The sequence below is a fragment of the Aythya ferina genome (genome assembly GCF_964211825.1).
Source record: "Aythya ferina genome assembly, chromosome: 2".
NCBI classification, from domain to species: Eukaryota; Metazoa; Chordata; class Aves; order Anseriformes; family Anatidae; genus Aythya; species Aythya ferina.
This window is the reverse complement of record NC_140297.1, coordinates 136,144,908-136,216,996: the sequence shown is the minus strand read 5'-3', so window position 1 is coordinate 136,216,996 and position 72,089 is coordinate 136,144,908. Positions and strand designations below refer to the sequence as shown.

The 72,089-nt window shown below is 40.6% G+C and overlaps 1 long non-coding RNA gene across 1 annotated transcript; it reads right to left on the bottom strand.

The window, feature by feature from the left end:
• Positions 1-56,894: 56,894 nt before the first annotated feature.
• On the bottom strand, positions 56,895-70,905 carry LOC311430952. The gene is made up of 3 exons (XR_014689141.1): positions 70,632-70,905; positions 68,516-68,723; positions 56,895-57,909 (listed from the first exon to the last, which is right to left on the bottom strand). It is a non-coding gene; the product is annotated as an uncharacterized lncRNA (long non-coding RNA).
• Positions 70,906-72,089: the final 1,184 nt, after the last annotated feature.

Genomic DNA, 72,089 nt, shown 5'->3' with positions numbered 1-72,089 from the left:
TTGTCTCCCCCTCCCTCTGTTCTACTCTTTTAATTAAGAACGGCTTTGCTATATTTTTTTGTTTTGATTTGTTTTCATTTAATAGTCTGTTTCCAATAGCATTAACTGTACTTTTTCCTGATTTCTGAGTTTGTTTTTGTTTGTTTGTTTGTTTGTTATTTAACTTCACAACTGTATTAAAGATAGTTCATTATCAGAAAAGTATTGCTGCCTATCCAGGAAGGAATCTTGCATTCTACACCCAGGATGGTATATTCTTTGTGAGGATTCACCAGATCACTTGTTGGAGATAATGTCCTGCTTGTACCAAGACGTTGTATATGAAGGTCTCATATATTATTAAATAGACATCTCAACCTCACGTCACCTCAAAGGGCTGGGCAGGGAAAAGTATTGAAGTATTTATATAAAAATATTTTTATTAAATATTATGTAAAATGTACTAATATATATAAATATAAAATATAAAAGTATATTGAATAGTCCTTATATTAAATATCTAAATTATTTATATTAAATATAAGGATTTTTTTTTCCTTTGGTAAAATATCTATTAAATAATTGTATATCAGGCATTTTGACTAAAGTTTGCACCTATTTATCAAGACTTTCTCTAAAGTCCCATATTACTTACTAGATAGCAAGGGAAAGAAAAGATTAGAGTACTGATGACTTTTATTTTACAACAGTGAGAAAAGAAAAAAAAAAAAGTTTTATTCACTTTATTTAGTATGGACTCTCATGTTCAGATCAGTGTCACTGGCTTAGTTTATCTAAGCTCATGAAAAAAAAATAAAAAGTTTGTTAAAGAAAAGAATGCAAGGAAGAATTAAGTGGAAAATGTTATACTCAATCCCTAGCCAATCTGAAGAGACTAAATGCCCAAATGAAACCAGGCTTAGTCAAAGTGTCATGAGAAACAGATGCCTGACCATGCCAATTTCATAATGAGAATTCCTCAGATTCCTGCGGTGTTTGAGATTTCCATATAGTATGATACCATGATAAGACTTTATCAACCAATTTATTAGATTTGTGATATGCCTGGTATGCTGGGAGAAATGCAGTTCCTCTGTTTCCATCATACCTTGCCCTTTGGGTAAAATTCAGCAAAGGTCTAAGTACCCCAAAAGGCTGGTAGCTGGAGAAATCAAAAGGAAGGTGCATTGTCTCTGTGGAGAACCTGGTGGGTTATTATGGAGATCTTTTCTCCCTCACTGTGGTCCCAAGTTCCTTTAAAGGCCTTTTCCCTGATTTTGCTCATCTGTCATACTGGTTTATAGATGAGTCATAAATGATGCCATAAGAGGAAGGAAGGAAGCTAAAATTCCTGGCATGAACATCTTATGCTCATGGTAAAATATGAAAATCTAAGGCATAACAAAGTCATGAAGCCTTAGTTTAGGGGTGTGTGGGCAAAATTAAAGAAAAAATAATAAAGATTCATATTAGCACATTGGCAAAGTCAATTCCAGCACAACCATTTTATGAATCAAAAAGACTAAGTTGTAAGATTTGACACCAACAGAAGAGAAATTAACTATTTCTTGCTGTGAATACTCTGCTTTGCCATTTGAATAGCTTCATCATTTGTATTTGGGCACCCTCTTTAGGAAAAGGGCAGCTACATAAAGGTGTGAAGTCTGGTTTTTGACTCTTCATGGGTGTCTTCATGTCATAGTTTTTGTGTTGGCCCTAAGCGCCATAGACATGGGGGGTTGACACTGTCTCTACAGCTGGAAAGAAGGACAAGTCACCTCTTGGAAGCCTAGTGAGGCCTCTTCTCACATTATTGAATGCTGATAGCTGTGGTTGAAATAGCTGTTATCAGATCTATTTTTCTGGGTTGGAAGGTGGAGATTATTGGGGAGTTATGTGTCTGGACTGAGGTTGGAAATGGCATCCGTTTTGTTGATCAAGGATCTCTGCATGACATCAAGTAAAAACATGAGTAAAACACTTCCAACATGATTTTACTGGAAATGTCAGACTTTGCCAATCTTAAAGTATTTTTGACAAGCCTGTGATTCTTTGTAGTACTAGCTGGAACTTGCTTTGAAGTGGCTTTGCTGCTTTTTTATACTGCAAAAGCTCAAAGGTCAGTAGATTTATCCATCTGAAGGTCTCTGTGAAGAGGTCAGCTCAAAGCTTCACTCTGTTTTACTCCTTATTCAAACGAACACAAGGCGACTGCAGAGGTTAGTTAGGAGATAGGATTACAGTGTCTGCAGTGTGAAGAAGGTACGCCTCTGAATGTCCCCATTATAGCTAATTCCATGTGAACAAATGACCCAATTCATGAACATCCAGGCTTCGGTGAGATTGCCGTGGTCAAAATAGAAGTCTTCCAGAATTGTATCTGCACTATTAATCGCTGGTGTAAAAGTATTATCTACCATCAGGTTTTTAGGACCTGGGGGACTGAAGTCATCTAGGTTAGACCTGTAGTATCTGAGAAACTGGATGCCTGAGAAGTAATTTGTGCTGAAAATTGTATTTCTGTTTCTGTGCTTTCTCATGTGAGAATAACCTTTTGTTTTGGGCATGAATCCTCTCCTGCTTATCCATGTTACTTTGAGATCAGACAACTGCAATGCGTTCTACTTGCAGCTATTCCTACAGGGAATTTAAAAGCGTGAGCTATCTCACTTATCAAAGGCAGGGAACATTTAACACCACTGTGCCATGAACCATAGCAATTCCTCGTGGTCCCCTGGGTAGGATTCAAGGTGATGGCATTGACCTGTGTAAACTTAAATGGTCTGGCCCAGCTTATTAGTGCCCTCTCTGCATGCAATGTTCCACAGCTATAATTGGGGAAGGTTAAAACTGAAAGTATTGGGGGATAATGTTTTGATTGTGTAAGAGCCAGGACATTTTTTTATTCCTTATTTATTTATTTATTTATTTATATTTCCCTGCAAATTCTTCCAAGTATATCAAGTTTTGGGAGGCATTATGGAAAGGCGTGTAACAAGGAGTTGAGAGATTGTCCATCAGTATGATATAAAACATTGTGAAAGCATATTCCTTCATGAACTTGTCTGCTGCTGGCAAGGAATTTTGTTTGACTTTGATTGAGTCCAGACCATTAGCCCACTGGCTCAGGAATTCATTCAGGGATACAGGAGAGTGTAATTTTAGTTGCAACACTGGAACAGCAGCTATATAAGCACTATCCTGCTATCCTAAAGCCTGAACCGTAAAAGCAGCCAGCCTCCAAGTCTCTGTTTAGTTGCTAGCACAGGACCTATTTCCCAGACTTCTAGGTGGTGTTAGTATGCCTGAGGTAATGGGTAGTGAAGGAAAACCCAGCTGCTGAGATGCACTGATCTTCCCCAGGAAACCTAGTCATTAAAGAAAGTTGTCATCTCAGTGCCTCAGTGGGGAGAAGACTCATAAACGCAGGGCAACAATGAAGCGAAAAGATCATTTGATGTCTGTTGCAGAAGCAAGTCATTCAGTTGCTTTAAAGGAGGTGTTTTTCAAAAAAAAAAAATTAATTCTTCCATATTATAAGTGTTATAAATTAGAAATCAATAACTCTCTGGTTTAAAACAAAAATTATCTGGACTTGCACACAGGAAAGTGCATTATTTTTGGTCATCCTCACTGACCAATCCCTTCTGGAGCTGGATGCTGGTGTAATCTGGTGCATCCATCCCAGCATGGAAAATTATTTCAGATGCAAGCTGGAGGTGGCATGCAATAAGCAGAACAGTTTCCAGTCATAAAGTTACGGCAGGGTGGTTTCTAAATGTCACCAAAGTGTACACACTGGGCTGCAAACTGGCTCTAGCATCCCTTCCATGAGGACTCTGTGTGAGGTTGAGAGTGGAGAAATGTGGCAGCGGGGAAGCACTGGGGGGACTTATTTGGGACTTGGAAACCTCGTTAAGGAGATTTGCTCTGTATGAGCTATGCAGACTCTGTGCCATGTCCGCTTTGTTTATGATGTTGCTTCATAAAGCAGACTACGATGAATTAGGGAAGGGAGGAAAAAGGTAAAGGTATTATCTGAATACAATTGCTAATCTCACAGGATTCCTGTTTTGCTGCTGGATATTAAAGGTCTTTGACCTACATAGTGAGAGCCACTCTGCCTAGACAAAAGAAAAATTGCACAGAGCTTTCAAGTTACTCAAATTTATCTGAGGAGTAACAACTCCTGAAGGAATGACAGAAATGTTTTTTTCCTTCCTCCCTCCTCTGTTTATAGCTCTGACCTGCACTTCTTCAGCACTTCAAACGAAGGCAGAAACTGTATTTGCTCTGCCTGGGTTTTGTTATTCTAGGTTGCTTGTGTGACAGCGGAGTCTTCTCATATTGCTCTTATCTGTGTTGGCTTGGAGAGATGTTAAACCTCAGAGCCCTAGGATCCCACACACCATCAGAGCAACTATCATAGCACAAGTTGGCCTCCCAAGATATAAACAAAGCTTCCAGTATCAAAAGGTAGTAAAACACAGAGAACTTTAAGATCTTTTGATAGTTTTGTAGTGAATAGCTTCTTTATGAAACATCCTAGTGTTCCTCTGATAGGCATGAGATCGAGAAAGTGGTATAGTATGACAATCCCTAAACTTGTTTTTAAAAGTAATATAATTTTATCAGTGTACATCATTTCTTGAGTGGTTTGTCTGGTTAAAACAGACATACCTGGAGCTGCAGTTGTGCCCTAATATATTAAGCACAGCACTGGTAAGCACAGTGTCAGCAGGTACACAAAGAGTGAAAGATTTAAGTTTAAGTTTTACTAGAATGAATGGAAAAAATCTGCCATGGAGCTTGTACTTTTCTGTCTTTCCTGAGCAGTTAGTGCCCTTGTTACATAGAAGAACTCAAGGCTGAAAGCTTATAAAGTCCTATCTCCTTTGCTATGATTTTCCTGCTCGTGTAGTAAGTTGTCATCACTGTTCAGATAGAGGCCTGGATTCAGCCTATCTTTAAGCATCTAAAATACAGACTATGCTTCTCTGTAGTTCCCCTGTAGTCAGAATAACCAGCTCCAAGGTCGTTTCAGTCCACTTACACTTTGAATCACCCCAGGGAGCTGTCTGGACTTCTTACAACCAGAGAGGGAAGCCAGGAAGATGAAGTTCCCAGCCTATCAGCTGAGTGCAGTTTTTAATTCTGCATAGAGAGATGGCATCTCCACCAGATGCAAGCCTTTCTTAACCCCACTCACTGTCCTCCAGCCTCTCTTGCGTGATTACAAGAAAATATAATCCAATGAGATGTGCAGTTAGAAAGCATGTGGGCATCATGCTAGGAAAGCCCACGTGTACACTGTGCACAAGTGGCACAGCTCCAGGATGCTCTTCTCTGCAGAGGGCAGATGCTCCCTACCCTGTGGCACCCACTCACAGGCAGGTGAATGGTCTTTGCTGTCCTGGCCCCACTGACCTGGGCACTAGTATAGAAAGGTACAAAAGCAGAATTGCCCATGGTTGTCTCGCTCTTTGAAGAAGAGATGCAAAGGTTGCACTGACCTTTAGCAGAAGTCAGTGTTCCCCACAGGACAAAGTTGCAGTCTCAAGTTGCACTAAATTATTCAGTTTGATAATTTAGCCCAGCAAAGCAGGCAAATAGCAGCTAGTGGGCTGTAAAGCGCCCTTATTCTGGGCTCCAGTGGTCCTGACTCACTGCTCCAGCCCAGAACATTCTGTCTGGAGAGTGGAGATATCAAAGCTGCTGTCTGATTATATTGGTCAGTAAGAACTCAGACTGGCTTCTATATAACTTTCATTAATCAGTACAGATGGAATCCTAAGAAAAACTCTTTAATCACTGTTTTTTTTTTTTTCAGATAAAAGAGGTCTGAGGGGAGACTTCATCGCTCTCTACAACTACCTGAGAGGAGGTTGCAGTGAGGAGGGTGTTGGTCCCTTTTCTCAGGTGGCAAGTGATAAGACACGAAGAAAAGGTCTCAAGATGTGTCAGGGGAGTTTTAGATTGTATATAAGGAATAATTTCTTCACATAAAGTATGGTCAAGCATTGGAATGGGTTTCCCAGGGAAGTGGTGGAGTCCCCATCCCTGGAGGTATTTAAGAGATGTGCACATGTGGTGCTGAGGGACGTGGTTTAGTGGTGGGACTCCATAGGTCAGGTTGATGGTTGGACTTGGTGATCTCGAAGGTCTTTTCTAACCTAAATGAGGAGTGTCTGTCCTATGAGAAAAGGCTGACAGAGCTGGGCCTGTTCAGCCTGGAGAACAGTACCAGCTCAGGGGGACCTCATCACTGTCTCATGCCTGAAGGGGAGCTAGACTCTGTCAGTGTTGCCCAGTGACAGAACAAGAGGCAATGGGCACAAACTGGAACACAGGAGGTTCTGTATAAACATCAGGAAGCACTTTTTTACTGTGCGGGTGACGGAGCACTGGCACGGGTTGCCCAGAGAGGTTATGGAGCCTCTTTGCTTGGAGATCTTCAAAAGCCACCTGGACATTGTCCTGGGCAACTGTCTGTATCTGGCCCTGCTTGAGCAGGGGTTTTGGATAAGGTGACCTGTCAACCTTAATGTCTCTGTGATCCAGAATCAGATAACAGAAGTCCAATATACAAAGGATATTGTCTCACCTTCCCCTTCACTAAGTGATTTTAATTCAGTTTTATTTCAGTTCCCTGGTTACCTCAAACCCAGTCTGTTGAAATACCACCAGTTGCCCCATTTATTCTGTTGTTGTCAGCCCATTTTCAGAGGAATAACGAGGCTCCCTGCTGGCCCAAGGCTTTAACACAGTGCTCCACACACTGGCAAAAGAGGCAGCCTTTCCTGCTGTGACATGGGACTCATCACTCACCTCCTCCATCAGCCCCTATGTCCCTCCCTTCCTTCTCAGCTGCTCTGAGTGGTCCACAAAATAGATTTCATTAGGAACAAGGTAAAACTTCGGTCTCCCTTTCTCTGATGTAGCTGCATCAGGATCAGAGTCAGGTTTACTGGCTTTTTTTAGAAGGAAGAAATATATATATTTTTCCTCCATCGTGAAACTTTTCCTTGAGGAGATTTTGTTATGTTACAATCCAAGTCCTGCTATTTGGCACAGCAAGTAATTATTGTACAGTTACTGATTTTCTGACTCACCCCCTTGCAGATCAGTTCTGCTTCTTCGGATTCATTACAAGCCTCAAGAAGCTGAGCAGAAAAACAGCATGTCCCACCTTCACATGTCAGATAGTAAAGCTTAGTCATGCAGCTTAAAATAAAGTAAGCAAGGGGCAGATGGCAAAAAGGACAAAATGTGGCTTATTTAATCTGCCTGTGTTTGCAAGGAAGTAATTGTCTTCTAGGCTCCAGAAAACAGAGTGCTACCAGAAGACAAACAATGAAGCCTCTCTTTCCAGGGCACATATGACACTATTTGTATAGCTTCAACAGGAGTCTGCAGTTAATTCAGGGCTTTCAATAAAATTTACATTCACCATATGTAGAGGATAAAACACCTTCCCTGAATTGGGAAGCTGAATTGACCTGCTTCCCCTCCCTCGTGTGATCAGTTCACCCAGAGAAACTGTAATCCTCTTTTGAGCCCATACAGTAAAAATGTCTTTAACAAAGCAGCCTTTCCAACATAAAACTATTACACGAGGAAACAAGGCACTAAGTGGTACAATAACTTGAAACACATAATACTGTCAGAAACAATGACTATAGGCTTGACAGGTTCCATCAAACTGGTACCAATTTAAAGCTTTTAGTAAGTGCAATCATTAATGTATGCAGAGCTGTTAAGTAATGAGTCAGAGTAACGTAGCTACATTTTGTTGTGTACCGACTAACCAGGGAAGAACAGCTCCAATACTGCAAGTACACTTGCTGATGAGGTATTCAATTTTGAAAGTATCCTTGAAGTTTTATTCAGTAACAGAATGAATGTTTACAGCATGGTTCTACACAGGGTGAAAGAATCCTTTTCTTGCCTCGGACAAATAAGACTCTTTTTTTAAACCTACCATAGAGCTGATGAGAGGAACAGCTCCTAAGCAAAACCAAGGAGATGGACAGTCTGAATCAAACTAATGTAAGAAAAAGCTCATAAATTCAAAAAGCTCTTAAAAGTTTTAGCTTTTAGTTGTTTTTAGCCTTCTGAAGGCACCGAAGCCCCTAATATGCTATGTTTAACTCCCTTTTGAGAGCTAGAGAAGAGCTGGCTAGCTCTAGAGGGTGCTGTATGTATTTGTACCTGGTTGACAAATGACAGCTGAAAGACAGTATAACTGAAGAAAACAAACACAGTAAAGTGACGATCCCTACAAATCTGTTATATGCCCCTAAATTTCCAAACTTGAGTTCCAGTGATTTCTAGGAGTCTTTCTAAAACAGAAGGAGGTGCAGGAAAGACAACTGCATTCACTGGGGGAGGAAGCATCAGCCTTATGAGGAGAGGCTGGAGCTGAAACTCTTGTAGAGGAAAAAGGCTGGTGATGTAGGGAAGATGCTCCAGGAAGATAAGACCATGAAGATGCCAGATGAGGTTAGAGCAACACTTTCTTCCACCAGTTGTGCAGGCATTCGGTAACTCTAGAAAATTGCTTTAAAAGAGCCGCAGAGACATTCTGGGCAAGGTTGTAGAGGCAGAGAGCTTCAGGTGGTTCAGAGAAAAAACAGAAAAAATTATGGACAGAAAACTATAAGCAGATAATAAGGGGGATCAACAGGTGTCCTTTCTGTCACCTGTAATCCAGTGACTGCAGAGAATGGATTAGAGGCTGGGGCCAGGCATCTCCTGCTTTTGCTATTGGAGCCCGGCACATCCATCAAGTTTGCACAGAAAAATGGCAAGATAGCAGGCAGATGTGATGATGGAGATACGATACTGTGCCTCAAAATTCTGCATTTTTAAAGGTTCTTTTTACTCCTACACTAATAAAACCAAAGTAGAAGGTTTGGGATTAAGTTGAAAGTCAGGGTAGTGAGGTAGCATGAGAGAGGTGTTGCCTCATCTGTGTCCTGTCCTACAAGTCAAGAAGCTGCAGTGCAGTTTTTCATAGTATAATTGTTTCTTTTATGTGGAACAAGACCAGTCTTGGTCACCACCACTTTCAGTTTGGTCTTCCCATTGCTCCTGAATGCTGCAGCTCCTGAACTAATCTTCCCGCTGTCTTTCCATCTCCCTGTCTAATGCAAGTTCCTACATGTGCCAGGTACTATAGCAAATTCCTGTTACCTAAGTTAACTTGGCTCAGTTTCTCTCTGTGGCTTTCCCAGGGTTGAAAATAACAGTGAAAGAATGGCTCAAAAAGCAGTAACACAACCAGGGAACAGTTTGGGTTTATCTTTTTGTATGTTTGTTTGTTTGTTTTTGTTTGTTTGTTTTGTTTTGAAACAGCAAGTTAACCCTTGTGATCAAGAAAAGCATGTCAATCTTAGCTCAGACAAATTTTCAGTTGCTGCCATCCATCTCCTCCCCTCTAAATTCAGGCACCTCTGTTAGCAATGCGGTGTCTGATTAGCAAAAGTATTTAGTAAGCTAATGTTCACTGTCCACAGCAGGAGGCTCACACAGCTTGGCTGATGAGAAATGAACTGCCTGAAGCTAGCTTTTAATGGCAACTAATTTCCCATATTTGATACTCAGCTCAGCCAACTAATATCTAGCTCAACCGTGACAAGACAATCACAGTTCCTTTTGAAAATCCTTTAATCTGGGATGCAAACCAGTGTGCTCAAGGCTATAATGAACTTCTGAGATTATGTACTGGCTATTTTAGAAGGAGGAATATTTTCTCTTTCTTTTTTCTTTTCTGTATCAGAGAGGCTTAAGAATACAGACTTTCATAGTTTCCTGCTTCTATGCATCTTGCCTAGTGCACAGAGATAATCTCCTGAAAGTCACTGGCAAAAATAAAAAAGTTTTAAAAGGTCAAGTAAACAGCTTTCCCTTCAAATAACCCAAAGGATGTGGCAGTTCACAACAGCACAACATCATAAGTGGCTTTTAAATCAATTGATCTTGTTATTCTAAATGTGTTTTAAATATCTAACATGTTTTATACTGCACTGGCTTGGGCTTTGACAAATCCCATTACTCTCTGTTACTCTATCTCATTACACAGTGAATTATTAAATAGAACACTTAACCTAATTAGATATTATTGTCATGATACATACAGACATCTTGAAATGAGTCATTCCTTTTTGTTGTTTTGACTAGTCCCTCGATTTTTTTTTTTTTTTAATTTTTATTCTGTGTTGTTGTTTGTCTGTTTGATTTTCCTTTCTTTGGAGGCATCAAATCTCTCTTTTTCTTTCTTTTTCTTTTTCTTTTTTTTTTCCTTTCCTTAAATGTTTCCTGGATATAACAATACACGACCATGTGTGGATGTAGATTTGTTAGAAATACAGCATGTGTGCCCGTACATATATACAGACATAAACTGGGACACAAAACCCAAAAATGACCCTGGGTCACAGACAATTTTTTTTTCTCCTGTAGTGGTGTGCATGGTCTTTCACTTTTGTGGAGTAAATAAGGTTTTAGACTAGAATACAAATTTTCACTTCAAGGACATTTGTTCCAGGAGGGATGAAATTTTTAGTCTATTCTACAAGTTAGTTGAAAGTTGCCACTCTGTTCCATGACACGTCTAGTACACCACAGGGCCATCCCATGTGCCATCAGTCCTCACCAATGGACTCTAATTCCAATGGCAAAAGTGTGCATCTGTAAAGCTATGTGAGATAATTGCTGGCTATTCCTTTCAGAGAGCTATCAGATCTACGAAGCCAGGCTAGTGCATTTTCTCAGTCTTTTCAAAATACGGTGCAGTCAGGGCTGGTTAATTGGAAAAGATGCTTCCCATCAAATAGTATACTTTTAAATTAACAAACTGTCACTTGCAGATCTGTTTCGGATCACTTCATTATTATCCCAGCAAACTTTCAAACTAAAATATTTATTTTCCTCAGTCACACTGTGCAAATCAGGTCAAAAATATTACTTGACATAGGAATAACTTGTAAGAGTTGCTTTGGCTATTTACCAAGCTGTCATGTTTATCTTTTCAGTGGCGTTTCCCATATTGGGAAACATGGCAAATGCTGTAGACAGTGTTATTGTTGTGGGAGGGAGTTATCCAGTGTTTAATGATGCTAACTATAGATTATTCATTTTCCAGAAATGGCCCTTCTGTATGTTATGTTCAAATAACCCCCTCCAAGAAGTGCTAACTTATGGCTAATTTGTGCCACCTGAAGTCTGAGGAGATGTCCACCATGCTGAGGAGAGGATGTACTGAGGGCAATGCAGTTTCTTAGTGGAGGTCTCTGTTGCCATTTGCTTTTTATGACACCACTGGTTCCTCTGAGTATCCCCTCTCTCGCCCTACACTGCAATGCAATGTACTGGATGATGGTGTAAATTGCTATGGGCAGCATCACTGTTTATCCCTGCGAAAGATACCCCCAGTATGTCAAGTCCTTTTTACAATTGTTTGTTTGTTTGTTTTGGTAACAGTTGTTAAAGAATCATACCTTTCTTTTTTTGTTTATTCCCATACGCCCCTTCCCTCTTCATTTTTTTCCTTATTTTTAAACCTAAATGAAGGAATTTCATCTGTGCAGTCAAGATAATCTTCATTACTCCAAATCAACAGACTTAAATACTTTTGCTATTCACAATATGCATGCTATCTATCACAACTGTGTTTGTTGCAGTATATTTTAATAGCGGGAAAAGTAAAAATTGCCTTAATTAGTATATAATTTTATTATTTTAAAAGTTCCTTTGTTTTTGTTTTTATGAATAGCTGTTGCAAAATAAATCAGTGTCTTCATGCTTGTACTTCAAAGTGAAAATGAGAGAGGCACTCAAACATTCACCAAACAAAAAAAGAAAATACAAAATGGTGGTAACCTGCCTGGGTAAACGAGCTGCTCATGTTCCTATCTGTCTGTATAAAAGTGAGATTATTGGATTTCTTTAGCTATTTTATGATTGAAATTAGAAACTGTCTTGCATGACAGTAAGACTCTTACCAGTCACTCATACTTGGTGCTACATGACAAGCATCATCTCTGTGTAGATGAGCTGGTTTTGTCATAAAAAAAAAAAAAAAGAAAGAAAGAAAAAAGAAAAAAAAAAAAAGAAAAACGAACAAACAAACAAACAATAGGCATCAATATTGCCATTTCTACTATCTGGAAAGTATGTAGATTTAAAAAATGATGGGCTCGGTCAACAACATAAAGCAACCTTGAAAAAACGTGCAGTGCTTGTAACAAATTGGAATGCCTTGAAACCAAAACCCAGAGATTTAAATCAACAGTTTTAACTGATGAGATTTTTTTTTTTTTGATGTACCAATTAATATCTATGATGCAGCAGAATGCCCACTCAGAGCTTGTGATGAGTTATTTTGCAGTCTTGCCAATGGCCACAGAAAAGCAAGGGTTTTTATCAAGGCCAAAATTCAGTTAAGAATTCAAAATAAATATCAATGTTTCTTTATAGAAAGTATATGCCCTCAATAAATCAGTATCTCACATGACATTTATGAATTGAAAAGAGATTCCTAGGGTTTGTTTTGATGCTACATATGCTTGATGTTACATGTGCTATGTATACATTGTGTTATATGAGGGGGAAACATTATGTTTAGAAGACTTTCTGTTTCTAATATCAAACGTTCAAAAATTAAGAGAGAGAAGATTTGGAGAGCAAGGATTGGGAGATGGGCATTAAGAGAATGTCTGGCTGCCCATGATGTGCTAACCAGAGCCCTTGTGATGCAGCCTGGTCTGTACTCATGATCACCTACTACTTTCTGAAGGACACATTCAGTTTGTGAAAGACAGGATGCAGAACTAATGTGGGGGAAAGGCTTATTACCTGCATATCTTGGCTTTCTTTGTTACTGCTGTTTGGATACACTCAGTGCTTGAGGTAGGATGTTGTGAGAAGAAAGAGGGTGAGTGTTTGATGGGAAGGCAGCCCACAGAAACCTTGTGAAATTGTATTTTTTCCCCCATTCCACCACCAAGTTTTCAGGTGATGCTGGAGAAAGTCACTTGGATCAGTTCTTTCAGAAGTGGCCAATAACTGCATGTTCCTCTATTTGAAAATGCTTAATTTAGATTAAGCGTTATGCTAACTACTCTAAAAAAGTAATTCCTAGACATCCTAAAGTGGACACCTAAAATTAATGGGCATTTTTATTATTATTTTCATCTTAATCTCTTTAAGAATTAGTTCCTCACTAGTCGAGATAATTATACCTCTCTCCATCATCAGGTTGTTACATGGGTACGGTCATTAAAGCTTTGGAATCACTTAGGCACTAGACTGATGAGTTCACAACAAAGCTTTCCTTCTAAAAGACACAGTAAAAGGGTCTATGCTCACCAAAAATCACCCTGGTAGATCTCACTCAACTTTAACAATATGGGTTGAAAGTGGCCAATGCATTCAAAGCACATGCAGACATAATCACCAAAGCCTTGCTGTCGGGGAAAGACAGGCTGAAAATAATTTGTGTTGGTGTAATTGGTACACAAATGTACAAGCACTTGTGTTCAGGATGACACCTGAACTGTGTTTCTGGTGTTTTGTTTTTTTTTAGTGCTTTAAAGAAATTATGGGGTAGACAGAGTGTCTAGAGCCAGCTAGCAGGGGGATCCATATGGTGTGTATACAGACATTTCTTTTTTTTTTTCCATTAAATGGGTGTTTTCCTCATCTGGTCTGTGTTGATCCATGTGGCCAGCCACAGACATATATATGTATATATATGTGAGTGTGCATGTGTGCACGTGAGCCTATTGGGAATGCATGCACAGCCTCACCACCAGCTGGTCCCGGGGATCTGAAGCTGCAGCAGCTTCCCCTCTGTCGGGCTGCTGGGTATGATGAGCCCTAACAGATGGGCCCTTCTTTGAAAAAGGTTTCAAACCCATTTACTAAACAACCAAGGAATGATGGGACTTGTGAATACGAACTTTGCTTCCAGGATATGAGGAATTATGGCCTCGTGGTTACTGATCCTTTTGCATCTCTTCCTCTGAACCTGGCCTTCTGGTACCCTCACCTGCTGTACAATCACATCTCTCTTGGGAACGGCAGGCAGCACTCGGCAGCTCTCTTTCAATAGCAAATACACCACACAAAACAGAAAACACCACTGCATAACTTCTTCCTTTGTTATAACCTGCTTCATACTGTTCGTCCTCCCTCAATGCTGTTCTTTACAATTTTTCCCCCTAAATGCTTTGCTGGAAGGACATTTAGATGAAAGGAGAGGCTGTTGCTAGGTTATCTTCCCTGGGCTAGCTAGCAAGAGATTCAAATGCCTCCCGTGTTCATGAACAGACCTCTCCGGGCACTAATAGTTTTGCTGTTTTCCAAAGACAGAAACATCCCCAGCTTGAAGGAAGATGTTGCACCAGCAAGGTTGTAGCAGAACAGGTTGTGGGCTGGGAGGAGGAGTGAGCTAAGCATGCAGACACCCAAATTTTAGGACAGGAACAGTTAGGAAGAGTCCCAGTAGCTCGTTAATTACTGTGGATCATCAGCGCCTCATGACAGGGCTGTTGAGATTACAAGACATTAAAAGATGTGTCTGTTGTCTGCAGCTGGCTCATTCCCTCTCACGTCTCTTCTTCCTTCAGAGCACAAGGGATAACACAGATGCCAGAGTGGCTGAGGCTGGCAGGGCCCTCTGGAGGCCAGCCGGTACCACCCGTGCCCAAGCAGGGACACCCAGAGCAGGGTGCCCAGCACCACGTCCAGGTGGCTGCTGAAGGGCTCCAAGGAGGAGACCCCACAGCCTCTGGGCAGCCTGTGCCACAAGCTGATGGACTCTGTGAACATTTTTACTCAGTGAGTTGCAGTCTCTGATTTCTCACTATTTACTTCACAATTTAAGAGAAGAATAATTTGTTAATGTAGATGTATCACAACTGATGGGTCCTACTCAGGTTCTGCCATGGCTGGTCCTTCGAATTTAGCTGGAGGATTGGGCTCTCCTTGTATCATCCACACTTTTTCCAGAAAAGCTCGAAAATTGACATAACTGTACTATTTACTCTGTAGAAATTATTTGCTAGGAGGAAAAAAAAAAAAAAAACAAAAAAAAACAGGATTTTATTTTAACACAATTTTTAGAGGAAATCATCCAATTTAGAATTAGATGATACTTAGTAGATAAAAATCTCCTTACAGGCGTTTTGCCATACTCTGTTGTTAATTTTTCCTTGATAAATTACTTGTTCCCATCATTGTAAAACTCTGTGGTTTACTGTAAACCTATTACTGCTAAGAAATGAATACAGAGGTATTTTTTTCCTCCCCCCTTTCTTTTTTTTTTTCTCTTTTTTTTTTTTTCAGTGTAAGCAGTGTGGCTGCCGATCAATTTCATGACATGAAGGATGGCGGTGTCATGACCTGGCAGAAACAGACAGTGACCGCAGGAGATGGAAGAGGAGTGGATCCAGACGAGGAAATAACCCACCGGTGATGCAGTGTTCAGTAAAAAAGCATGGGGGCAAAAGGTACAATTAAAGAAATCAGGGCGAGATGAGGCGGTCAGTTGGCTGTGGGTTGTAAAATCCTGCAGTCCAGAACTGAAACCTCATACACCCCAAATTTCTATTACCATTTCCTCACTCTTTTCCTTGTCACTTTTGCTCTTTGGTTCAGCAGTTTTTTCTGAATATAAGATAATTCGTCTTAGATTGGATGGCAGGGGACAGACTTCAGCTGGTGTGCATGGGTCTAACTTCATGCTGGCTGCAAAGCTGCTCCAGCACTCTTTGTTCTCTGTGCAGGAAAACAGAAGTGCTGAGAGACATCAGCCACGCTGTGCTTATCGCAGTGCTCGTGGCTGGGCTCTCCTCATCCGCTGCTTTTGTAGCACATCGCTTTGTACCATTTTCCTGCAGTTTTGTCAGCCAGGTAACTACATGTCATTGATGGTATATGTGCAACTCGTTCTCCTTGGGATAAATAATAAAAAGGTAGACTGACACTTATACTGTAAGTGCCTGGAATTAATTCTGGGAAAGAATAATCTTTCAAAGCAGGAACGCTATGTGGATGGCAGATTGTCAGCTACTCCCAATTTCTTTCTATTCTGACTTGGCATCAGCATAGGTATCTTTTCCTTTGCTCTTTCCCTAGTTGCATTAATGCCATCACATGTAGCTTCAAGTTTACTGTTGCTGAATGCAGCAAAGATGAATCTGCATCCCTGCTGGGGGATGTTGTGATATTGGGTTGGACTGGTGAAGAGTAATTTTACTAAGAGTTACTAAACCTAGTTTTAGTTTAGCTTTTCATTTTCTTTTCCATCTATGCTATGAAAAAATTGGTCTCACTGAGACATCAGAAAACAGTGCTGGATTCTCTAGTACTTTGTATCTCCATTGCCTTCAAAGCAGATACTCCCGATTTACTGGTGTTGAGCAAGGGTAGGGCCAAGGCCATAGTGCTGTCCATATTTCACATTAACTATCTCTGGTATAGTAACACAAATGCAGTTTTTTTAATGTCTGTGTCTTCTGAATAATTAATCTAGGAGTGTGTTGATCCTGGCCCAGTAATACCACTCTACTGGTGTTTACCATTATTTGTGACTTAACATTAACTTTCTTTTTTTCTGTCAAATAAAACAGGGTGTCTTGTGTGTACCCAAGTCAGATGCTTCTGAGAGAATAGGGCCTTTGATAACACTGAGGGAAAAATTTAATTGTACCCCCACCCCCGCATCATTTACATAACTCAGATTGATGAGATAGGAAGGAAAGTGTTTACAATGCAAGAAGATAGGAATTTAGGGATTTAAATAGGAAGCGAATCGAAATGAGCTGTCTGAGGTAATTATGAAACACATACTTCATATGTTTTCATTAGATATTGCTATTATACTACACAAGGCAAAGGAGTTTGATTAAACTACAGCTCAGTATATAAATTTATGCATAAATTACCCAGAAATCAGTTAGTTCATTATCTTTCAGGAACTCAGCAGGGGACTGAGCAAAAGTTTAGGTGTACTGGGATAAATAATTTGAACAAGAATAAGAAGTGTGTTTGGTAAGAAGAAAAACACCACCAAGGTCATGAGATGGAGCATGACAAGGGGTTAAATTAACTGGTGTGCAAAGTCCCAGGCAGGGACAACCACCAGCAGAAGGAGCCTGGCCAGACCGAGCAGAATCTGAGCTCCATCTCCACCGCGTAAAGCCCAGGGCACAGTGAACATCCTCCATTAGTTCCCGTGGGGCCACACCAGAACCTGCTGGATGCACAGAGCGCCTTGAGAAGGGGTATCTCCCTCCTGCAGGCACAACTGACACTAGCTTTTCCCTTTCTGCTTGGGAATGGTTCTTCAGGCTGGTTTCACTGGTAGTTTGCTCGTGTAACAGGGCTCAGCAAACTGCATGGATCTAGGTTATTTTCTAATTTAACTTCCTGCCTCTAGTACGTGTGTGTTTTCTTTTTATATAAGGACATTTTATTTTTTATTTTTTAGAAACATTGCATACAGGGCCATTAAATAATTGAGATCTTGAAGAATCATAGCCAAACTCCATCATCAGACTACCCTCAAAGTCAGCTTTTGACCACTAAATGAAAGGTGATGTTGCCAAGACATCAGTTGCAAATGGTCAGAGTATGATCTCTACAGGCCCTTCCAGCATTAAAATTTATCTGATTGTGCTGAATATTGCTCAGTGCATGTTCCATTTGTTGGTATTCTATGAGCCTGACTCTGCTGTTTAATGAAACAAATGTTCATGAGAACATTGCAGTAGCCTTTCAGTGACAGAAGATATCCCAAACCATTCTGCATTAACCTTTATGTCGTTGCAATATGGCCGTGAATACACCCCAGTTCCATGCATCAGCATTTGACAGCAGCCTTGGCTCTCACAAATACTTATACATTTCTTTTCCCTTTCCTTAAAGCTAGCTGGACTAAATGTCTTCAGCTTCTGCAGACATAACATGCTGCTGTTACATTCTTGTTGCTAATGAGGATACAGGTTTAGTACCTGTGTTCAGGATTTATGGTATGATTTCATTGAAATGCCTCTCAAAGATCTGTCTCTCCGGGCTACTTTTCTGCATTTTTCTTAATAACTGCTACAAACACTGTCAAAGTGCTTAGAGTTTAACTTATACCTGCTTCTTTAGTCTTTTTTTTTTTTTTTTTTTTTAATCTTTTCTTCTATGTCTGCTCAAGATGCTTGTCCCCTTTTCACCCTTCATCTCTTTACATTTCTTTGCAATCAATTATAAGACACCAGTCTACCTATCTCACTCCCTGTCTGTAGTGTATCAGCACCAGCTTCTACTGTAATCCACTCTGTGTTGGTATTGACTGCCTCTCTCCAAGCCTGGTATCATCAACAAATACCACTGCCTGACTAAACCATCTTTTAATAAATATACACGACAAACCTTGGCCCTAATAACAAAGCCTGTGGCTCTCTGATAATCCCCTTTCCCATTAATTTGCTCCGAAGTCCAATATTCTTTCTATATTCCCTGCCAGAATAATCTATCACATCAAGCATTTTTCAGGGAGCTGTATTACAAAGACTGTTCCATTTCCACCATGATCTCCTGTCAGCAGACACCATGTGGTAAGCTTGTTAACTCTTTCAGAAGTTTGACTGGTATTTCATAGATTTATACAGTTTTACACCAGAAGGGACATCTTGCTTGATGCTCTGCATGACCCAAACTACACAATTTTATTCAGCATCTCTTAAGTCAGTATAGACTCCCCCTTCCCAGGCAGTCACTTAGGAAGCCTTCTGGCCTTAAATTTAAGCCATGAAGATTTGTCCACCACCACTGGTCATTTATTTTTGGTGGCTAATTATTGCTGTGAAAAACGTACACTTCTGAATTTGCTTTTTTGAATCCAGTTTGAATTTGGCGGATGCCAGCCTCCAGCCACTGCAGCCTTTTATGTTTCTGTGTGTGCAACTAAACTACTTTATGCCCTCAGAATTTTTTCCCTGCAGAGATTAGGAAAAGTTTATTCTGGCTGTTGAGTAGGCTGTTCCCTCTGTCCTTTCCTTTGTCCCTCCCTCCAATGTAAGCCCCTCTCTCCAATGAAGGTCCTCCACTTTTCCCAGCATCCTCGTGCCTGCGACCTTAGCCCTCTCCTATCCTTTACTGGCCTTTATAAGTGAAGATGGAGTAAACAGTTCATTCTAGTAATGTTCTCACCTCTGCTGAATACATAGGTAAAATAATTTTCCATACCTTTACTTTCTGTTTTCCTATTCATCCATGAAAGGTTCATATTAGGTCTTTTGGCCATGACATCCTGCTGAGAGGTTCACAGTCTACTGCCTTTAGTGCATCTATGATGCTTGCTGTAACTGAAACAAGAACTGTCAGTATAGCTTTCTCTTGCATGTTTTCCCCAATATATTCTCCGACAGCACTTTCATCCAATATTATCTTCACCTGATTACTTTTTCCAGTGTTGTTCTGCATAAAATGAATAGTTTCTTGCTGGCAGATAAAATCCCTTCTTAAAAGTGCAGGCATTAAATTTGATACTTTCTATTTCAATGATATTTTTCTGGTATTTTGAAAAGCTTTTTAATGTACTACATGTGCTAACATACCTGAATTTATCCTTTTTTTTTTTTTTTTTCTTTTTTTTTTTTTCCTGAATAGGGCAGGGGTCTTTGTTGCTGGCCTTTAATTTAAACCTTCCCATCTCCTATTTTCTTTGACTTTCTCTTGGATGTGGCCTTGACTTATCATATATTTTCTTCTTCTCGTTGAAAATAAATATCTGATTATTTCTCCATCACATCTTGTGAGCACAAGAATAAAGAATTCATTTTACTTTTTACAGTGTCAGCCCCCTCTGCCAATATATTACTCCTTCCATGTCTCGTTTCACCTCTTGTGCCACCTCTTGTTCCGTTATGTATACAAAACATGTCTTCCCATTTATCTTACCTCTCATTCATACCTCTTTTCATTCTTCACCTTCCCTTTTCTTATCATTTTTCTACAGTTTCATGATCATTTCTATAATCTTCCTAGTCCTCCCCTGTATTGATGCTTTATATCTGGTGCTAACCTTTATCTCACTCCTGATTACTTTTTGTACTTTTGTACATCGCACAGTCTATCAATCGTTATGGGCTTTGGGCTAGCCTGTTCCAACCGTGCTTAGTGCTGTGGATGTATCAATGCATCTGCCTATATGGATCTCTGAACATTTGACATTTTTCTCCCCAAGTCCATTTCCTTGCCATTAATCATATCCCCAGTTTCAACAGAATGACCTCTCTGCCTAAGCTGTCTGCAGCTTACTCATGCCTTACTCTCCTCTTTTTTTCAGTTCTAGGGTAAAAAGGTTCTGTTTAAGGGTACGAACTTGGTGCTGTGAATGAGCAAAAGGCAGAGCACCAGTGTCTGAAAACCTGTATACTGGGACCAGTTGAAAGTGGGAGAGGAAGCACAAGCTCCTCACGTTGGCTTCTCTTGCAAATGAGAGAGATGGTGGTGGGTGAGTTCTGGTGCTGGAGATCCCAAAAGGGAAGAGGAATGTCCTTGTGTGCTCATGGACATCCTGGAGAGTCACAGATAAACCCACCCCCATCTCTGGCTCAGTCTTCTTCATCCTCCTTTATCCCTCCAAGTACAAAGTAGCCCCTTCCAAAAATCCATGCCTTCTCTAAGCATACAATATTCGAAGCCATATTTTTATTCTTTCTGTACATTCTATTTTCTGGGTATTCTACTGTGCTAGTGGGCTTACGGGGTAAGAGAAGGAGGTATAAAATGAAAGGTTTGCTTTCCAGAAAATGTTTTTCTTCCTTGCAATTTTCAGAGAAAAGACCGATGAGGAAATGTCTCCCAGGAAAGCATTTGAGAAGTGCCATTACGAACCCACTGGAAATAACGAAAAAAAATCCATTCTGTCTGAAGAGGCCAAGATTTCTTGCCAAGCAGCAAAATGCTTTAAGTTTTTCAACAGCAGCACAGCACTGTCTGTAGGATGCAAGGCTGGTGAAGGTGAAGAAACCATCTTTTGAATGAAGACGAAGATGAAGACATCTACACCATGCAGTGGAGCCTCTTGCAGGACCTTCAAACTGGTGGAGTCCATCCTGGCTCCAAGGAGAACAGGCATCATCATGCAGGGCTGCGTGCAAATTAATGAGGTGCTCTGGACTGCTTCTGGTTGGGATAACAGCATCAGGGTCACATCTCCAAGGATTTTGACCTGCTGGGTCAGCCAGAAACCTGTCAATGGATGACGCTTGTTTTTGCCAATGCTGCTGTCTGGGAGGCAATGGACTCCAGCAGAATTAGGATCACAACTACAAGCTCCTGAACTTGCTGTTTCCATGTTCTGCCTCTGTTTAGCATCAGAACGGGCCTGAGGCATATTCATTTATTTATTTATTTTATTTTATTTTATTTTAGTATGAAAATACAGCAGAAATGTTATGTTTGGACTTCAGTGAAGCTGAGTCTCAGTCAGGAAATTCTCTGTGTGGTTTGCCTTGCCCCAGCTCTTTGTCCTTCCCAGACCATGCACACAGTTGCTGCTGCATTGTGCATTGCACACACTCTTCCTGGTAGCTGACTCCAGTGTTTGGGCACATGTGTAAAACAATAGGAGGTTTCTTTCACACATGACAAATTTGTTGTTATTGTTGTTGTTTGTTTGTTTGTTTTCCTGTGCTGCTTGTTAATAACAATTTACAAGTCCCTTTGTACCTTCTGATTATAACCTAACCTGTGCTATTCAGATTTTGTGGATTAATTCATTTTTCTGTATTACTTTTCCCTTAAACCTTATAGGCATGTATATTCATGAAAAGAACAGAGGGGAAAAAAATCCCAGAAATTACCACAAGAAAAACCCCTGCTAAAAGCAATAAGTTTGCTGACAGATGGTAGAATCAGTTGAAAATCGAGTACCATATTTACTAAGTCTAACCCATTTAGTAAGCCAGAAAAGTGTTATCTAATTCTATCCCCTGTGTGTTTGTGTTTTGGAATAAACAGATGCCTAATGAGGAATGTGTCTAGTATGGTTTTTGAAGAACCTGGATGGATCCTGGTTCTGATTCAATACTTGATTTTGACAAAGATGATAACACTCACTGCAGAACCTATTGTTTTGTCTCACAGAACCACAAATATTCCCATGCCTGCTGACAGACAAAAAGTGGTTTCAAAAAAAAAGAAAAAGTGCCAGAACAGGGCACAAATCAGAAGAAAAAAATAAAAAACAACAAACAGAAGTGTTGAATGACTTAACCTGCATTTTACATTTCTTGTTCTATTTATACAACACCCAAAAATGCAGTGAAGGAAAGGGCAAACACACTCGAATCACTTGCAGGCTTGACAGCTACCGCAATCAATTCGTGTATGTTTTGTGCTGGGTTTTATAAAATAATAGGGACTGGCTTAGAAAGACACATGCTTGTGTACTTTGTGGCAGATCTGGGTGAGAAGCAAAGATTGAATAAACAGAGCAGGGTAATGTGAGCAACGAGTGCTTTAGGGAAGATGAACCTCTTGTGGGCCTTGCTTGGCCAGTGAGCCTATTGCATCTGCAGTGCCTGTGCAGAGGAAAGTGAGCTTCCCCAAAGGCTGCCTGGATGGCTTCTAACATCTCACCCTTGACTGGAACCATTAGGAAGTTTACCAAAAAAAAATAAATATATCTGCCCTCTGTGAAGTCCATAAAAATATGGAATGAGAGATATTAGAGTTTTAAAATGCACCTACTTTTTCTAATACTGCGGGGAAGGAGTAGATAAAGAACAGGATCTGGTCTAGTGTAAAATAAATAACATCTTCAAGTAGAGGGGAATATTTAGAAAGGATTATTTAGAAGGAGGGAGATATGTTTATTTTTCCACAGTATTTTAAAATTAATTGATTAATAATAGATTTCAATAAACAGATATTCACCCATTCCCACTTATCAAAGTTGCTTAAGATCTGATAAATAATTTTGCTAAGTATAAATCTTGTTTTCAATTACATGGACCCGTTATGAGAGACTTAGGTTCTGGAAATTCAAAATATCTGAATAAAAAGACCCAGAAGCTGTGGTTTGATTATTGGGAATCTCATCCTTGTTCCCAGCACTTGCTGTTTACCTATTCTGTGGGCCCAAGTGAGTTGTGTCTGTTCTCTTTCTGTGTTCCCCTTTTCACCCAGAATGTGCACAGTGTTTCTCATCCTATGGAATTCTAAATCCAAACCCACACATGCATTAGTCTAATATAGTCAATTTTCTAATTTTGTCATAAGATTATCTAACGCATTGGTCAAGTCAGCATGTTGTTGTCTCATTACTGCAGAAAATGCCAACTCATGCATCAAAGGAAAGTGGACACTGGTGGCGGTAACAGAGTGTTTTAACACATGGATATAGATGTGATTCTTAAATATTAATAACGAGAATTGCATTTCACCTCTTATCTAGGCAGTATCCAAAGATGGTTTTCTGTTCACATTTTAGCAAAAGAGAGCTCTCATGGGGAACCTGAAGGAAAAGAAAAAGTGCTGGCGCTATGCATTTCTTCTGCAGGCTTTTCCACCCCTCAAGGTAGCAGAGGCAAAATGCTTGTGGGAAGGATCTTGCCCTGTTCTTGGTTTAAAAATGTAACAGGAGTATAAATTTGTTCTGTTTCTAGTTTTATGTGAAAGAATGAGGGAAACTGCGAAAGACTAGGGATCCTGATTTTGATGTTTTACATTTTTTCTTGCCCATTCTTGGCTATACTTTGTCACATTTCCAAGGCATTAAAACAGAGACTCAGGGGCCTAGCTAGGCATAATGGTATAAAGTTTCCGGTGCGGTAAGCTGTAACACTCTGTATGCTCTGGAAAGTTTGCATTCAGCCTTTTAATAAGTGAAGACGCAACATAATGCTCCTGATAATTTTCAGCATGGACAGATGGTATATGAACAGCCTGGTGGGAGGAGAACCAGCCCAGCTTAGGGTAACAATGTTCGACTAGCTATCAGGGAGGAAACAGACTTCCTCTGCCATTGCCCAGTGCCAAGGAGCTTGTTTTATCTCCTGCTCACCACACTGATCATGCTTTGCTTTCTTCTGTTTTATAGGCATTGGCTTTGTGCAGAAAGTGCAGCTCCTTTCTCCTGCCAAAACGAAACAGTATTTTAGATTATAACTAGGCTAGGAGTCATTTGAAATTAATTCTGCTCAAAACCTCCTCTAGCTGGAAATGCAGATTGGACCAATTTGCTGTGAGTTGCTACAAGGTGAGGAAGGTGCTTGCCACTTCTATTCTGTGCTGAATTTTCCAGTTTGTGTGCTAAAGCTGGAGCTGGCTGCAGCTGCTGCCCCAGCCATGAAGCAGGGCATGTTAGCAGGAGAACGGGAGGGCTCAGAGATGCTTTGGGAAGTTTCTCTGGGTCTGTAGCATCCGAATTAGATTTTTCAGGGGCTGTGTATGTGAATCTGTCAGTGCTTCTCCCTCCGCAAGACACTTCAGCAGCAGTGGCAGCAGGAAGTGGCATGCTGGAGAGAGGCAGCATGCTGGGATGGCTGAACATGATTTTTGTAAACTTACTTCGGAAAATGCCACTTGTCCTCTTTCAGATTGCCTTCTTTGCCACTGCCTACCTTAGAATAAAGGGACTATGAATATATTTCATCACCATTATCCTTTCTGTACACGAATGTGTTAATTACAGAGGGCAAAGCATTTCTGCAGCCCCGGAGTGCTGCCCACAATCAGCAAAGTCCTGCCATGTTCCACCTCGGACAGATGCTTCAGCTGAGCCAACAGAGAGATGGTTAATAGGTCAAGGAGATTGCTAGTGATGGGAGGATGGATTGAAGATGTGCATTTACTCCCAATTCTGGGTCTTGGGGGCTAGCAGAGACAAGTGTCTTCCATGAGCAATAGATTAATCTTTAAAAAAAAAAAAAAAAAAAAAAAAAGATTTATTTTAAAAGTGCATTCCTTTCTCGCTAGCCTCCATCTCTCTGCTGAGCAGGTGGCACAGAGTAAAAGAAATGAACAAAGAGAAAATGTCACCTCTCTCTCCTGCTACTCTCTTTAAAATGTTTGATCACTTTTTTTAGGTTTAATTTAATTTTCTTGTCTCTGCTCTTCATTTTTATTTTATTTTAATTTAATTTTTATTTTTATTGTGCCTGAATTCAAGACTGCCAAAAATAGCGCAAGACAGTTCCTGTAAATCTCTATCTGCTTTTCTTCTCATCTCAGGGTGGACACGAGTTTTTTGTTTCATACATTATTGACAATGTGATAGAATGGTGATTCCATGAAGTGAGCAGGAGCCTTAAAAAGTTAATGAGGAGGGACAACACGGGGTTGTTGTTATTGTTACTTTTTAATGTTATGTAGCATTAGGATTGGGCAGCTGGGCAGGCTGGATACTGACTGCCACTGCTGTCATTTTTATCGCACTGTGCTGCTGACAAGAGCTGTTATCCCTCCTGGGCTCTTCAGTGCACCCACCACCTTCCCATCACTGCACCTCACTGCCCTCACTGGCAAATTAGGGAACACACACACTGACATCCACAAAGCAGGGTGAACCCACACATAGCATCTGAAGACTAACATTATTCTCAGGAATGAAAAAAAAAAAACACAAAACATAATAAAATTTTGATTTCCTAAAGGCTGAAGCATCTCCCTTCCCTAAAGACATCCACTGAATAAGCTTAGTATGTCCTCTGGCTAACATCTGTAGTAAACTTACCTCAAAGACACAAGTACCAGGAGGTTTATTACAGTCAGTACCTTTGGATATATTATTTTACACGATGATGCCATCTGTTTTGTACTGTAGCTCATATCTGAGCACTGCAACAGCAGTTGCAAATACCTCTGTCAGGACACTTGGAAGCATATAGGGCTGGTGCTGGGCAATATCATGGGGCTAAGAATATGCTGACATATTCTGGGCTGGATCCTCTCTTCCACTGGTGTTGTTTTTATATAGCTCCGGAGACTTCAACTGAGCAAGTCCATACTTATACAAACATGAGGTCAAGACCTCATCCAAGGATTATTTAAGGCTAAAACATTTTAATCTACTATGAAAATAATGGAGAAATTCCTTCTCATGAGAGTGCCTAGTCCTTGTGAAATGTCAGTCTCTTCAGCTGTCCAAATGAGAAATAGGGGAAGTAGAGCCCTTTGTATGACAGTCTGATGCCCTGGAATTTTAACTGCTAAATGTTTCAGTTAAGAAACCCAAGCCAGAAAATGATCTGCACTTCTCCTGTGTGGTGAAAAATTCAATCACTTTCTACTATTCGTTTTGTGTCTTTAGCTGGTAGGGCTTTATTGACTTTAAATGGACCTGAAGATTTTTCTCAGAAGTCAAATGAGGATTTTGTAAGTTCACCCAGAATTGCTAAGGTCACAAATGATGGTCACATATCACTATTAGTGATATAGATAGATGTTGACATTGATTTTTTTAAAAATATCTCTGTCTCACCTGTCTTCAAAGTTGAGATTTTTTTGTGCTTTTTTTTTTTTTTTTTAATACGTCTTACCAATTATTGTTGCTTAGAAGAGTTTCCTCTCCAACCCTTCCAACTTAGTCCCCAAATTGTGGGAAGGAATCAAAGGAATGATGTTTGCTGCTGTTTAACTTTGAATCACTGGAAAATGTTTTATGTAACTCATTTTCTTCCACACAATTAGACAATTAGATTGTAAGGACACAGGGACTAGGCTCTTTTTTTTTTTTTTTTTTTTTTTTTTTTTTTTTTTTAATTCAAAGGTCTCAGTAAGCAAAGCATAATGTATTCTGCCCAAACTGTGAGAACAGAGCAATACAGAATAATTTACTTCACTAATGCCAAATTAAAATTCATAACACAATTCTTTAATTACCATCTGAATCCAATTCTCAAAGAAGTTTGCCCTAATTGCATTGTTGATATGCATGGATGCAAATAAGATGTTGACTGTTTCCCTTGTAGCAAATGACTCTGTTTCTAATATGCACACATCTAACAACATGGGGCCAAATTCATCCCTGGTAAAAACCCATTAGAGTTAGCAGAGTTATATCAGGGATGAATCTGAACCACTCTTCTCAGGAAAGCTGGTCTAGTTATCAGCCACTAAAAATTGCCCCTCCAGTGCCTACAGACAAATGCACTGTCTCTGTTTTCCCTAAGCAAGACAGTGAAAAGCTCCCAGAACCCCCCCAGCAAGCTGGAAAGACAAAAGTGTGAAATGGACATGTGTGGAACAACATTTGCCAGAAGGTAGCAGGGAAGCATAAGTCCAGATGTTCTTCTTTGCTTTTGTGACAGCACTGAATAGGGATCTTATTCTTAGCCCACGAGCACAGGTGTTTCAGAGGAACAGAGTGAGAATTTCTGATTGGAGATACAGGAAATTAAATAATATTCACCAAAGAAGATAATAGCATGGGCATCATTTGGGCATATTTGTAACGGCTGCATACTTCTCTCAGGTGAGCTAATTAGATGGAAGCACTTTGAAATATTCTCCTGGTTACAGAAATTAAAATAGATTAAAAAGTTATTTTTGGTAAATATCTGTGAACAAAGAAGGTGTTACATTTTTGTGGAAAAAGAAAACCAAAAACATTTTCTCAAGTAAAAGCCACCCATTCTGCCCACAGCGCTAGCCTGATGGTAAGCAATAAATACCAATATAAGTGCCTATTGTAGTCCAAGGGATGGTAGTGCTCCCTTGAAGTTAGGATAGGAGGTGAGAGAATACCAAAGAATCATTTTTTTGTTTTATTTTTGCCAGCCAGATAAGATAAGATGAAGTCCTCCTGTTCAGTTTTCATTAGAGGTTCTGGTTGAAGGGAACTAATATTCATAGTGTGCTTTTTCAGTTGCCTAAGCCATGTTTCTTAAAGAAGATCTGAAAAAGGTGAAGAAATGTTCTTGCTGCCATTCTTTCTTCTTTAATGATGCTTTAAAAAGGCCAGAAATATTTGCGTTTTTTGTTTATTATGTTGGAAATTCAGCCTCAGTCTACTTTGCTGTTTTCCTGGGGAGAAAAATAAAAAAAAAAAAAAAGGGGGAAGAAAAAAAAAAGGTGTGTACAATTAGGTAATACGTTGTTGGAGATATTCGAAATACCTACCTAAATAAAACTGTTCTAAAAGGGAAACTTATTACTCAGATGGTTTTAAATCTTGAATCTAGTTAATATCTATGTATCTCAAAGGCTTGAATAAGGTCATTAAAACTTTTCCCAAGTGCACTAAAGATCCTCTGCAGTTGTGGCACCTGTGTGGCCTGAAGGAAGGCGTTTCTCTCTGTGGTCTAAGCCAAGACGCCTTGTGAGGCTCTGGCTCTGGTCCAGCCATTCAGCCAAAGCAGGAGGGTGGTGAGGCTCTGGTGGCTGATGTGACTGTGGGTCATCTGGGAAGTCCTGGTAGCAGTGGTCTTCAAGAGAAAGTCATGGAGGTCATATAATCACAGAATGGCTTGGGTTGGAAGGAACCTTAAAGCCCATCTAGTTCCACCCCCCCTGCCATAGGCAGGGATGCTGCCTGCTAGATTAGGTTGGCCAAGGTCCCATTCAACTTGGCCTTGAACACCTTCTCAGGTGAACAACAGCAAAGTAGAAAATGACAAGGATGAACTAGTGAATATGTAAGTTCTAGGAAGCTGGAGGTCTTTATTGCTTATCTGCCTCTCATTAACATTTGGCACAGCTAGCATGGGCTTGGGCCATGGGATTGGGGATCTCTCCTACTTCCTGCATGGAAATGGCTGTAGTAACTAACACTAAGTGAAACCAGCACAGCAAGGAGAAATGAGTGCCATGAACTCCAACTCCACTTGCTGTGAACAAACTGAACTGCTGTGTTAAAAAACGTGAACAAAGACATTTTTCAGTTAGAAAGGCTGAGGATAGGAAATCAGGTAAGGAGGAAAATAATCAAATATTGATGGATGAGAAAAAAATTGCACATAATTGCCCTTACTGAAGTCTCTGGAGTGATGGAAGAGATGTTAAAATCTATTAATAAATGGCAAAGTAGTAGAAAGTCAGGTACCTAGAGGATGTTGGAAAGTTTTATTTTGGAAAACAGAAAATGTCAGTGTTGCCAGAAGACCCCAGTGGTCCTCTGGGGAGGTCCTTGTCACTTTCACTTCCAGCTCCTGGTTGAGCTGTTGAGGTTACGTACTAAAGTCCTGGCTGAGTGGGCGTGGATCCATGGGAAATTGAGTAGTCATTGATTGATGCTTCAACAAGAAAAGCTCAAAGAAGTATTGTCTGAGATCCATCACACACCCCAAGTTCACAGCTAGGACAATCTTAATGTTCAATTAAGGTTAACAGGTACACGCTGGGGATCTCATAAATTACAGGTGATCATTTGTTGGCGCGTGGTTTTGTTTTGCTTTCGGTTTGCTTGTTTATTTATTTATTTATTTTTAACTGATAGGAGAACTCAGTTTTGGATTTCGCAATGAAGAAAATCAATTGCTGGACTACAGCCAAGGTCAACGAGGTACCAGATTTCACTTCATCAGTAGGTTTAACATTATGAAACGGACAACAATCTCAGCCAGTAATATATCTGACACTTCAAAAAGACTGGTTTCGCATAGTTAAAGATATTGTGTGAAACTGACTCTGTAGAAAGATCTACATGAAAGCTGAGAATTTTTTTTTTTTTTTTTTTTTTTTTTTTTTTTTTGTGGAGCTTGTCAGAGGACCAGAAAGTTTGCCATTTCCCAGCCAAGAAAGAAGACAACTTTGCATAAAGTCCATCTGGCTCTGATGAAGGGAAGGCAAGAACTAGAGTTAAGAAAATTAAAATAAATATTTAGTAGGTAGAGAAGTTAGGAACTACTACATAAGTTTTGAAGTGTACAGATTTAATAAGGGAGCTAAAGACAGGGACAATTTGTGTTTTTCTGTTTAGCCACTGAGAAATAGCTTTTAAGTTGCTAAAGTCATTCTAACACCATTGTCAAAAACCCAGAGCATCAGAATATAAACACCAAATTTAAATCTGTGTTATTACAGGACAGTCATCACTAGGCTCCACCACTGTGTTTTTATGGCTAGCAGCTCTCTGCTAAGAGCCACTGCTGTTCATCACTGCAGCTCTCGTTCTTTGAACCTATGAGTTTCCTTGATGATACACAGAAATTATACTGACATTGTCTTAATATTTAGTTGAGTTTTAATTTAAAAATGAGTCCTGTGAGAGAGCAATTACAAAGATGAAGATCTCAGAGGTCTTGAGAAATCACATATGGAGAAGCTGTCACATGATGGGTCCTTTTGAGTCACTTTGTGCTGTTCAGATAATTTATATAATCTGCAGGTAAATGCAAAATTAATACAAACATATCTAAAATGACTGCTAATCTTGAGGTATATTTTTGAAGCGCAGTGCTGATTTATACCCACGAAGGGAGTGCTGGTATCCTTTTCAGTTAACGGAAAAGTAGACAGGAAAAAAACAAACAAAAACCAACAGCTAACAAGGACAAGAAAGCCACAGAGAGAGATACATACAGCTTGGCAAACTGGTCAAGACAAAGAAAATGCATTTCAGTACAGACAAATGCAGAGAGATGAACAGAGAATAAGAATGGTGGCAGACTTTCACAGCAGCGGATCTGGCAAGCAATGACTCCAAAAGTAGTAGCGGTCCTAGGGATAAACAGTTCAAAGCGAGCTCCAAATCCCAAGCTGTTACAAAACAGCTAATGTAATCACTGAATCACAAAGTAGGAAGCAGCTAGAGTGTTGACTTTATGATGGACATGTGTCTATGTTTCACAAAGATGTTGAAAGATTCAAAAGGGAATTAAATATAAATTTTAAATATAAAAATACATATATATGTGTGTGTATGTATATATATATACACGTTTCCCAAGATTGAGAGAAAATGTTTTGCATTTGCAGGCTTCAAGAGATCTGATTTTTCTATTGAGAAAGAGAGTGAAAGGTTACATGAGTGCTGTAGATTCACCTTCAAGGTGAGAAAATATTGGGTGTTAATGGACTCTTCAAGAAGCAATCTGGGATCCAAGGGCTGCAAGGAGAAAAAAAAGGCAAGGTAAAAATTAATCACTGGAATACACGTAAAATGGTGCATTGTCCGTGTATTGACATATTTTCAGTCATTAACACTTAGAGGAAAACATCCTCTAAGCAAAGCTATTCCCTGCTGTAGTGCCAAGTACATTACTGAAGGCAGAATGGAAGTAACTGGAAGTAGGACATTGGAAGCAAGCAGAGGTGAGCCAGGGTGATCATCCTGCTTTAATCAATGTCTACCAGATGAGACAAGTTCAGTGGAATTTATTTCTTCATCTTACTTTACTTTTTCCTACAGAGGAAGGACAAATATGGGACAAGTAGGCTGCTAATACCAGTAACACAGTTAAATGCAGCATGATTCAGGTGGGATTGTGAAGTCTCCAACTGTATGTTGTTGGATCTGGCCTCGTTAACCCATCTGAGTTCATTGGGTTTACATAGGAAGGGCCAGGTAGCAGGGGGGTCCAGCAGAGCAGAGTCCAGCAGCTGCCCCATGTCAGATCAGAGCCAGCTCCAGACAGCTCTAAAAGGGACCTGCTGCTGGCCAGAGCCAAGCCATGAGCGATGCTGGTTGGGCCTCTAGGAGAAAAGATTGAAGAAAGAGAAAAACATAACTGCTGTGCAGCAGCAGCTGGGAGAGAGGAGTGAGACCCAGCCCTGCAGCCCCCAAGGTCAGTGCAGCAGGAGGGCAGGAGGTGCTCCAGGCACGCAGCAGCAGTTCCCCCACAGCCTGTGGAGAGGCCCCTGGTGGAGCAGGCTGTCCCCCTGCAGCCCATGGGTCCCATATGGAGCAGATCTCCACGCTGCAGCCCGTGGAGGAGCCCCCGGTGGAGCAGGTGGATGTGGCCTGGAGGAGGCTGCGGCCCATGGAGAGCCCCTGCAGGAGCAGGGGGTTTGTGGGGAGCTGCTGCCCACCCGTGGGGAACCCATGCTGAGCAGTTTGCTCCTGGGGGATGGACCCCGTGGTATGGAGCCATGTTGGGGCCCATGTACGACCAGCAGAAGTGTCATCTGCTTGAGCTGGGGTATGAGTGTAAATGCTGGATTAAAACTGATGCAATATGAATTTTGTAAAGTTTGCCACTCATCTTAAGCAGATATTTTCAACGTAAGAAATTGGGGTTAGAAACAGCCATGTCCCTAAAAGCATTAGATTGGTCTCTTTTTGTTCCCAAAATATGAAAATATATTTAATAGGGAAAGTGAATGGTATTGTGTAAATAATTTATATAGTTGTGAGGATAATAATGGCAAAAGTTTTGTCTCAGCGTTGTTTAAAATGTTGTCACAATGTTCCCATCAGTGCTTGTCACACAGGTACAGAAACAGATTATAAGGTCTGAGACAGAGCATACAAATTGGTATATTGGTATATACAAATTGGGAAACCTGCAGTTTCCCTATGTGTCTTTTAAACCTTTTCTGACTGTTAGTTATCTAAATACTGCTTCACAAATCAAAGATTATGTGGTGCCAAGAGCAGGGCACCTTGAATTTTAACTTTTCTCTGGGGGTGTTACATAAAATTCTCCAAGAAATATCATTTAATGTTTTAAATTCATCTTCTCTTCATTTAAGTGGAAGAATACTCAGTAAATTTCTAGCATAACACTGTTGCATGTGTTGGTTCATAAGCTTTAAAACATTAAGTCTTCAAAATGAAAGAATTTAAAACTCAGATGTTTTCTGTCACCTGTGGAATAAATTAATTTTTGTATTCTCTAATTTATTCTATGAAGTTTGGATAACCTTTTTCATTTTGGAATTATTTTAATTTTTGAAAGCTAGCTGTATCTGTTTTCCTTCCTGAGCTTTTAAGTTGTTTAACCTGAAGCTCACTATAGCTAGAAGGTGGTCCTAGTATTGACATCACTTAATATTGTCTCTGATATCTCCTTCTAGACCTGGAGCCCTCATGCACTTCTACTTGATTATGTATCGTTTTCTCTTGAATAAGAAACAATCACGGGGGATGTTTTGACAGAATTGGGTACCTGATTCCTTAAATTATAATTTAGCTCTTCAGTCTGTCAGTAGAGGAAAAACGAGTATCGTCTGCCACTCCAGAGGCTGTGTCACACAGATAATAACCCATTACAGCCACTAGTGAAATAATAGCTCACTGAAAGGAGGTCTGTGCTAGGCAGCTACCCACAGCTGATGGAGCACACAGGGATCCAGCTGCTGATGTTTTGGTGGAGAGTGATGGGGAAAGGGGGGTGTTCCATTTGCCCTTTTTTAAAGGAAATAAGAAATTTCAGCTGAAGAAACCTCCACATATCTTCACTGCCAACAAAGACAAATAAACTCACCTTTTGCCTGGCTCTGTAAGTCTGTTATTGTGGTGGAACCTTGTTATTTGAACACGTTATGCCACTTGCCCTAAACTGTGGTTATGTTTTGGCTTGGGGTCCATGCAGCTTCAGGTTTAGCTACAGACTATAATATAGGGATGCTGTGTTTTTTGTGTGTATGTTTGTGTGTTTTTGTTTCTTCCCAAGCAAGAGATTTCATTTCTTTTAATGGACACCATTGTGCTCTTATGAAAAGGTCTGCATGTAAGTGCTGTGATCTGGCTGCCTCTGCATGCCCCAGCCATGAATCAGGGCATAGATTTTTAGGATTACAAAGCAAGTGGGAGGTATACTGCTACACAGTAGATGGCACACAAACTTGTGTACGGCATTAAAACCAAAGGCGAAAAATGTTGTTTTAAACCTTCCTAAGGGGAGCTCTGTGACCCTGCTAATTGATAATATTAAAGTGTGAGAGTAAACAGACATTTGTAAAATGAGCCTCTGTAAGGAAACCTGAACAACAACAACAACAAAAAAAAGGTGTGAGTTTGCAATTCAAAGCAGCCATTTAAATCTATATTTGCAATGGGTTCTATCTGCACTGAAACCAACTAGTGCATCATAGCACTTGTGATTTATTGCAGCATCAGAAGGCAAGCATGAGATGACAAAGAACAAATGCTGCTGACTGCATCAGAGGGTTCTTTGGGGTGAAGCAGAATGTTTTTCAGAGAGGCTCACTGAGTCACTGAGAGATAATGGCCACTTGTCAGTGGTGCAACAAATTTCACAGTGGACCTACAGATTGAGCTTGGACTGTAGGTATCTACTGCCTCTGCTCTGCTCTGCTCAGACCCAAGGCAGAACACGAAAGGTATCACAAGGTGTTGTGAGTCAACAGTGCTGCATAGACACCAGTGAACATCACCTGCTTAGGAAGTGCTTTCTGCTTGTGAGAACAATCAGTCTAAGAGGTGGACTGTGTATCGAATCACTTCTGGATCAATATATATGATATCGAGCAGTTAATGACTTGTATTGTTGCAAGGGAGCACTGCATTCCAAAGTTTCAGTATGTGTGACATCTGTTCAGGAGATCCTAATGGACTTTATGTTTATCTGCCTAACAGCTTTTTGGGGAGGTCATGTACGTGTTGAGTGACCTGAATTTTACTGTTCTGAGGCAGATTAATATTGTGATTTATTTCAGGGTCACTTTGGAGCACTTAGGATTGCAGAACAAAGCTTTGAGATGCACGTCTGACAGAGTGCAGCTTGGCATGAACATGGTAAAGATGGCTGTAGTCTTCATGTGTATTTTTGAATTTCATATTTAAAGGCTTGATTCCTGACACTGTGTGAGGGTGTAAAGCATGCTAAAAAATAAAAAAGGCAAATACTGCAGCTGGGATCTTAAATTCATCCCAAGCTTGTTACTGATCTGAGATACCAGAAAGGCATCCTGCTTCACTTTCACCAGGGGACAGATAAGAGATCACCAAGTCAGGGAAATTCGCACCATTCTGAATTACTGATAAATTAGCCTGCTGGCATTATATCTTTAAGCTAATCCTATTTAGTATTCACTTTGAACCCTCCTCCTATGACTCAGTCTGGGGGAGGCTTACAGAGAAGTGTGAGCTGACATCATCAGACACAATATGATATACTTTTCATCTTTCAGACTGGCTCCACTTGTGGTCTGAGGTCATAATAAACTTATTTCTTGAAGGCAAAATGAATGTGACTGAAAATATTATAGTACTTGGCAGAACAGATGCAGCTGCAGAAAACTCTAATGCCTTCTGTTGGTGCCTGCTTGCTCCTCTGTCATCTGGGAGGTTCTTGTCTAGCTGGGGAGTGACACCATCTAGCCAGACAATGCCATTGTGGGGATGGAGACACTGGAAAATCACAGAGAAAGCCAAGATCTGACTAGCAGACCTTCCAGGAGCAGCAGTTTCATGGGTTTGACATACTGCCTGGCCAGATGAAGAAAGCCCTTGTTTGCCAGTGGAGTGATGTAAGGTGCTTTCACAGCTTAGTTTCTCACCCTCCCCATGGAAGGTGGGGACCAGTCCTCCTGTGGTTAATCACGAGGCTGTGGTGTGCCAAGATTGCCTTTGTAGCTGGTCCAGGCACGTGGTCCAGGGTGCCCTCTCCTTCACCTTGCAAGCTGCAGGGAGCAGGGCATAGTGGAAAAATTTCCCGGGAGCCTCCACAGTCACTGTGCTCCTCCTGGCTGCTTTGTGAATCAGGTTGCTTTTAACAAGGTGAATATTGTTGTGTTTCTAGCAACAGATGTGTTCAGGGAGCAAGAAAGCATCAGGGGTTCCTCAGTGACATAGCAGTACAATCCAAATCTGAATACCGCCTGTCTGTCTCACAGTCTGCCTTCAGCCACAAGCATTTTCTGTCTGAGGAGTCCCTTCAAACACTGTAGCTGGGGCTTCTACCTCTTTGCTCCAGTGAGCTGGAACAGCAAAAGCGATTTGCAGTGCAGAAGTGAAGAGGACCAGGGGGAGGACACGGCGTGCTGCCCTCCAGCACCACCAGGAGAGGCCTCTTTTTTAGTCAAGCTGTTCTTTCAAAGCCCTTAACTTCTCCTCCGGTAGCTGGACTTCCCAGGGGTTGGTCCCCACCCTGATGTCTGGTCCTGCAGTCCCAGAACACATTTGCAATGCTTTAGTTTTCTGGAACGCAGGCCATTTCTCTTGGCAAGGAAGTGATGAGTAAGAGAAACTTCAGCCTTGGAGAAGGGAGTCAGCGTTGGGCACCAGGGACACAGTACAGCGAGGTTCAGGCTCTTTGGCAGTGGGTGTGTGTTGGTTTGGGACACAAAACTACACTAGGAATGCAGGGGGTTGGATGGGCTTGAGAAGGAGAGAGAGCCTGGATATGATCCTACAAATTATTTGTTTAATAGTTACCACTTTACACTCATGGAGTGACAAACAATCAAAATCATGATGAGGGATAGTGGAGAGGTTAAGTATTGGTAAGGAACTCAGGAAATCCAGTCAAGAATACAGCTTTAGGATAACGTCATTAGTTTTCACAAGTGACTGGAGAGTCGTGTGAAATTCCAACATTTCTTTTTAATTAAAAAAGAGTAAAATATGAGGAAATCCCAAAGATCTTTGGGCTTTAAAACCTATACTTATTTTGATGTCTGAAAAGGCCTTTGAGGTTTTGCAGTGGTGTTTGGACGCAGATATTTCCACAACAGCTGGCTACTCTTGGGGTCAGTCCCAATCTTAGTGCTGAGGAGCCCTTCCACGCACTGATCCTCCTCTTGCGGTGACAGGTTGGTCTTTGATCCATGCCATTCTCCCTGTTTTCCTCAAGAGCAGCCAGCCTCTTTGGAGGTCCAAATGGAGACGGAGCGCGGCCTTCAAGGCTGAGAGGAGATGACCCTGTGGTGGGAGGACGCGTGGTGTCCTTGCAGGCTCTTAGGTGCAAACCCTAATTAATTCCAAGGCAGGGTGATGTTCCTCATGCAGCCTCCTACATGAGCTGCGTAGAATGCCCTGAGAGTGGGTTTTGGGGGACCTTTGCTGACAAGGAAAGGTGTGAGGGCAGCCTTAGGCCTTGAAAAGCCTTGAAAGGATGGCTGCTGGGCTCAGAGCCAGGCTGGAGACCTGGCCCACTGCAGATCCAATTAGAGTGAGATAAAAAAAAAAACAAAAACAAAAACAAAAAAAACTTTTAAAACAAATTGAGTGCTTTTTTTGATCAAACTAAAAAAGTTATTTCTTCCAATTTTTTTATAACGGCATGGTTCTGATATTAGGCCAGCATTTCTCATGATCCAAAGTATTATATTTTTCATTCGTGACCCCCTAGTTGAACAGGCTGTCAGTAGCTACTTCACTAGCTATTAAAATTGGAAAATTATTTTGAACAAAGGACGGGAGAGAGAGATGAACTGAATCCTTGGAGTCAGAAAACACTTTTTTTTTTTCTGCCGTGAGTTCTGCTTGGACTTTACCAACCATGGGGGTCAGTTCCTGGTGGACACTAAGCCTACCGCTTTGAAGTGATCCACCAAGGCCTCTTGGAGGGACTGGGAGACATCCTGTCCCCGAACCCCAGCTGTCACATCTTCAGCAGCGAGGATGAGCTGGGTTGCTTTTGCTGCTGATTTCCTGTAGGTGCTGTTCCAAGAACCTGCTGATGGTCACAGCGTTAAAATCCCTGTTTCGATAGATGGAAATCACTGCCAAAACAAATGCGAGTGCATTACCGATCTCTTCCTTTCTTTCACAGGAGGAAACCCCTTGTAGCAAAATAATTCTCATTGTTGCCCTCATTATTTACTCAAGACACTATTTTGTTCTACTTTGTGCATTGTTTATATTTCATAGTTCAGTACAGGGCATTTCCTTTCCTTCCTGAAATTCAAACCTGAGCATTTACATCCTTATTCTATGGCATGGAAAGGCATATTTACTTTTTGCAAAAAGTGTACACCTTTGAAATCCTTGCTTGAAATCCTCTCTGCAAATGGAAGTGCTCTTTATTAATAGCAGAGAGGCAAATCTTCTTCTCCAGCGTGGGAAAGGTAAAAGCCCTTTGCATTACAGTGCCTCTCCTTTAATTCTTAGTACATGTGGGATGTTGTCTGCAAAGTAAGTGAGAAGAAGACTTTTTTTTTTTTTTTTTTCTTTTTAATTTTACCAAGATAAGCAATTTGCAGTGGCACAGACAATCTGCTCTGTTAAGAATCTGGCACCATTTACAGTGGCTGGAGCAAGAGACTCGGTGATAGATTAGTGCTAATTTCTCTTCACACAAATAATGGCACTGATGACTCTTGACCATGTGACAGGTTTGTGAGTGATGAGCCTTGAGACTCCAGTAGTGACACTTTTCTTTCTCCACACTGGTAAATTATTCATTATTGGTGCAGCCCTGGGAAAACATAAAAAGAGAGAGTGGGAGAGAGCAGGGATTATGTTGCTAATGATAGAAACTGCTGACAAGTCCATTGGGGTTGGGGATGGGGTTGGGATTGGGGTTGGGGCTGGAAAAAAAGCTTACAGTACATGTGCCAATTGAGGCATTGTGCTATACCCATTTCAGAATATAAGAGCCAATCTTCATTTCACTAATACCTTCAGAAGTGCAAGTAAAGATAAGTGGAAAGCTGGCAGTTTGAGGGGCAATATAAAAATGCAGGTAATTCTGGCTAGCAATTGGCCTGATGTTGTTCACCCTTTCCCCCACCACGCTGTTTATGTGAAAATCTACTGAACTTTCATTGGGCTCTTTATTTTTAGTGCTTCTGAACACTGTTAAGCATTTTCTTCATTCCATCACAGGGCTGGCAACATTTGAAGCTGGACAAAGAATTTCTTGGACAGAGAGGTTGTGAGAAACTCCGAGTTAGGGCTTGCTCGGAGCTGTCTGAATGAACGAGCATCATCATGCGTGTGAGAGCTCATCACTACTCCTGCTGGATGTGCCGTGCTGAACGTGAGTCACCACAGGTTTGAGTGTGTGTCATTCCTTCACTCTGTCTTTCATTCCTAGATGCTAATGTTTCTTGTTCCTTTTCTCTCTCTCTCTCCCTCTTTTTTTTTTTTTTTTTTTTTGGAAAAGGACCATAGTAGGTATTGTAGGTATCATTCTTCTCAGAAGCCTGAATGAGATAGTGATTATGTTCCGAAAACACCTCAGTTTCCTCCTTGGAGATGGGGGAGAGCTGCCTCTGCCCAGCCTTCTCCTCTGGTCCTAGGCCGTGTCTCTTTGATTTGGGAGGAGGCTATGAAGGTTGCAACACCAGAAGAAAGACATGGCAGTGAAGGAACGAGTCTGGCTGAGGATCTTCAGGGGCTCCCAGCCTAGAGAAGATGCCTCTTTTCAGGAGAAGCTGCAATCTTTTTTCAAGGAAACACAGCTTCTTCCATGTTCCCCGCCCCCTTACACTGAGCCCCGGTGGTTTTTACCCTGTCTCTGAGAAGTGTCCATCTCCAGTGCAGCTCTCTGAATGTCAGGAGCTATTTCAGTCCTCTCTAGGAAGAATTCCTATATCTCCCATCTGTGTCTGCACCTGATGGCTGTCTGTCATGTTGAAGTCTAACCAAGAGAGCGCTCGGAGCCCGGAGAGCAGCCTCGCCAACCCTCCACACTGCATATAAATGCACAGCTTCCCTTGCCTGCCTATAGGCCTGTTGTCTGGGCACAAGAGCTCTTTTCAGATGAATTTATTCTGTTCCCATTCTGCATCCCATCACCATGAGCTGATTCGATGCCAGATCCCGCACTGAAGGTGAAACTGTCCCCCTCCTCCTCGGAGCTGCTGCATGGGAAGATCAGAGGGGAAGAGGCAGTCTCCATCAGTACCTCCAGAGCCTAATCTCGATCAAAGCACCCCGGGGGGATATTGCAGTCTCTCAGCATCCCACAGGGTCATCTCTGGCTCTGCCTGGCGATGCCACGATGTCCAAGACGAGCACAGCTGCTCTCAGACCTGGTAGGGCTTCAAAGCAGAAACAAAGCAGGCTATGGGCTGATGAAGGGGAAAACCTGTATGAAAACAAATTAGAACAGGAAGCCAGACAGTAACAAACAACACCACTGGTGGGATGCCTTCCCCCATGTATTCCCATCCTTTGTCTCCCTTGCAGTTCTTACTGTGCCTGCAAGGGAAAGGAGGCAAGAAAATCTCAAAATTAACTCCTTGTTAACTACAGAATAACAAGTACCTCTGTATTTGAATGTGTCCTGATACTAAATAAAGATCCAATGTTTTCTCCTATTAGTATAGCTAATTTGTATGCCCATCTTTTATTTTTAATTATTTATTTTGCAATGAAAAAATAGAAAATACAGGCTTTTTTTTTTTTTTTTTTTTTTTTAAATCCTTGTTTAAATATAGTCACTTCAAAAATTGAACATCCCCCCCATTTCAAATATTGCTTTTTTACTATAATAGATGGTAACAACTCAAAATTAAACCTCTTCAATTACTATATCTGCAGTGAAAGAGAGTTGGAAAGAGGAGGGAACAAGTTTTGGCTCCATATGTTCAAGGGAGTGAACTTGAACTCGGGAACAACCCTCATGCCTCTGGCTGCCTTTATTCTCAACTTTGTTACAGCAGCCTTATATAAACCTTCCAAACAGGATGAGGACAGCTAATTAGGAGTATTAGTCCTTAGTCTGGTCCAACAGGGTGATCTATCTGTGGTTACACCTGGGGAACAGAAGACATGGTACTGTTATACACCATTTTCCTGTCTAGTTCCAGGAGGAGCATGAAGCAATAGTCCCTGTATCCTCTCTCAGGGTCCCAGCTAGCAGGTTGCACAGCTTAAAGCCATATTTTTTAATACGCTTGAATGATAAGCACTTGAAAATGGAGGCAGATAAAACAAGTGCTTAAAGCTCCTTTGCTACTGTGTCATCATAACTATGCAAATTTGCGAAAGAATTGATTGCTAAGCAGAGTAAAGGACAAGTTATAAGCATGTTGTTCTGTTTAATCGTGCAGGTGTTTTCGTATACAAATATTTGTCAGCCAAACCCTGGGAAATGCTTATTCCTTAAATCTATAAACTAGAAGAAGAAGGAAAAGAAAAAGATGACACTGTGCTCAGGCAGTGGAAGCCAGAAGGAACTCCATTTTTCATTTTTAGTGCATCTGTAAAGGTTTTTTTTTCTTTCTTTTTTTTTTTTTTTTTTTTTTTTTTAAGTTCTTCAAGGTGATTCATAGTGCTGGTACTTACAGAGATATATGAGCTCAAGGCTACCCATTTAAAAAGCCTGAGAAACTAACTTCAAGGGGATATCTCTGAACAATCCATTTAGGCAGATACACTGCTGTATCTGGGTGCGTTTGCTTATTTATTTATTTTATGGTCAAAGAGATATGGTAATGCCATAGGATTGGCTGAGTGCTGCTTAAAGTTTGAGCTGATGTCAGAAAGTGCCAGGCAAAATGACAGGGGAAAGTGTATCCCTTATTCATCTCATGCAATGATGGCTGTTTTGTTTGGAGCCACTGGAATGATGCAAATAGAGCTATTTTTTTTTAATGTTTCACAGCAGTCTCTTCCCACGCTCTGATGCTTGAAAGGGCACCCCACAGACAAAATTTGATTTATGCTACTTTTTAATTTATATATGTGTTTTTGTTTATTTAGCTTATGAAGCATTTTTGTTTTCAATCTTTATGATTCCTTTAGCCATGCAGTATCTTTTTGCTATTAGGACACATAATAGGCAAATATTCATCTGTTATATGAACAGCCATTCTGTTTAATTTCCGAAATGTTTAAAATGCATCAAAGAAACTTCAACACAAAAAGCATTTAAGAAACAACATCAACAAAACATTGAGTAGGTTTGGGCAGGAATACAATAGCTGTTTGTTTTTTTGTTTGTTATGGATTTGTTTTGTGTGAATGTGTGTGTAAGGAGGAAGAAGTGTCGCAGGCATGAAAGAGTGGGGAGAAGGCAGGGCTGGGGCTCTTCTTTATCCCCATTTGTCCATGACCCAGGATTTACGACCTGAAACACCGGAGGCAAATGCTGTATGAAGCACTGCACCCTGGATTTCTCAGCTCCCAGGAGGAGCAGGCAAAGGGCTGCTGCAAGGTGTGGGCATGCTTGATCTGCCCTGCTGGCACTGTGCTACTGGGGTTGAAACACAAAACATGCTCTAAGCTGGGCTCTGAAACCCCAGTATTTCATCCCATTGTTTCCCAAACACAAAAATTGAAAATCCTTCTTGAGGGGGTGAGGAACTGGAAAAAATGGGTTTGAGTGCCCTTCAGGAAAATGGGAACAGATCCTGAGTCTGCCACATCTTGTGTGCTTGGATCTCGGTGCCATGGCCCAAAGAGGGGAAGAAGGGGCATTTCTGCGGTTCTTTGGCTTCTTTCTTCTCCTTAGAGGTAGACAAATAAAATGTGCATGGGCTTTATGGACTAAGACTAGAAAAGAAATAAATCTTACACTCAAGTCAGTCTGAACTGATTTGGTTACAGCTGTATTTGGAAAGACACATGAAGCTAATGGTTAGTCAGATAGCTGCCCCATTTCATCATGTTAAGTAATCAGGGAGAAAGCAAATCTACAAAGTGTCCCAGTTGTGAAGCAGCCCAGCGGTGCCGTGTCTGCAGCCTGCTTTCCAGGAGGAAGAGGTATGCAAAGAGGCACTGACAGCAAGGGGACAAAGTTGGACCAGACTGGCTCCTTGTCAGACCCTGGGAAATGAGAAAGCAGAACGTGCCCCTCCCCGCCCCCCCTAGACATCAGCTTTAAAATGACATTTTCATGGAGTGTGAAGCAGAAGATATAATTTGTTTCTTCTCAACACTCTTCATGCCATCATCTGTAGCAGATTAATTATGCTATGGCCACGAGATTACAGGAAACTTGGGGTGGTCGATAAAGAAAGTGTTTCGGTTATTGCTCTTTATAGGGTCCTGTTATTTTTCTTCCTTGCCAGCTCGAGGTAATATCTTGATTGCCGCCAGTTTGTTTGATGTCAGGGCCAGCACAGTGCTGGCTTGACATGTGCACTAAGCACGCTGACAGCAGCGAGGAAGTTCATTGACGCCGGGATGGCAAGAAATGAATGGACTCCAGAAGCAGTAAAATGCACTCTTAGTACATCACAGTGGAGGCTTCACTTTCCCGTGAGATACTGGGCTATTACTTGTCTGTGAGACACACTTCAACACATTGTGTCAAATGGCAGAATCATGAGAAAACTTGCGAAGTATTCCCATTAAGGCTAATTGATTTTTAAATACTCTATTATCCAAAGTTGGCATCTAATTATTTCTTTCAAGATCCTGACACGTTCCTGGTAGTTGCAAGAAGCAATGATTGTTCCGAATGCAGCTCTGTGGTGGGCAGCAGAGCATCCATCTGAAAGGGAAAGACGAGGCTTTTTATATTTTTCCTAGCTGACATGTCTGAGGCTGCTGCAAGAGGAATTGTGGTGCAGTAAAAAGACGTGTGAGATGAACTGATGGGAAGCTTGGGGATGTAGGCAGGCTCCAGCTGGAGCAAGACTTCTACACAGAGATCAAACTGTTCTGGCAGATAATTTATTACCTTTCTCAAACAAATCAGGTTGGCCTTAGGGTCATTAATGTTTATAGTGAAGCCCTAATTAAGCAAATATAAACCTTATGCTCAGCAGAGATCGCATTAAAAAAGAAAATAATCACATAGTCTTTCTTGTGCTTGCCTCTCCCTCTGATTTTGTGATGACAATATTAATTGACTAACAGCAACAAAATTCACATCAAATGTTGGAGAAACATCAGGGCCAACCAGTGTTGTCATCTGTAGTGAGCACAGCTTGAATACAGAGAGCTGCTGGGCCCAGCCCTCCTCTGACTTGTGTTTTGAGCATCATTTTTGTCTGTACGAGAGTGGTGTGAAATGCTGTTAAAGCAGAGGACACGTTTCACCTTGCTGTAAATGACTTCCCAAGGTGTCTGTGCTCCTCCGTGCGGAAACAAGCCCTCACGTGCTGAGCTGTTTGTGTCCGGGAGCTCCTTGTGGTATTAAGAAAGTGGTAGGGGAAAGGCAAAGGTAAGAAGTCTTGGCCCCCGTGTCCATATGTGTGCACGCTATCCTAAAAAAATCTCCTTGCAAGTGTCCTCTGTACACAGGACACAAGTAAAGGAACATAAAATGGCAGCTGTGTGGCAGGGGGAAGACGTGTCATCATTAAAACATGCAGAAAAATCAGCTACCTAGGCCATGTCTGTATAATATTGTCATGTAGCTCATATTCAATCACAGGGGGGAAAAAAAAAGTGAAATTGCTCTGATTTTAACAATTTGCTGTTTGAGATACAACAATTTCTTCTCAATATCCTGACTCGCCATACTAGTTGCTTCATACTTAATGCTCACTCATGCAGGCAGCCAGAAATAAAGTATTTCCACAGATTAAAACTGCCTCAAACACATATGGGTTTGGTTTAAAAGAAATAGATGGAGTTTGAAACTATAACTATTTCAGGAAATGAAATACAGTTTTGCGTTTTTGTAAGGTCTTTAAATATTTTATGAAGTACCAATGTTTGCTTGTATTTTTTTTAAACACCCTCTTATGTATTTTATTATGTACTTTAGTTGGAAAGACACCAAAAGGAGGGGGAGGAGGAATCTTACACCTATGTGCAGAACTGGGTTACCAACCTGTATTATTATAGCAGGAATATAGGGACATAACAGGGCAAATACTGTTAATTTCTTGTGTTTATTTGTTAGGCACATTTCTTTGATTAAAAATACACAAATATTTGGTAAAAGAACATTGCCCTAGGTAAGATGAAGTAACTGTGTAGTCTGGGCATGAAATAAATGTTCTGTAAAAGTGTCCTTTAATCTAATTGCCTAATTACCTTTGCTCTTTATCTGGAAAGACTCATAAGAAGGTGTTCAGGACAAGTGATTATGCTGGGCTGGTAGGAGCGTGTTGGATCACACAAGGCAGATAACTGGGTAAGACCAGGCCAGTTTTGGCATCCACATGCAGAGCCATACAGTGTAACTACAAAACAGCATGTTCTTAGTCTGTGTTTTCTCTGGGTAGTAGTAGCAGGAACACTGTGTTCATTTAAATTAAACCAGTTCCTTGGATAATAACAAAGTAATTAAAGAAGCCACCGAGGAAAAAGAGCCAATTTATTTGAATCATGTTCATCAAAACTACAACAAGTGCCTGAAGGTACAAAATAATGTAGTTAAGATGGCAGATTGATGATTTTTAAAAATGCATCTTGATATTAATTTAAATTATTGTCCCTAGTCCGAGAATAATAATGGATGTGAATATTTAATTTTAGGATAGAGACGATTCCTTCAGCTAAGTTAAATTGAAAGAAAATGGGTATAGATGTTGTAAGTCCACTTGGTATCCAAACCAATCTATTAAAATCTGGTCATTTTAATGTATTTCTATATTCATAACTCTCACTGTAATTGCAAGAGATGTACATGTACAAAGAGATGCTTTGCTAGATGACTTGAAATTAATATTATTTGATCCTGTGATATGTCAAATAGAGCATAAAAACCCCTGCATTTGAAAACAGGGGGAGCCTTCTCTTGTGGATAGGGTCTCCTGCACTTAATTTATGGTTCTCATGTCAATCATAACTGAATACCTAAAGGAGATAGAAAAGAAAGGTTTGATATCTTGTACCCCTTCAGTTTCAGTGGTGTTACTCTGGTTTAGTTTCATCGTGCGCTCATGGAATCACAGACAATAAAACAATTTTCTTGGCCAATTCTTAGCAGTTTGCCTGAAGGTTGGGCCATCTATAACAGCCTGATCTCAAAACACAAACCAGGCTGCCTTAGATTGCCTGTCACCAGGACGAGGTGGTCTTATTGGTCTATTCCTTCTACATACGCTATCCAGCCTCTTAACATGAAGGTGGTATGTTTTTGTTCAGCAAATGCTTTTCTTTGGAATAGTGGGTGGCATCCCACCAGAGCTTTACAGACTTTGGTAAAACATTTTTTGTTGTTCTGTGTTAATGATGACACAACACAATCGAGGTTAGAGAGGATGCTATGATGCAAAAGAATAACAGTGACAATGGTTACAAGTGGTAACCTGCGAGTGACCTTGTAACTCTCTCCTGTATGTCTCTTTTTGGGCTCAGTCTGAATTGCAAGACTTAACTAATTTACATATATATATATATATATATATATTTTTTTTTAATTTCAGTAACAGGTGTTACAGAGGTCTCCTGTGCTCGTGTACCTGTGCAGTAGTCCTCCACGGAGATTTCCCTGGCTATCCCTGAGCTTGGTGGTCCCCGTACTACTGAACAGATTCCCAGGCTCTAGCAAATTAGACAGCCTCCTAATTTATTTTAACATTACATCCACAAGACAAGGAGTCAAAGACTTGGGGACTTGTGTTATCATTATATATTCAGCTTTATCATCTAGGCAGAAATAGCTCGTGCTTAATTCAGGGAAGGAATCTCAGTATTTCTGTCAATACCCAACCTCAGTTTTTTTTCTCCTCAATAATCTATCCTGAATACATCATTTCAGTTCATCTGCCACCTACCATCAAACTTGGTATTCTCAGGCAAGCTCATAGAGAATCCACTTACAAGTTTATTCATGTTAATCTAGGGTCACAGGCGGTACAGACACAGGCCGGGGCAGGGAGCTGAATCTGTCTTACTGGCACTGATGGATGACTGGCACAGAAGGGCTGTTGCTGTCAATGGATACAAGGGAGAGATCCATTCTTATTCTCCTTAATATCTTTGCAGTGTATGGCACTGTTGACCTTATGTCAAGTCTGACAGGTGGCATGAATCCAAAGTAACTCGTCAACTAGACAAAGACCCATTCTTTTTCTAGTCCCTTTCAATGTCTACATGCATCCAGCTACTGAGTGAACTGGGTTTCAAAGCCAGTGATATACAGATGGCACAGAACTGTACATCTCCTTCCCTATGTACGAATTCTTTGTTACCACTGAGGTTTCTGAGTGCTTGGACATGGTCCACTGCCTTGCTTTTCTAGAATATTGACAATATTTGCAGTAAGAATAACTTACTGCCATACAGGAGGCAAAGCTTATCTGTGCAGCAGAAAGCCAGGCACCAATGGCCTTTTAGCTGTGGAAAATTCTTTTAGGGTTTTTAGGTTATTAAACTAATATGAAAATGTATATATACATATAGGTTAGTGTAAAATAGTACAAAGTAGATATTAATAAGAAACATGCCATAATTGTTGAGGGTAAAAGGATATAGCTGTATTGATTTGAATACCAAGGGCAGAAATGGACGCTTCACTCTTGCATTTGGGTTTCATTATGGACAGTAGGCAGAAACATCACACACACACAAACAGAGACATCTGAATCTAAATACTTTCACCTTATTGCAAATCATACTCTGATGAACTGCTTTATTACACTCCTCCACTGAGTGCTGCATACTGATTGATGACAGATAAAAGCTGGCCCCAAAAACTCATCTGGCTGTCTGAAAAAAAGAAAAAAAAAAAGAAAGAAAAAAAAAAGAGTGTTTCTTAATAAAGTGCTGCCTTGCATCATAGAGGCTTTAATCCAAAATAGCAAGCAAAGGGGAATATGAAGCTGAAGAAGTGCTCTGGGTCATTGTTACTCCATCTTTACCTTCCCATGCTTTAAACCATCGGTGTCCCATGCAGAGCACAGCCCAGTGTCAGATGTGCTGTCTGACCTTGAGCTGCCTCTGCTCAAGCCCAGGATTTGTTTAACAGTTGATCTGAATTAAACAGGTGAAGTTCTTTGTCCCTAACCCTGGCATTCACCAGGTATTAACCTGTGTCTACAGACCTTCTAGCACAGGGCATAACGTGTACTTCTGTGAAGCTTTGGTCTTGGGCACAATTAATTCTGGGTTAATTTTGACCTATAAGGCCCATCCTGCTTTGAGGGCTGTATACATTAATAAGCTCATTGCCTTTCAACTTGGCAGATACAGCATCTAAAGAGACAAGACTTGATGTGTGCATCTGGCTGGGGGTGAATGCACATGGGATGGGTTTGCAACTGTGCAACTGCCAGCTAACCATCTGGTATGATCTGTAAGGGAGGGTGGTGTCAAAGTGCACCCTCCTTGCCGGGCCCTCTGGAAATCCACACCTGCGTCTCAGTGCAGGACAACTTCAAGAAAAGTAGCTGCATCACCTGGAACTAGTTTCTCACCCTCTCTTTTAACAGATCCCAGGTCTGTTGTTTCTCAAGATCAGCTTTGGGACTCCTTTTCTTTCCCTCAGGTGTTAATTTTCCTTTTTATTATCATTATTTATTTATTTTCAGTGTTGGTTATTGTGATGGACAAAGGCTTTCTTGCTTTGATGAGGCAGGTTTCGATATGCTGGCTGACACACACCAGCTTAGCATCTGTGTAGCAACAGGGATGCACTGTGGCTTGTCTCAAAGACAGCTGTAGAAAGAGCACTTTGTGCAGGGATTTTCTACATCTCCGTTAAAGAGTGCAGCCTTCTGTGTGTGCAGTCCATGTACACACAGGGTGAATAGTGTCCCTTTGTAAAGTGTGTATGTAACCCTCTTTCTCTCACCTCTGCTACCTAATGGTTCTGCTGTTTTTCAGGCTCTCTATATCCATCCAAGTGAGACAGGATTTCCTGCAAAGCTAACACCTCTGGAGCTGCTTTTCTTATTTTTTATATATTTTTTTTAATTTCAGTGGGGCAATTTATTTACTTATTTTAAAATATTCCCTTCATGAAGCCTTTACACAGAGGCTATCATTTCATTAAAGTGCCTGCTACCTTTGGCAGGACGTGGGTTTTACAAGTATGAAGAGCCCTGTGAAAGGACAGTCTTTTCCAGAACTGCATCTCACTGAGGACTCCAAATTTTCTGAAAGCTTTGCTGTTCCCTCACACTCTGTGAGCCTTTTCTTCACTGCCAGTATCATTCACAGACTTTCAAGGGAAAAATAGGGGTGATACCAGCCAAGTTATCTGCCCCAGGGGCGCCATGAGCCCTTCCTGTTCCTGCCCATCTTCCCCTGGGCCCTCTCCCCACCCCAGCCATGGACCAGGACCCTATTTCAGCTCAGCCCGGGGCCATCAGCCCCTGTCCTGTTGTAACTGTGCCTTGCCGAGCCCTGCCTCCTGCTGTCCTGCCTCCCCGCTGGTTTTTAGAAGAGACCCCGTGGAAATCAGTTCAGCTTTAACCCTGCAGATACAACTCTGGATGTTCTTGTTATTCATAGGTATTTCTGGTTCTCTTCTAGAAGGACAAACCAAAATCATGGTACTATAAACCTGGTTTTGTCCTCCTTCTGGTTAAAAGATTTCTCTATTTGTCTATCGTCTATTTGTCTATTGTCTATTTGTCACAATTAGTCTAAATTGTGTTTTGTGATAGGTAAAATCAGGTAACACACAAAGAAGACCTCAATTTAATGTGCAGTTATTAGGATGTTCAAAACAGGGTGGTGAATTATGTGGATAATATACTACAGTGTAAATCAAGGTTTCCTTGAGAATGCTTCTGCCCTGTATAAGCTTTCTTTTCATACTGGGTGCAAGAGGCCTGGGATAGCATGGATATGGAAAACACAAATAACACAGCTATCTCATTTTCCAACATTAACACCTTTTGTGCTGTTCTGTCACGCTACTTCTGGAACAATATAAAATCTCAGACATTGGTTTTAAGTTAGTCTCTGTTTTAGGGCTTTAGATAACAGTCCTGGAGAACATGGTTTTGCATTCACCATTTGCAGAGGTTGTTTCATCCTCAATTATCATATGTGGGATACTGAGCTCTGCCAACCGTATACCTGATTTTGTACTCCGACAGTCACTGAAAGCTTATTTCAAAATATATATAGATGCTAGTTTTTGTTTGTTTGTTTGTTTTTGGTTTTGTTAACAGGAGCACATGACTCTTCAGGACAGGAGAATTAAGTAGCAGCGCTACCAGATGCCCATTAAAACCAAAAAAGAATACGACCTTAACATTTGATTGGCAGACCCTCACTAACAGTATTATTTCCACTTAACTGCCTTCCAGTTCTGGTATATAATTTAAGAATATTCATATTATTTACTTACAATAATTTATAATTTAGACCTAATAAAAACCTTTATGTTTCTATTATTGCATATGTTTTTGTCATCTTCCTTGCCATGGAGATTCAGACTATTCAGATTACAAAACAGCCATTGATAGCAGACAAAATAATGAATATAACATATAATCTTAGCATGCAATAGCTAAATAATAGCTGATAACAAATAATGAAAATAACAATACAATAAGGGATTAAGCCAGAATTTATGCAGAGCAAACTCACTTTTCTTGTCCAAATGTTTCTAATTTCCCCTTGATACTTTAGCAACTTTATTTTCCAATGACCATAATAAAAGTCTGGAATCGTACTGGGCTGCCATGGGGCTCTGCCCATGCTGTGAACTGCAGACAGCATTGCACGGTGCTGAGCTGGTCATCACTTTCTGGGACAAAGCAGTGGAGCGATGTAACAAGAAACCTCATCAACAGGGGAATGCCATGGGATTAAATGCTACCAAACTCTTTCTCACTCCCAGCTATTACCACTTCTGTCTGAAAATACAGAATGTAAAATGCTTTCCCCTCTGCACAGTCTCTCAGAGGATTGATAATTGCATTTGGTAATGTTTGTAACACAGACTAAGTGAGAATGGATGCCTTTCTGTGCCCTTCAGGAGTAAGTGCTTGGGCACTGGACTGCTTGCTAGCATCACCAATATGCATGACTGAGAGACACACTGGTTATTTATAGATGCAAGAAAGTGGAGTGTTCAGCTTGGAGGTAATTCACACACTTCAAAGCATGTTTCAGAACTAAATATTTAAATTCTATTTTCCCTAGAGAAAAAGAAAAGAAACTTGATAAATTTTCCCTGTGGAAATTTTGATTTTGCAGAAACTGCTTTTCTGTCAGAAAACATTTTATTGAAAAACCTCCTGAATTGCTCTGGGTGCTCACATGAAAGTAAGGAAAAGAATATGTATTTGCTTGTTTAAGTATTTCAAACAAATGGACATAAAGCTGTTGATTCTCTTTTCAAGAACAAAGCAAATCATTTTCAATGGTATTTCTTTGATTAAAAAGTTTGAAAAAAAAATCTTGTTCTCTATTTTTTCATATAATATTATGTTTTCAACTTTAAATATGATAGTTTCTTTTAGAAAACAAACTGAGATCACTAACTATAAAAAAATGTTCAGTGTTGTTCAGTGCAGCAAAGTGGGAATGAGAAATTAACATGGGGATAGTTGACAAATTCTGTTATTGAGCTGTTTGCAATAGGGAAAACATATCGGGTTTCCTTTCACATAGGGTTAACACTGGATGAATGAATCCCCAGGACAAACTGTAGCTGATTGCACTTTATTGCAACATGTTTTAACTTTTGTCATCTGTTGATTTTTCCATTGACCAAGTGCAGTAATTTGGGCAAGTTTTTTCAGCTGTTTCACCTCCTTCACCAGAACACAAGTTTGTTAAAGTACCGAAAATAGTGGCTTTTCTCTGTGACAGTAAAAACCACATCTATTAACCTACAGGAACTAAATCACTCTTTCAAAAAAATGTGGTCAGATTTCAGTAACATGAAGAACCCCTGCCAAGGAAAATTCAATAGAAACATAATGAAAATATCTGATGCTAACAAATATGGACATTCTCACAGCACTACTTTATCTGTTCAGAGAGGCAATGTAAGGCAACTGTTTGCCCTGGCTCTATCATTGATCTGATGAATGCCCTTGAACTAAGTACCTTGACCTCTCTCCACCTCTGTTTCCCCTTTCAATCTGGCTTGTTAAAATTATGGGAATTTTGTCTTTTGTGTTTGTATAGGATATTTTGCACAGTCAAGTTCTGCTCACAGTCAGAGCTACCTGGTGAGACCAATATATGCATAATGGTTTCCACACCTGCTCCATGGAGATATCAAAAGTTTACCTCCCCCTGTTAAGAGATGCAGTCTGTGTGATGCAGGTGAACATTATGAATGCCTGTTGCCATTATTAAGATATTAATCTTTCTTTTGGGTGGGAAACCATGCAGAAGTGTATCAAGCCTGTGGGAGGTGCTCTGGGGTCTACAGGCATTAAGGCTTGTTGGAACAGTCTGTGTTATGAATTTGGTCCCAGTTTGAGTCTAACTTTGCCTTCTAATTCACCAGTCATGCATAGAGTTGGTCTAAAGCCAGGCTCTTGCATCTTGAAGTTCAAGGTTTGCAACCCTCTGGGGAAGTGAGAGGAGATGTAGTTCGCTGCCCTGCTCCGATTTGTTTTAATGGGATATCGAGTCATAGCTAGTCAGGCTGCTCATGAGGTTTCTTGTAATGCCCTGTTGGCTACTTTAGTCTGTTCCTCGAGAGCAGCCTAAGAAAGAGGAATGGGTATCTGCCACCTCTCAGGAGTCAAGGCAAGGAAGAGTACGCTGGCAGTAGGCTTTGGTCTTCAGTGAGATGTGGGGCTGTTCAGTGCCACCCCGCAGGTGAGAACAGCACAGGCTGTGCAGGACATTTCTGCCACTCCATCTTACTTCAGCACCCTGGAAGAATGGAGCAATGCCAGAGGGGCTCACTGTATCCAAGTCTATCTGAACAAAGAGGCAATCACTGCCTTTCACCTTTACTACATCTTGCCTGCATGAGTCATCTTCCATTTAAGATATTAAAATCCAATTAAACTTAACTGATAGCAGCAGCTTTGGTGAAGGGTTGGTGACTGCTAGACATGACACCTCTCAGAGGAGACCAGTAGAGTATCAGAACTATTCACATATGGAGACTCTGGGCTTGGTTTAGGAGTGGTCATTTTGGGAGGTTCCTACCCTGCTGAGACCCACGTAGGCAATTTTTTCACAGCAGCAGAGTGTCAAACATTACAGACTGGAGAACAGCAGTGAAGCATATGCAGAAGGCATAAGTTGCTCCTGCTGTGGCCGTAGACTAGCAGAGTATGACTCAAGTCTTGCCAGTCTCACAGACTCAAATTAAAGACTGGCTCCTTGAGCCCTCTGCCAATCCTATTTCCTGACACAGCACATGGAAAAAAATACCTTCATGTTCTGTGGCTTGTTCATGATCTCAGCCTTTCTCCCATCTGAAATGGGTTTCTTGAATTCCTTTCTACAGCATATTACACTAGAATGGAATTTGTCAAATTTACTTATTTATTTATTTATTTTTAATCAGATATACTATAAAGTAGATTTATACTCGCTTTTGAATTATGACTTTTTCAAACCTAAGTATATAAGAAATTACAACACTGTTTATTAAAAGGAAAAAAAAGGGGGGGGATTGATTTCAATGCTACTTAAATACTCTGAGTTCATCTGAAACAGAAATAACAGAAATTTATAGGCAGAAAGCTTGGGTATCATTCTTTCAGTCCTGTAGCCCAGGCCACAGGCACAAGGTGACAGAAAAGTTACTAATGGGCTGTACAGTGAGGCAAGTCCTCTGCAGTGTTTTCAAGTGCCTGCTAGCACATATAAAAATTAGTTAGGCCAAATGAGATGGGTTAGATTTACTGGATGTTGGGAGAGTCAGGGAACCCCTTGGGACTGCTCTCTGTGAGATACCCAGGGCTGAAAAGCCATTTGCACTTGTGCAGTTGCCCTGGAGTGGTAGCATACATGATAACTCAGTTTGCCAACTTGTTAATAGGCGATGCTTTGAGTTGCCCTCGATTCTTGCTTTCCCTTCAGTTTTGGTTACACTGATGTCTATGGGAAGTGTCACAGCTGACATTTGCAATTGCTGAGTGAACAAGCTGGGCAGAAATGGTAGCAAAATGGGAGCAATGGGAGAACTATTAATCCTGACCCAACCTTGCAAGAGCTTCCTTTGAGCTACTCAGGTGTACATGTACAGACATTACATTATCTCATGGCTTTCCTAGACAACATGGTCTGTTATCACTTACCCAGTTATTATTCTGAGGGCTGACTACCACTACCATTTATGAAATAAAACATAATTTATGGATGGGTAACCAGCACCTTCCAGGAAGCCGGTGTTGACTAACCTTCCAAAAGATGGAGACTGTGCCGTGGTACTTTGATAATTCACACTGTTAAATTTTATTTCATTTGTATTATTTCTAACATCTAACTTGGTGTCAGCTCATTTTCTGTTAGATTAAGGGGGACTTTAAGGTCCTTTGGGATTCACCATCCAACCATCTCTCTATTGCAGCCAAGTCATTTCTCAGTCTATGTTTTAATAAGTTAAAGAATCTGAATGAGTCGTCTTTATTTGTAAAGCATTTTCTCTAGCCTTCACATAACGTTTATGATTTCTTTTTTTGTTTGTTTGTTTTGTTTTCAAACTCAAAATTTCCAAGTTAAAACTGAACCTGAACACATTGCCCCACCATTAATCTCTCCAGTGTGCTATCACCACTTTGGCCCACCCAGTTACAAAGCTGAAACTAGCTTCATCATCACAATGCATTTGAAGCTCATGTTGATTTTTTTGCCTTTTCCTTCCTTTGAATGTTATTCTGAACCTCTGGTTTCCAAGGTATCTCTCATATTGCAGATGTAACCTTCCTGCTCATTAAATGTATACATTTGTGATAGGCTATAAAGCAGTGGATTCGCATAAGTGAGCAGTCCAGATCAATCTTGTTGGGACTTACTGTCATCATCATATGAACTACATAAGAAACGACTGCTTTGAAGCATCAGAATAGAGAAAAAACTTTATTGCATGTGTCTACATGTGATTGAAACACTAAAACACAAACACTTGTAAATATACCAGTACCACATCCTCTGCTGGCATTGTCTGGCTTTCCATGGAGTTGTAGATGTGGCCCCTAAGTTTGTGGAACACTGCAAAGACTAAATAAATAAAAATTTAAAGGAGTTTCTGCCTAAAAGTGTACTCTCTTTTGTATGACTTTTATTGCATAGTTTATGCAAAAAAGGTAAGATTTTGTTGATTTTCATGGTATACATTTTTTTCCCTCTTATTCCCCTCCCCAATTTGATTAAATTTACTGAAGTGACACGCGAGCATTTCCCCATTGTGACAGCCACAGTTGAGACATGCAAATCCAAGGAGTTGTTGCAGAGAAGGAGAAATGGAACATTACTTAAAAAATAAAAATAAAAATCCCAGACATCCCAGAAAGTAGTCAAATATTTATGCAAAATGAGTGTAGCTTTATACACTGGCACTGAACAACACAATGCTCTGTCTCACACAATACTGTCATTCATGTGCGTACATACTGCCACAGGCAAAAGTCCCACACAATGTATTTTTATACAAATGCTAGCATATTTCATTACAAGTTGTTTTTTTAATTCCCTTATGTAGGGAATTCTCTTGATAGAGACATGCTGTCTCCCCAGAGTTTCCTAAAAGGAAAAGTCACTATGTAAAATCTAGCAAAAATTATGGAGTAAAACATTATTTTCAGTTTACAAATTTCAGTTGTAAATAGCATTAGCAAAGAATATAGTTATAGCAATAACAAAGGAGATGGAAAGAATTTTTTTCTTCCCTTAAGAGAATTCAGGACACACTGCATTGTACTTTCTGTTCTCACAGCTATCATGTAAGCAATTAGAAATACAATGCAAAGTAATCAGAATTGCTGGTATTAAATTTATGATACATAGCATGTTAGGACGTTGAAATTTGTTAGTGTAAATAAGACCTGGAGCAAAGCTGTGCAACTGAAGCACAGAGCGGAATGACCTGACAGAATGTAACTCAAGAAGCAAATTTAACCTGTACTTCATAGGCTTTTACTAATTGAAGTGTGCATCATCCTGCATCAAAGGAATGTCTAAAGGCAAGTTTCCAAAGACTGAAGATTTGGAGGAGGCTAAGGAACAACAGATGAGATGATTCACTTCAGATATCTTGCATGTAGTTGTGTCATACAAACAACAGCTGAACACAGATGACACACAGGAGCTGACTCCTGGACTGCAGACTTTCTGTTAAACTGAAGCCCTGTACACACCTTTTGAGGGCAGTGGTAATACTTGCTCCTTGCTCCAGCACTTGGATCCTTCCCTTTGATCAGCTTCACCTATGGATGAGGAAGGAATCCAAAATGTCAGAAAATGATGTGGCTCTCACTGTTGTACTCTCCCACGCTGTACTGACCCTTCACTTAGCATAGGTAAGAAACTGGAAATATGGAAGCATCGCCTGTTTCTTTCCTGTACAATTAAACTAGTATTTTCCTGTGGGAAAGGAAAAAAAAAATAAATATATATATATATATATATATAATAAAATAAAATAAAATAAAATAAAATAAAATAAAATAAAATAAAATAAAATAAAATAAAATAAAATAAAATAAAATAAAATAAACAAAATGAATCCTCTATGGAGGCATCTAGTGAGGACCCAGCTGTTTGTTCTTCTTTGAGATAGCAGAGACAATGAAATGATAAAATCTGCACACAAGACAGAGTGTGCATCATGAATGAATAAAACATTTTTTTAATTCCTCTGTGGGGGCTTTTCTGTGAAATCCAGGTGTCCTTTCCATTGAAACTCTCAGAAGGGGAAAAAATTATCCTATTCATTATCCCAGGCACATCATTTGCATAGAACACTCTTCGCACACCGGCTCCTGTCAAAATATCAGTCAGTCTCCAACTTTGGCTCTCTGGCCACTGTGCACAACTTGTGACACCTTGACACGCGTCCCCTGTGCCCCCTGCGCTCCAGCATGCCGAGCATCCTGTAGCCACGCTCCCCCTTCCCTTCTGCAGATGGCTGAGATTTGTCTTCCTTCCTCTGCCTGACAGGGTAGCCATCTCATCCTGCTTAAAACCCAAAAGTCTGTATGAAAACTTCATTCTCTGAATGGTTTATAGGTGATTTTTATTTATTTATTTATTTTTGTCAGATGTATTTTATTTTATTTTATTTTATTTTATTTTATTTTATTTTATTTTATTTTATTTTATTTTATGTATTTATTTATTTAATTATTTTGACATTTTGTCCAGTGGTTTACAGGTAGTGGCTTTCTGGGGAGCCAGTTTGTTTTGTTAAAGCACATGGCTTCATGCAGATTTCAGTTTCATTATGAAGCACGGAGTAGGCGGTGTTTAAACAAGCCTGCTCTTGTAACTTCATTCCGTTTAAATGCACTCCTCTGCTTTAATATCCTCTTAAATCATTTATGTGTACACCACTATTGAACATACCATGCTTTACATTCCATGTGTAGCAGACTACACAAGACAATTACAACAATGCCAGCTAATTAAAGCTACAGGGGAAAACTCTGACCCTGCTCAAGTCAAAGGGAGCTTTGCCTCTTACTTCAATAGACTTAGCGCTTCACCCACAGGCCCTTTCTGTCCCCCTAAGTTTCCCGGGCTGTCTGTGCGAAGAGTCCTGGAGAATATCAGGTCTCAGAGAGCCAATTAGCCAGAGACAGCAGGACAACAAAGCTCCGATGCCCGGTGCCTTCAGGAAGCAGACCCAGGCTGGGCCAGGGCCATGGCTCCAGGCAGCAGTCTCCATAGGCCTAAGGGAAAGGCGGAGGAGTCTCCCTGCGTGGGCAAGGACACAGCCACGAGAAAGTAATTGAAGGCGAGGGGAAAGGGCCTGAAGCTGTGCTGTGAGGCAAGGATCAGCACTTGAAAGTCAAATGTTTCCCTAATTGCTGTTTAAAAGGCCTGCTCTTGACCAGCCCTGGTCAAGCCCAGCCTTCCCTGCTGGGTGGGCTCCCTCCAGTTGTGGCGAAGGGCAGCACGTGGTGGTGCAGCCACTGGCAAGGTCCAGATGTCCTGTGCATGCAGAGCACGCATGACCTTTTGCTTTTATTTCCTACTTTCCCAGGGGTCAATCAGCACGGGATGGAGGGTAGGTGGCTTCCTGGAGGAGTTACTCCCTATTAGTAGTCGCTCTGGATCCCAAAGGGTCCCTCGGCTTCTCCCATGATATTTGAACAGATGTGCACTTCCCACGTAGCAGGAAACGGGGTCCCAAGCAGGGCTGGAGCTGCGGGCTGACTCATCTCCATCTCTGCCTGCCAGGAAAGAGATGCAACGTGAGCTCTCTAATCATCAACACCACCGTCCCACGGTCTGTTAAGTTTTAAAACGTGACTTGAAGAGATAGGTGCTCATACATGTATGTTCAAAACATCCAAGGTGGCTGCTGCTCAGAGGACTGTGGCATTGTCTGAGCAACTCAGAGGCGACACTTGTCCCAAGTGTAAAATTAGTTTTTGAAGAATGCAAACCCATTCTTGATCTGAAATATTGAATGAAGACCAGGATTTTCCTTGACACATTCTGTTTCAATGGAAAACAGATCTTGGCATGATCTTGCCTTAATATGGGATATTGCATTACAGATCATGGAGACGCTGACAAAATGGAAGGATCATAAAATAATTGCAAGCTGTTGAAAGGTGCTTTCTGGGTGAAGGTATTCATGCTAACAGAATAGTGCACTGGGACTACTGTGCTTGGACCAGGGCAACAGTTAGCGTGAAAATGAACTTAGAGAAGAAAAATGACCCTTGAGTTTGGTATTGGATCAAGGCTCTTTGGAGGTTTTTGAAATTCTTAAGTTTTATGAAAACCTGAATCAGACATTGTTCACCTTCTAAACCACAATGTCATTGCCTGAAGGCTCCTGGGTGCCTGAATTTCCTTGCCATTTTCATATTCACTTCTCGCTGTGGGAATTGAACGTGCACAAACTGTGTTCATTTGGGGGTTCTTGCATTACAAAAGGTCAGGTCCTATTTTATAATTCTATGTATTCATCTTTACAAAGAGGAGTTTTGTTCAGTCTGGACACAGCAAGATAATGAAAGCTCTTTAAACTGGTTAAAGGCAGACACTGCTTCATTTATCCAGTCAATTTTGTTGTTTTTCGAAGAATAGTAAAGCACTGCCTTTGAAAAATCTTTGCTGAATTGCCTTGAGGAAACTTAGAGAAATCAAAATCAATGTACTCGTGAATACTTAAAAGAGCTGCCCATGCCATCATGGCACGTACTGTTTTTTGTCTTCCTACTGCAATTGTCGAAGCAGATGGCATAGAAAAGGAGCTCCACTGTATTGAACATCATTTGGGGTTTTTACTGAAATGCTTTAGCACCACAGGGATATGTTAGTCAGAAAGAAGTTCAGATTCAGAAAAATAAAGTTATCAAAATTCATGACCATGAGCTTATCTATCCCTGACAGTGTTATTGATGAAATGCCAGAGCATGTATGGAACACTGGATAAACCAGAAAGAAATAACTGTATACTAAGCCATATCTTGTGTGGAACTGTGTAAAGATCACCTTATGAGTATGGAGCAAATCACAAGATTACTTAAGCATACTTTGATTTAATTTCCTTTCTAGTAATTCAGTAATTAGTAAAAAAAAAAAAAAAAAAAAAAAAAAAAAAAAAAAAAATCACTTTTATTTTATTTATTTTATTTTATTTTATTTTATTTTATTTTATTTTATTTTTAATGGTGATCTATTTTGGAACACAGTAACCATCTATGAAGAATAAGAAATAGTTTTAATTCTAGACAAGCACAACTGGGACACCACCAGGAGACTATAATAGATGGTCAGAAGTTTCTTCCAGGTATTCCATCCATCACCTTCATTACTGGTTTACACAGGGAATAAGGTTTTATAAAAGGGATTTAAGGTGCAGGCTGATGAAGAGACTTTTAGCCTATAGGCAAGAATATGTCACTGTTTTTCCTTTCAAAGTCATTGCTTAGCTCTTGATATTCTTGGGCATCCAAGGTGTAAAGCTCAATGAACTTGTAGTCATCATCATTAGCAATGGGTTCAGCTGAGTGTAATTGCAGGCAGAAGCCATTAGACCAGACTCGGTGACCTTCCACAAAATATCAGGGCCATGCAATATATTCATGGAACTGTCTTTTATAATAACAAAATATGATGCACTATACTGCATGATTTCCTGCAAATTATGATTTCTGCCATGGAAGAAGTTCTACTTTTGGGTAGAACCAGGCATCAACAGACACTAGTTTCCACAAGTCCAGGGACTTGCTGGGAATGGGCTTGCTCAATTTCTTCAGAATTGCTGGACAACTGCAATCAACAAGACCAAAATGTCCAGGTGGAGGCTAGTGACAAGCAGTGTCCCCCAGAGGTCTCTCCTGGGACCAATACTGTTTAATATCTTTATCAATGACATAGACAATTGGGGTTGAGTGCACCCTCAGCAGATTTGTAGATGACACCGGGCTGAGTGGTGCAGTTGATAAAGCAGAAGTAAGAGATGCCGTTCAAAGGCACTTGGAAAAGCTTGAGAATTGGGCCCATGTGAGCCTAATGAAGTTCAACAAGTCAGAGTGCAGGGTGCTGCACCTGGGCTAGGGCAATCCCAGACGTGAATACAGACTGGGAGAAGAATTCATTGAGAGCAGCCCTGTGGAGAAGTACTTGGGGGTTCTGGTGGATGAAAAGCTTCATGTGAGTCAGCAGTGCATGCTTGCAGCCCAGAAGGCCAACTGTATCCTGGGCTGCATCAACAGAAAAGTGGCCAGTAGGTCGAGGGAGGTGATTGTCCCCCCTCTGCTCTACACCTGTGAAGCCCCACCTAGAGTGCTGTGTCCAGGTCTGGAGCCCCCACAACAAGAAGGATGTGGAGCTGTTAGAATGAGTCCAGAGGAGGGCTACAAGGATGCTCAGAGGGCTGGAGCACCTCTACTATGAAAAAAGGCTGATAGAGTTGGGGTTGTTCAGCCTGGAGAAAAGAAGGCTCTGGGGTGACCTTATTGTAGCTTTTCAATATTTAAAGGGGGCTTATAAAAAATATGGAGAGTGACTCTTTCTTCAGTCAAATAATGACAGAACAAGGAGAAATGGTTTTAAATTAAAAGAGGGGAGATTTAGATTAGAGGTTAGGAAGAAATTCTTCACTCAGAGGGTGGTGAGGCACTGGCACAGGTTGCCCAAAGAGGTTATGGATGCCCCATCCCTGGAGATGGTCAAGACTGGGTTGGATGAGGCCCTGGCCAACCTGATCTAGTAGGTGGCATCCCTGCCTATGGCAGTGGGGTTGGAACTGGGTGATGGTCCTTTCCAACCCAAATCATTCTATGATTCCACGGCCATTTGGAAGAAGACCTTTCAATGAAATGCTTGTGCTGGCAGAGTGACCTTCCTAAAGCCTCTCTTTCTGGGATATATTCATATTCAGGGGTTTATTCATTTAATTTTGGCCAGGGGACTGAAAAATGGAGTTGCTCTCCATGCTGTGAGCAGCATCCTTTCCATTGTCAGTAGTGTGGCTGGCAGTTCCAACCTGAAGTTCTTCTGTGATTATCTATCACATGGCAAACAACTGGAAGTGGGTACAAGGAGGTGTCACGGCTTAAACAGAAAGAGGACAGCTGCACAAACCATGCTAAAAAGGTACCCATTAAGTGCTGGCTATGCATCTGTGATTCCCCAAAGTAAGAGGATTCACTGTTCATATCCTGTGATTGCTGTGTCACCACTTTCCATATGTAATGCCGCTACTATCAGTTGTGTTCTACCCTTCTAAAAGTCACCTTCAAAATAGGAGTTAATATACCCTACTCCTTTTATTAAGCCAAAAAGGAATTTACTTGTTATATAAAATGCCATATTTCTCTCTTCCTTAAATGTTGTGAAGTATTGATCTTTTAAGTTTAAACATATTCATACTTCCTCCTTTGTTCCAAAGTGAGTAGGGAAATCACTGTTGTTTCAAGGCTGTAAAGCCTTAAAATATGTGACTATATTTTGTCCCTGTAAGACTACATTTATACCAACATGTGTTTTCCCAGCAAGGAACGAGAGCAGCATCTCATATTGCATAACCTGTGGTTGTTTTTTCTATTTAATGGCTGAAATATAACAGATAGAGACATGTCATTGGAAATGTAAAATAGACTTTCCTTACTCGTGCGTTTTACACTTTTCTGATGAACATCACCCAAACCCTAGTCTCATTGACTGCTGAAAGGGCTGATGTGTATCATTGGCTAAGGATGGTTGTGATGCCCAGACACCCAGCTCCCAACGACTTGTCCTTCCCACTCTTTCTAGGTATTATAATGAAGTGCTCTGGAGTAATCTAAATTATGTAAATACTCTCTCCTATCAACTATGCTTCTCATATATTCCCTTAGAGAAAGATTAAAACAGTGTAGGAAGTGTGCTTGATATTCGCTTTAAAATGCTATACACTTAAAATCTACTTTTTTCATGGCTTTTCTACTGGAATGAATTAGGCAAAGCAGAATTAACCTTGTCAGTCACCAAGTCAGCTTCCATAACACAGAGTGCTGTAACTAAGAATACAGAAATAAGAAGAGAGCCCCAATGCAGTCACCCTCCACTGATTCCTGCATAGAGTATGTAAAGTGCTTTGGGGTACTCTGAGAAGATAGACCCAATATAAATGTAAAGTAACAGTTAGCAAAGAAAAGCCTTTTTGCCTACAAGTCAAGGGCAAGGGAAAGTGTTCTCAGGCAAACAAAAGGCTTTATGCCTCAAAGCATGGATGCTGTACATAAGAGGCACTGAGCTGCTAACTGCAGCCCAAGCAGGAGTTTAGGGGAAGGAAGCAGTGTGCTTTAGGATGAGGGAGAGGAAAAGCAGGTGACTGTGAGAAAGGAGTGAATTGGAAGGGAGAGAGCACACACAGAGCGGTGCAATGTGTGAGTTCATGTGGTGGGAAAACAGCATGAACCCTAGTGAAGGGTTGCCAGATCTTCTTGTTCTGGCTAGTTTAGGGCAGACATTAAATGGGAACAAGGCAACCATGTGCTTCTGCAAATCTCATTGTGACCTTTCAGTTGATGTACAGCCCTAGGAAAGTCCTCTGGGCTAGAAAAGGAATCACAGAATGGTTTGGGTTGGAAGGGACCTTAAAGCCCACCCGGTTCCAGCCCCCTGCCATGGGCAGGGACACTTCCCACCAGACCAAGTTGCCCAAAGCCCCATCCAGCCTGGCCTTGAGCACCTCCAGAGATGATGAACTTCTTCCTAACATTTAATTGAAATCTACTTTTTTTTTTTTTCTTTTTTTTTTTCTTTTTTGGTTTAAAGCCATTCCTCCTTGTCCTATCCCTGTACCACCTGACAAAGAGTCCCTCCCCAGCTTTCCTGCAGCCCTCTTTAGGCACTGGAAGGCTGCTGTAAGGTCAGCCTGGAGCCTTTTCTTCTCCAGGCTGAACAACCCCAGCTCCTTCAGCCTGTCTTCCTAGGATAGGTGCTACAGCCCTCTGAGCATCCCTGTGGCCCTCCTCTGGACTCATTTTATCAGGCCCATGTCATTTTTGTGTTGGGGGCCTCAGTGCTGAACGCAGAATCATTTTAACGTTACATGTACCTTATCCCGCTCTCTCTTGCCATTCTTAAAGTCGTGACAATTTTCCCCCCCAAAAGCCCCAGTATCCTTCCAATGGACTGTTCCCATGCAGAGGGCAGGGAAAAACACTTGGGCAGCTTCTGCCAATGCTCCTGGAGCAGGGGCAGGAGGGAGAGAAGAGTGACTTCTCAGATTGAGGAAATCAGAAAAAAAAAGAGTAAGAAGGGGAAGCATCAAGTATGAACTGCTGAACAAAACTGTTAGACATGGGTATGTCACAGAGCACAAGGGACGCTGTGTTAGAGACACCTGAGCAACCTGGTCCATGCTGCTGTTGGAACTGTCTGCACAGATAGCAGCTGAGATCCCAAATCAGAAATGCCATGCAATCGTTGGCTTGGGCACACAGACATGATGTCAGGCTCACCACCATATCTGGCACTTGTTCAGGAGCTTCTGCAACACACCCTGTTGCACAGTGTGGACAGGACCATGGCCCACTGGCTACCAGTAGCTCTACCAGTGCACTTCAGGGATACATTGTCTTTAGAAAGACAACTCTGTTCCTCACCAGTCAGGCTGTTCCCAAAACAAATTGCTAAAAGTTATTCCTGCAGCATACCTAAGAGAGAACAGACAGATTCTCTGAAACAACAACTGAGGCTTCTGCAACTTTTAATAGCAACAATCTCCAAAATTGTAGAGTGTTTAATATTATCAAACCTTCTTTTCCATCCATCCCAGACAGTGTTTCCTGTTGATTGTCTTCCTGCTTTGTAACTCTAAAAATATTTTGCCCCTTAAGTTCTGCAAAATTCATTGACTCTCATCACCTAGTATAGAAGTCTGTTGTGACAAGATGCCCCCCAAATTGGAGATCAAGTGGGATGCTATATCCATTAAGTTATCATTAGTAACTAACAATTTCAGTTTTGAGGTGGTGTTTCCTTGCCACATCTGGTTAATGGAAGAAGGAACTCCAGAGCACAGTGAATGGGAGCTATGGGGGCAATATCCTTTTTTTTTTAGGAGCTTTACCTTGCGAGCACTTTGGTGCAACTTAAACAAACATCTAATTGTTAGTGCACATAGCTGACTGGCATAAACAAGTCTCTTCAGTCAGACAGAGTTCAACAAGGCTCCAGGTATAATTGCTTCCAAAGAAAGATGACCATAAGACCTGTCCTGTAAAATTTACAAATTAAGTAGATACACCTTCTGTATCAGAAACAAGTTTCTCCCCACTAAGACTGGAGCACATGATGAATCCTAATGTTTCTGGCAAGCTCGTTTTAATTCTGTCTTTATAATAATGACTAGAGCAATGAAAAACTCCTTTGTGTGGCAGGAAAGGAGACAAACTTAAGCAAAGTAAAAGCTTTGAGAAGAACATGTCATTTCAAAAGGGCTTGCCTTCCTGAGCTTTAACAGAATAGCCTCATTTTCATGATATAATGTTGCCAAATAAGAAGAAAAACATATCTCAAAATACTCTTTGTTCTGTGAATGCCTGTTTGTACAACAGCAGCAGCATTGTTATTCTGTGTCATCCCTTGTTGACAAGCCTGTTTGAGTTCCAATAATGGAAAACTATCATGTTGATTTGCTTCAGATTAACCTCATCTTCTTGTCATACTACAGGTATTTTCTATTACAAGTAACAAATATATGGTGATAGGTAAATGATTTTGATAAAGTCTGACAAACATTTTAAAACAACTGCATAGCTGCTTATTTTACTTTAGAAAAAAACAATAGCATCAGAAAGATTGCATCTGTCAGATGTCTTTGGTAATTTTATCATTAGGTGTTGTCATGACTTTCTACATCTGCCTATAAGAAACAAATGCTTATTTCTGTGTTATAAGTATTATTTTGAATAACTTAGAATTCTCTCTAAACCAATCCACAAAAAGAGCTGAAAATAGTTAAATTACCAGCAAAACTAATGTTAAGGACTGTAAATTATTGCTCCAACCAGTTCTGATCCATTAGATTCAGACTATAATGGATTTGTATCCCAGGCACAGAGCTGCTGATTGCTCCATTTATATTTTTCCCTTTAAATGTAGGATTTGGGAAAAGTGAATTATCCTGATCTTATAATGACAATATTAGTGTCATGATGCAGAAAGTATCAAAGCATAGAGGGATATACAGTTACTCTGTACAGAGAATGGTGTTTATTTTATTGTTAGAAATTACCAGATGTGAATCAAAGTCAGCATGATTTCTGGGCATAACAAAACTTACCACTTCAGTCTCTTCCAACACACCAGTAACTTTTGCAATTGAAACTGTAGAATTCTATTTCAGAATGTAAGCTACAGAGCTTACTTAAAATATATAGATGTTAAAGCCAGTGTTTAATTACACATAGGCACTGTGGTCTGCACAGTAACTGCCTGTTTATCATAGAATAAAGAATGGCTCGGGTTGGAAGGGACCTCAAAGATCACCCACTTCCACCCCCCTGCCATGGGTACCTCCTACCAGACCAGGTTGCCCAAAACCCCATCCAGCCTGGCGTCAAGCACCTCCAGAGATGGGGCATCCCTAGCTTCTCTGGGCAACCTATTCCAGTGCTTCACCACCCTCTGAGTGAAGAATTTCTTCCTAATCTCTAATCTAAATCTCCCCTCTTTTAGTTTAAAAACATTCCCCCTTGTCCTGTCATTATCTGATTAAGCAGAATCACCTTCCACCTTTTTTATAAGTTCCCTTTAAGTACTGAAAGGCTTGGCAACTACATTAGCCAATTCCTTCAGGACCCTGGGATTCATGTCATTAGGTCCCATAGGCTTGTACCTGTTTAGATTCATCAGGCGGTCTCACACCTGCTCTTACAGTGGGTGGGACTTTGCTCCCCCAGACTCCATCTATGGGTTCAGGGAAATTAAAAACTTGAGAAACCTGACTGTCAGTGAAGCCTGAGGCAAAGAAGTCATTACATACCTCAGCCTTCTGCATGTATGTCTGTCTGTCATTACCAGTTCAAAAGTCATACAGAGCCGTAGTCGGCAGGATTCGAACCTGCGCGGGGACACCCCAATGGATTTCTAGTCCATCGCCTTAACCACTCGGCCACGACTACGCACTGTTTGGCCATAACTACACAAATAGAATACAAAAACACCCGTGGCAAATATACAAAAATACTTGTGTTAAATGCTGCCGACACAGGGCTGTAACTTCAGGTTATTTTCAGCACTTTTTTTTTTTTTTTTTTCTTCTGTCTAAAAAAAATATCTTTTAAACTCCTTTTCTTTATCAAAGGATGCAGAATACTTGACTGGTAACAACCTCTTGTGCTTTCACCCCTTTGAACTGCAGTGTGTTGCAAAATATTGCACTATGTTTGTCTTTACTGGAGTCAGATCACTGAGGAGAACCAAAACAGGGCTATGTGGGAGAGGAGAGGAGAGGTCACTTGAACCTCAGCAGAAGGGAAATTTACTTGGTTTCTATATTCTCCATAAGTATATTCATCTAGAAGTCCCAAATGACCATGATTGTTCAGTTTATTTTTGTAAGATTCTTGTCAGAGACCCATTACATCCCTCAGTAGCTAAGAATCAGACTCCTCTTATTGTTACTGCTGTGTCTGCAAGCTTAAGGCACTGGACCAAGCTCACACCTTCACCTCATGAGTGTTCTGTCATACATCCACACTCCCATTCTGCCTCGCAGTGTGTTTGTCTCACCTGTGGGTAGCACTTGGAACCAAAGGAGGGTTTCCATTGTCACTTCCCAGGAATATTTAGTGCATTTTTAGTGGCATTATCTGACATTCCAGGCATAAACATAAGGTCAGATCTGTTCCTAGGGCCCTGTTGGCATCTATAACTACCCAAGTTGTACTCTAACCACATGTGACACCCACTGAGTGAATTCATTGTAGCAATCACTTTTAACATATCTCAAGCATTTCATCATGATATTTTGCTGCTTGCAATGCCAGAGAGAGAACAACAGTATGAAATAAAATCCACAGAACTTCTCCTCTTATGAAATAGACATGGAAGAGCAGAAAACAGACTGAATTTCTCCAGGGTAATTTTATGTAAAAGAAAGACCAGCAACATCCTTTAAGGCCTGAAATGTCAAGCTTGTAAAAATAGTATTCTTGGGAGTTGTATTTGATCATTTGTTAAATACTGTGATATAAAATGTAGAAATCCATGTGTAATGCTTCAAATCCCTAATCTGGTTTAAAAGGTCAGTTGAAGCCTAAAAGGACTTGACATTTTCCCTTTAAAAATCTGACTTTTTGACTCAGAGCTAACAACATTTGAGCCTGAATGACCTGAAGGATAAATACAAAAGCTGATTTCAATTGAACTATTTAGAAAGCAGGGGATCTTCTAATTTGTAAGATAGCATTCAGGGAGGTTTTTCCATTAAGAACTCAATCGACTGAAAAATGATTTCCTTGGGTATTCCACAATCTTTCAATGCTTGTGTAAATTTTACACAGGAGGGGGCAGTGAGTGAGGCTGAAGATGTATAACAATGCCAGAAGAGCGGAAAGCCCTTTTTGAAACAGAGGTAACTGGTATTTGCCTTCATATGTAACCTTTTTACCTCTTTCACTGTCTTGGAAGACCGTGTCTGCTTCAAAATCTTGTGTTCAATGCAATTGAGGCTTGCTGGCCAGTACTAATATCTTTCCAGTCATGGTGGTAGCCCCTTCTAGCAGCACCCTTTTCCATACCTCAGATATCACTTGGCTTGGATATTTGATATCACAGCCTGGATATTTGGTGGCTGCTCTCCTGAAGGTGTGTACTAACTGTTGGCCAAGCTATATGAGTGTGCTGTATGGGTAGGCTTCTTTGCAGAGCCTCAGGAACTCTGCCCACACAGCTGCTGAACCTCCTCCTGGTTGCGTCTCACCATCCCATCCAAAGCAATGATGGTGAAACTGGGGACACCTCATGGTGGGTGAGCCTTGCCCCTCAGGCCTCTCATGGTCATTGAAGTTGGCTCTACTACGCATATTTATGGAAGAGGCCCAGGAGCTTGTGCCCAAGGTGTCCCTGGGGCAGGGGTGGAAGATAGACTCATCATTCCTCCAGCCCTTAGTCCTCCTGTATGTGGATCCACCACCAGCTCCAGCCATTGGGTAAGCAGTGGGGCTGGGAACCACCACCAGGAGGCCTGGAGCCTCCATCATGACATCGCAACATCTCACAAAGCCCTACAGAAGGTCCCCTTCAGTTTGGTGTCAGTGCTGGCCCCTGCTCCCCTACCAATCACCACATGGGCCCCGTGATGTGGTGAGCAAGACTTACCCACACTCATAGACCGAGTGTTTGCATCCCCACTGGCTGGAACAGAAATGCCGTCATTTTAACAGAGCATTGCCCTGCTATCGATGTCTCCCGGCTTCCCCCGGTGTTTACTTTTGATAAATGCCTCAGCTTCGGCTCACATCCACCCAGCAGCTGGGGACTATTATACCGTGACAACCTTCTATTCCATTGTCACAGTGTCAGATGCCTGAAAAGGATAATAGGTAGATATTTCTGCTCTTTGGATGTTAAGAAATAAATGGCATTCCCATTCCTTATTTAGTTACTTCTTAATTTTAATGAATAGCTGTAGTGATAATTACCAGATTCCTATATTGATAAAAACTGGCACATTCTGCATGTTAATAATAGCACAAATTTGATATTTATGAACTGCTGTTCTTTTGCAAATATAGACATTTGGTAATCATCATTATGATGATAAAATTCATTAAAATTTGAGAAACAACCTATTATCCCTTCTGCCCATTATCTTTTAATTAAGTAACACAGAGAGATTTTAGAAGACTTTCCTAGTCATAATGCAGAGTATTGTTTCTGTAATGGAGTCTCTATATATCAAAATACTTCCATTTCAGTTTTGATAGACAATATAAAAGACTGATGGAAGATTGACAGTAGATTAATTCCAAAATACACTTCAGCCTTCAAAAAAAAAAAAAAAAAAGCCAAACTTGATTCAGCAAGCACTTGCATCTTGTTTAGGTGTAGACTGGAGTTTGGAGATAGAGTGGAAGCTGTATTAAGTTAGACACTATATTAGGATTTGATAGTCTGCAACAGGAGAAAACTTTCATGACAAGTTATTCTTCAGAAATTTCTAGCAGTATGAATGCTGGAAAACTTGTGAGGTCTGTTCCTCACATGAAAAGTTCAGTTGTATCTAAAATGATAAGTTAGACCCTCTTTGAATTTGTATTTGGCTAAGAATCAAAAATGCATGGGGAGGGGTTAGATTCAGGCACATTCAAACAGTTCAGCCATTTGAAGAGGTTCAATCAGAGTTTTCAGTACTTGTTTAATCCTGGTTTGCATTATAATTTTAAATTTTAAGATGTGTTTTGAGTGCAATAAAGACATAAGCAGTATTAAAGTTAGTTTTACTTTAGATCTCTTAGATATTCATCTTCAGATAGAAGTTTCCTTAAGTAATATGAGTGTTTTGCTGTTATGACCATAATCTTTAGGACTCTATCCACTTTAAGCACATATTATTTGATTATATACTAAATTTAAATCTGATCTTGTCTACTTACACCTGATGTAGTTTCATTTTCATTGCATTTATTTACCTGATTTAACCAAACTTTTATGTTAATTTCCATTGGTGCTACCTTTATACTCAGTTCAACTCTCAAAAGTACTGCTGAGAACGTCTTTTATCTTTATGTATTTTCTTCCTTATTCCTGATCATTTTGACACTGGAGAATACTCATGTGGTAACATGTACAGCACCAGCAAATGTTTCAGGGGTAGATGCAGTCCATTCATATCCTTTCTTTGCCTTTCAGTCTTAACTAGGGCCTGATATACTAACAAATCTGTGCAGATTCTCATGCGCACTGTGATATATCATCACTGTGTTCAACCAAGAGTGAAAGAAGCAATTTTGTGAGGTCGCAGGATGGTCAATGCTCTTCTATTTGAGTTTTTCTTGGGTTCATCCAGACAATTTTCATTTCAAAAGGTTGTTCCCCTTCTTTACATACTTAATTCCTTCCTCTACAAATCTGACATAACTCATTTGAGAAAAGCTGCCTAGGAGTTGTCTTCTTCCAGACACAGTCCAGTGTCAGACACAGCATGGGCTGTGATGATCACAGGGAAATTCATGAAAATAAAGCCTCTTGAAACAAGGAACAAAATATTTCCTCTTACTTACTCCCTCCTTGCTTCTATCTTTATTTTGGAATTACTGCAACTAGCTGAGGAAGTAAAATCTCCATGGAAAACTACCATCACCACCACAAACTTTTAAACATGTTTTAATTAGAGGGAAAAAAAAAAAAAAAAAAAAAAAAGAGAGAGAGAGAGAGAGAGATAATTTGTCCCAAATGCAAGTTTTTAGAGTTCAATATGATACCACACTCCTACCTGAAATTGTAGCTTGCCTTCCTCCCATTCCCACCATTGTGTGAGGGTTAATTCTCTGGCAAACTGAAGTCCCCAGTGGTGCATGAGAGACACTTCCATTCTTGAAGAATAATGGTACTTCATAGAAAATACTGGCCCACTAACCCACATAGCAGAATGAAGCATCTGGACCACAATATCCATGATGTACTACAATTGTGCTACAGCGCTGAGCCAAAAAAAATAAAAAGGTTTGATTCCCAAACCTAAACCTCTCCCACTCTGGAACATTTGCTTTGTGAACAAACAATTCAAAGCACAATTAGAGTTTTCTCAGGCTTTCTCTCAAAATCAGGTAGAATCACAGATTTTAGATGAAGTCTGTGATAATCTGCAAATCAATAAAAACTTGTTTGGGAGCAGAGAAGAGGTAAAAAAAAAATGCTCTCCTTTTTAAATTTCCCAGTCTGTATTGAAATAATGCCTAGAATAATGCTAAATTTCTTTGCAAAAAACTTACAGAGCTCTTGGCAAATATACCATTTTGTTGCTTTGAAATGACAGATAAAACAAGCTATTTTAACACAGACAGTGTGCCAATCCTCTGCTCAAGTACTGTCTTTTGGTAATAATAATAAAAAAGTGATGGAAATATGATTTATATCTCCTGAAATTTCCAAAGGACTGCCAAATGTTGTCTTAAAGCACCCTGCTCTTAGGCTGCCACAACAGTGAAAACGTTCCCAGCATCTTTCCTATGCAGCCAGCAGGAATAATGTAATACTCTTCCTCCAGATGCATTACATTGTTAAGCACTTAATCTCAAGGACCTTTTTGAAGTTCAGATAGTCCTACTTTATTCATCATCTAGTGTTTAGTTTAAAGTAACAAATGATTGAGCTGAAAGTCTTTCAGGAACAAAATTCCTTTTTTCCCCATACATAAACAGAGTTGCAGCCTTTGCATTTTTCGCCATCTGGCCCACAGTGTGAAATGACATTAGTAGCATGTCAGGTTTATTCCCTTTTCAAAAAAAAAAAAAAAAAAAAAGAAAGAAAAAGAAAGAAAAAGAAAGAAAAAACATAATCCTAATCTATAGTATGAAGAGTATTAAAATGAAACATCTGCCTCACTGAAATGAGTGGATGAACTCTGAAGTCTACAAGCTGCTGGAGTTTGTCAAGTACGTGTTTACATTGCTGACTATAGTAAATTTGCAGGATGATGACAAGAAGTCTACAAACTGAAATATCTTATTCAAATGTTTTTAAACATCTGTTTCAAACAGAAAAGACCAGAACAATGAAGTGGTGTTGTGATCACAGGCAGAGTGAGGACACGATAATATTATAGCCTCGGTTACATAATAAAAGACAGTGGCAACAGGGATTTAGAGCCGCAGTTACGGGCTTGTTTTCTGAAGTCAATAGATGACAGTACTGAGTGGTTTGTGTTTGCCTTAAGTGAGGACGAGTAAGG